The 70,697-nt window shown below is 45.2% G+C and overlaps 3 protein-coding genes and 1 gene segment (V, D, J or C); 1 reads left to right on the forward strand and 3 right to left on the reverse strand.

Annotated features, from left to right (window-relative positions):
- The first annotated feature begins 14,314 nt into the window (after window positions 1-14,314).
- Window positions 14,315-46,654, forward strand: LOC106045971 (T-cell receptor alpha chain constant-like). The segment is given in 5 exon segments: window positions 14,315-14,477; window positions 43,574-43,843; window positions 44,293-44,340; window positions 45,535-45,641; window positions 46,070-46,654. Coding segments are annotated over 5 exon segments (579 nt in total).
- Window positions 46,655-50,871: 4,217 nt separating this feature from the next.
- On the reverse strand, window positions 50,872-54,168 carry DAD1 (defender against cell death 1). Its single transcript, XM_066981773.1, has 3 exons — window positions 53,869-54,168; window positions 51,635-51,785; window positions 50,872-51,073 (listed from the first exon to the last, which is right to left on the reverse strand). The coding sequence occupies exons 1-2, from the start codon at window positions 54,116-54,118 to the stop codon at window positions 51,655-51,657; spliced, it is 381 nt and encodes a 126-aa protein (XP_066837874.1). The 5' UTR covers window positions 54,119-54,168; the 3' UTR covers window positions 50,872-51,073; window positions 51,635-51,654.
- A 4,297-nt stretch (window positions 54,169-58,465) lies between these two features.
- LOC106045965 (olfactory receptor 6E1-like) lies at window positions 58,466-59,635 on the reverse strand. The gene has a single exon (XM_013196762.3). The coding sequence runs from the start codon at window positions 59,633-59,635 to the stop codon at window positions 58,694-58,696; it is 942 nt and encodes a 313-aa protein (XP_013052216.3). The 3' UTR covers window positions 58,466-58,693.
- Window positions 59,636-68,986: 9,351 nt separating this feature from the next.
- Window positions 68,987-70,697, reverse strand: part of LOC106046001 (von Willebrand factor A domain-containing protein 5A-like) — a 9,604-nt gene continuing 7,893 nt past the window's right edge. For 3 of the 5 annotated variants that reach the window (XM_066981697.1, XM_066981694.1, XM_066981695.1), the window contains exons 16-18: window positions 70,575-70,697; window positions 70,268-70,394; window positions 68,987-70,086 (exon numbers count right to left, since the gene is read on the reverse strand). The exon at window positions 70,575-70,697 is cut by the window's right edge and continues 98 nt beyond it. In XM_066981697.1, coding sequence (XP_066837798.1) covers window positions 70,007-70,086; window positions 70,268-70,394; window positions 70,575-70,697 — 330 coding nt within the window. In that variant the 3' untranslated portion in view covers window positions 68,987-70,006. Of the gene's footprint in view, window positions 70,087-70,214; window positions 70,395-70,479 lie in introns of those variants that run through there. The other 2 variants (XR_010826270.1, XM_066981696.1) reach the window with 2 other exon arrangements.

Consider the following 70,697-nt stretch of genomic DNA (forward strand, 5'->3'; position numbering starts at 1 on the left):
GCAGAGAAGATGGCTTTTCAGAGACTTGTGAAGTCTCTGCCCTATTAAAACAAACAAATAAACAAAAACAACAATAACTACAAAAATAATAAAACAACAGAAAAACAACAAAAATTAATATATATATGTATATATAAAAGTGATTTGATATGCATTAACAGAGGTAGAAGAGGCTGGAGAAGTTCTGCCCCTGTGGAATACCGAACCAGGTATCCTAGACATTCATCCTGACTTCTCGTTTGCATCTTCCCCTGCAAAACCATTCAGGACAGTGGAGTGAAATGCTGCTGATACTGTTTCTCTCTCTTTTCCAAGGCATAGCTTAGAGACCATGTAATTAAGATCTACTGTCATAAAGAGAGTGCTAGGTACATTATTTTTTTCCTGGCTATTCCAAAGCATCCCATGTTCAGAGCACTTCATTTTTCTTGACCCATAAAAAGTATTGACATGAAACCTTCTAAGAGACAGAGATGAGTCACAGGTATGTGCTAATGGTGATACGTTTTCCCAGTTACTGTCTTTTGCATATACTTATCTGGACTAAAAGTTGTATGACGTTTTTGTTAGTGGATGTGTCACTGTGTGACTTCAGTATCCAACTGGAAAGTCACCTTTGGAAGTGGAACACAGCTGGTGGTGAAACCTGGTAGGTAGAAACCCAACCTAAATGAGTAGGGATAGGAAAGCCAAATTCCCATTTCTGTGACACTGATATTAAAATTTCATTGTTTTTTCCTTTTGTGCATGATCAAAAGTCAAGATTGACCTTGCATCAGGGACAAAACCCATTATGAAGCTAAATAAGTGTTTGGAAGCAATGGGAAAGTCTTACAAGAGAGTACACTTTTCACTTCTTACGTCTCATTGGGAGATAAAACCTTTACTTCATCTGCAAATACTCAAAATGAGTTTAATACAGGTTTTGGAGCAATGAATAGAATATTTTTCTGGTCAGCCTCTACAAATATCCATTGTCCTCTCTGGAGGAGAGAGAGATAATATTCATCCCAAAGGACCAAATGCCAGATACTTATTTTTATTCAAAGAGAATAAACAAATCAAACAGTTACAGCTTTATACCTGAAGAAAGGAGTCCCATGCCACATAATCATTTTCTTCAGCGCTATGTTTCCAGAAATCTCCAAAAGCTGCCTTTTATTTCCATTCTTCAGAACCCCTTGTCTAAGTTTATTTTCAGGAACTGCAGTTTGTGTCTTTACTGAGAACACTGTCTCAAAGCAGAAAGAAATGGCTAATTAAGAAAATCGTGAAGGGAGATCTAAACTAATATTCTCATGGAATTTACGTCTGAACAATGAGTTTTAAAAAAATGCCAAGCCAAAAAACACAGCTCAGGAGCTAATAAGCTACTGGAGGAGAGAAAACACCTACAGGGTTTTTGTTGTTAAGGGAAACACTGTGTGAATATATATGGATACAAATTCACCTTTGTAAGTAGAGCTCAACTAAGAGTAAAATCAAGTAAGTATTAAGCCTATCTTAATTAAGATTAAGCACTATCTGGCCAATGTTGAAATTTTATATTATTAAAATTACATTCATCTATCTATTCTCAATTTTTCCTTTTAAAGATGAGTGCTATATGAGTATGGTTTTGTCAAAAGTTCTACCGAGGTATACCCTCATGTTTCAAATAATATTGCTCCTTTATTGCTTTCATATGAAAAGAAGAGAGTACTAAACTTACATGTTCAGAGAAAGAGATTTTATGCCGTGGCCATGACTACCTGTGAAACTTGGGGTAGGTCAGATGTCTCTCTCTCTCTCTCTCTCTAGCACAGCACTGCGTGGCTGGACTCTGTTCTGCTGAAGAAAGGCTGTCAGGCTGTCTCTGACAGCCCCAGGGGTGCTCATGGCCTTTCCTGGCATAAGCTCAGCTAAGCCCTTATTTCCCAATTTCCCTTCCTCTACCTCAAGCTGTTGATCAGCAGAAGGTTCGTCAGGACAGGGAAGCGTGGAGCGGGGAGAGGTGTAGCTTCTTCAGTGGAGGCTGGCTGGGCTTTTTGTAATGGGAGGAAATGCTGTGTGACTATAACAACTACAAGCTGACCTTTGGCTCAGGAGCCAGGCTGTCCATCCTACCAAGTGAGTGCGGGGCTTTCCATAGGTGTTCCATACAGGACTCTTGCTACAGATGTTGTTCCATTCCAATCCTTTAACTTCAACTTTTTCAAGCTGAAATGTCTTCTCTCCCCTTGCATGCTCTGAGATTGCCCTGAGTGCAGTATTTAATGAGGTTTTCTGTGGTTGGAGCAAGCCTCAACTTGAGGTCTGCATGCCCTTGGGAAAGGGTGACCTGTGTATTGCTGTGAAGGGTCTTTGCCAGCCATACAAGGGACTTGCTTGTTATGGGTACATGAGAGCTTCTGTGTAATGGCCTTTGTTGCTGTGAGCGCTGACTGGAACAGGCTCACCTTTGGAGCTGGAACAAAGCTTTGTGTAAAGCCTTGTGAATACAGTTACAGTTATTGGGGACAGGGACGGGGGGAGTTTTAGTGTTGCCTCTCAGTCTTGGGCCCTGTTACATCCCACAAAGCCAGACTCTTAACCTCCACTTGTGGCCTAGGATCCTTCAACCCCATCCCACTCTTCTGCTGCTCCTCCTAGCCTTGGCACAATTTGGCTCAGCCTTGGGGGCAAGTGCCTCTTCTCCAGGAGCTGCCTGGGCTTTTTGTTATGGGAGGAAATGCTGTGTGGCTCTGGCTTTGGATATGGCAAACTGACCTTTGGTTCAGGGACCAGGCTGTCTGTCCAACCAAGTGAGTGCTCAGCTTTCCTGTTTCTCCTTTGTCAGATGTTCTTATGTATCCTGGGTTTCATCCCATAAACATCCTTGCGGTATCCACACCTCCTTAAAGAGGGGAAGGAGAGTGTAGGCACTATTTTATTTGTAAGCCAATGTAAGCCATCAGAGGTGTCTCTGAGATAATGACCTTTCATTAAATCCCCACACAAGTGAGCAATCACCATTGAAACATGCTCTTGTGAGTCAAAATGTGAGTGGCTTCATTTTTGCCTTGTTCTGCATGGTTTTGTGGGGAAGAACTTTCGGAACGCAACTGGGCTATTCTCCAGGCATCCCAAGGACTTGTTTTCCACACATGTCCCAATGCCTTGGGCTCCCTGCAGTTTGTTATGGCACCTCATCTCCATTACATGCCTGGTTCTTTCCTTCCCTTTGCTCTGAGCATTGATGGCTATGCGTGTCTTGGATAAGTGATGCTTCAGACAAATTTGGAGTCGTGCTTCCATTGTCCCTCAAGCTCTTCAGGAGGCTGCAGTGCAGGTGTGCATTAGCACTGCAAAAAAAGTGCATGCAAGTGGTGGGTGCCTGTCTTTGTAACTTCTCAAAGCTGCCTCAAAAACTTTTAACTGTAATGTAAGAGAAAGTTGGGTTTGGGAGGAAGACAGCCCCTATTGCTGGTGTCCTTTCCTGAGCAGGGCTCTTCTGGACCCGTCTTTGCCATCTTCCCCTCCTCTCCCCCAACAAGGGGAGTGGTGCATGGTTTGGCAGGAGTGTGCACCACTGAATGGCGGACAGAGGACACTCCAGTGGACAGAAGATCTCGAGGTCTGCTGAAAGGTTTCTGCTTTTTCTAAGGGAAAAATCTCAGGGCTCAGGCTCCCAGGAACAGAGGTCTCCTGTCTCATAAGGGATGTGGAAGGGCGTATAGTTCCTGTTGAGCTGAAAAGCACTGTGTGAACTACGACAAGCTCACACTTGGGAAGGGGACACAACTTCACGTTGTGCCTAGTAAGAGCCACCACCACTGTGTAGTCTCCTTCCATGTGGGGCAAACCTACCCATTTTGCAGCTGTCAGTGGCTTCCTGGCAATTCTTCTCTTAGATTTGTAATGCTGCAGCTGCACAGCTACAAGCAATCAGCTTACCTTCAGGAAAGTCTGGGGCTCAGAACAGAAGCATCAGTCCTCTCCAAAGGGGTTTGACCCATCCTGTCGGCCCTGTGTTGCTCTTGGTCCCACAGACAGCCTGGGGTGTCCTGACTTCAGGATGCAGCTGGCCCTGAGTTACCTTCAGCACTGTGCAGCCGGGCTGCGGATGGCAAGCACTGCCAAAGAGGTAGTCAAGGTTTTGGTGGATTGAGGGGTTGCTGTGGGAACGCAGGAGGTGCCGGCTCTAAGCCTGCCTTTGGCCATGCAATGGGACTTTATGTTGGGTCACAGAAGTGCTGCATGTGGCCGCACTTTGTGCTTTGTGCAAGGCCTTTCCTTGGGAGGTTGAGAGCAGCAGCATGACTGTGTGTTTGATCGCTGATGGTGACCACCTCCAGCTACCAGTTTTGCTTGACAGGAATGTGCCAGGTTGGTCCAACATGACCCTGACTGCTGTCCCTTTGGCTGTGTTGGAACGCGTTGCTCCACGCCAGCTCCCAGATTTTGCCGTGACCCCGTGCAGGCTCTTGTATGTCCCTGTGTCCTGGCAGGGTTTGTGCACTTGGGGGTGGGAGAGAAGGACTCTGTGAATGCTGGTGCTTACAGCAAGGTCACTTCTGGGAGCGGGACAAGGATCCTTATGGTGGCTGGCAAGCAGTCTGTGATGGGGCAGGTGTGCCTGATGCTTGTAAAGTACTTAGAAGTCCAGGGACAATGCACTGTCAGACTGGTTTCCTTGCCCCTTGGTGGGGATTTGTCTTTGTGATTGTAAAGCAAGCTAGGCTTTTTGTAATGGGAGGAAATGCTGTGTGTCTGGCTACAGCAAGCTGACCTTTGGCTCAGGGACCAGGCTGTCCATCCAACCAAGTGAGTGTGGAGCTTTCCATAGGTGTTCCATATGGGGCTCTTGCTACAGATGTTGTTCCATTTCCGTGCGTTAACTTCACCTTTGCAGAGCTGAAATGCCTTCTCTCCCTTTGTGCCTTTGTGATGGCAAAGCGAGCTGGGCTTTTTGTAATGGGAGGAAATTCTGTGTGACTCTGGATACATCAACAAGCTGACCTTTGGCTCAGGAACCAGGCTGTCTGTTCTACCAAGTGAGTGTGGAGCTTTCCATAGGTGTTCCATATGTGACTCTTGCTACAGATGTCGTTCCATTTCCATCCTTTACCTTTACCTTTTTCAAGCCGAAATGCCTTCTCTCCCCTTGCACGCTCTGAGACTGCCCTGAGTGCAGTATTTGATGAGGTTTTGGTTGGTTGAAGCAATGCTCATCTTGAGGTCTGCATGCCCTTGGGGAACGGTGACCTGTGTGTTGCTGTGAAGAGTCTTTGCCAGTTACACGAAGGGCTTTCTCGTTATGGGGAGATGAAAGAGTTTTTGTAATGGCCTTTGGTGCTGTGAGTTTCAGCTTGAACAGGACACCTTTGGAGCTGGAACAAAGCTATGTGTAAAGCCTGGTGAGTAGAGTTATAGTTATTACTTAGCCTTGCAGGACGAGGCTTAAATAGCCCAGACGGTAATGTTGGAGTGTAAGTTTTGGTCAAGCTCCCTATGAGTGTGCACAAGCCTGTGCCTTCTCTCTGGATATGGCGGAGCAGTGAGGTGCTGTGGCAAGAATTGATGGGGAGCAGAAGTTTGTCCCTGAAATGGTGGGAAAGCTATTTACAAAGGCATGTCAGGGGAGTTTGCTTTGTGGCCATGGACAGCCCATAGCCCGCCAGGTAGGGGCCTGAGCCAAGTCCTGGGGTTTTGAGGCAGGAGAAAAAACCCAATGTGTATAATGCAGCAGCTGGAAAGATGAGGTTCAGTGATGGAAGGTCAGTGACTGTAAAACAGCATGAGTACAAGCACTGAGCTCACCGTAGCCCTTTGTAGCAAAGGAGGCTACCAGGAGCATGCTTTCCGCTGGCTTTTTCTTTTTTTAATCTTGTGTAGCTGCTGACCGAATGCATTTTTCACAGCTCTTGCAGAGCCGTTCATGAGCTGCTATCTGAATGTGCCTCAGTCTGCTGCAGTTCTCAAACCTTGTGCTTCTGCAGCTGCGGGGCTACCCATTATGTGCTTTGCCTCAGGACAGGCTTTGGCTCGGGAAAGAAGCAGCAGTCCCGTCATCTCACAGCTGCCTCTGAAACGCATGGATTGCCAGGCATGATGGTTTTCTCCATGCTTTGTGCACAGAAGCAGTGCCACACACATAGTTCCTCTGATTCTGGGACAGCATTACTGTAGGGAGAGTTGTCGCTCATAGGGCTTAACAATTACCAAAGGCGACAGGGAATGCTCTTCTGAAAAGTGCAAGTGAGCTAGGGAAAGGATTTTCCTTTGTTGCAGGTAGTGGCCCTGCACTTGAGCCTGTTGTGTCAGGGAGCTCTGCCGTGGCCTGAGTCCAGGTGCTTTGTGCTTGAGATCACGTGCAGGGCTGGCAAAGACATTTTTGTAATGAGACATGCCACAGTGTGTACAATGCGGACCCAGTCACTTTTGGAAAAGTAACTGTGCTTTCAGTTGTACCAGGTAAGCAGCAAACCATGCTGAAAAACCGAGTGGTCTCCCTTTTGCCATGTTCTTCATTGATTTGTGGGGAAGATGTTTGGGAACGCAACTGAGCTATTCTCTGGGCATCGTTAGGACTTGTTTTTCCCACATGTCCCAATGCCCTGAGCTCCCTGCGGTTTGTTATGGCACCTAATCTCCCTTACATGCTTGTTCATTCCTTCCCTTGGCACTGTCAGACTGTTTTCCTTGCCCCTTGGTGGGGTTTTGCCTTTGTGACAGCAAAGCGAGCTGGGCTTTTTGTAATGGGAGGAAATGCTGTGTGACTCTGGCTACAACAAGCTGACCTTTGGCTCAGGGACCAGGCTGTCCATCCTACCAAGTAAGTGTGGAGCTTTCCATAGGTGTTCCATATGGGCTCTTGCTACAGCTGTTGTTCCATTTCCATCCCTTGTCTTCACCTTTGCTGAGCTGAAATGCCTTCTCTCCCTTTGTAGGCTCTGAGATTGCCCTGGGTGCAGTATTTAATGAGGTTTTGGGTGTTTGGAGCAAACCTCAACTTGAGGTCTGCATGCCCTTGGGAAAGGGTGACATGTGTGTTGCTGGGAAGGGTCTTGGCCAGCCACATGAAGGGCTTGCTCGTTATGGGGAGAAGAGAGAGTTTTTGTAATGGCCTTTGTTGCTGTGAGTACTGACTGGGAGAGGCTAACCTTTGGAGCTGGAACAAAGCTATGTGTAAAGCCTGGTGAGTAGAGTTACAGTTATTACTTAGCCTTGCAGGGCGAGGCTGAAATAGCCCCGACAGTAATGTTGGAGTGTAAGATTGGTCATGCTTTTGGTCATGCACAAGCCTGTGCCTTCTCTCTGGGTGTGGCAGAGCTGCGAGGTACAGCAGGAAGAAAAGGCAGCAGAGTAGAAGTCTGTCCTTGGAATGGAGGGAAAGCTATTTACAAAGGTATGTCAGGGGAGTTTGCTTTGTGGCCATGGACAGTCCATGCTCGCCTGGGCAGGGTCCCAGGACAAGTCCTGGGGTTCTGAGGCAGGAGAAAAAACCCTGTGTGTATAATGCAGCAGCTGGAAAGATGGGATTCAGTGATGGAACGTCACTGACTGTGAAACACCATGAGTGCAAGCACTGAGCTCACCGTAGCCCTTTGTAGCAAAGGAGGCTACCAGGAGTCTGCTTTCCGATGGCTTTTTCTTTTTTCAATCTTCTTTACTTGCTGACCAAATGCATTTTTCACAGCTCTTGCAGAGCTGTTCATGAACTGCCATCTGAATGTGCCTCAGTCTGCTGTGGTTCTCAAACCTTGTGCTTCTGCAGCTACAGGACTATCGTGGGTGTTACTTCCCTTACGACAGGCTTTCCCTCGGGACAGAAGCAGCAGTCCTGTCATCTCACTTCTGCCTCTAATATGCATGGATTGCCTGACATGATGTTTTTCTCCATGCTTGGTGCACAGAAGCAGTGCCACACACACGGTCCCCCTGATTCTGGGCAAGCATTACTGTAGGTGAAAGTTGCTCCTCGTGCAGCTTAACAATTACCAAAGGCAACAGGGATTGCTAGGGAATGGATTTTCCTTTGTTGCAGGTACTGGCCCTGTGCTTAAGCCTGTTGTGTCAGGGAGCTCTGCTGTGGCCTGAGCCCAGGTGCTTTGTGCTTGAGATCATGTGCAGGGCTGGCAGAGACATTTTTGTAATGAGACGCACCACAGTGCGTACAATGCGCTCACAGTCATTTTTGGAAAAGGAACTGTGCTTTCAGTTGTACCAGGTAAGAAACAATTTATGCTAAAAACCAAAGTGTCTTTTCCTTTTTGATGGGAAGCCGGTAGACAGCCCGGCAGTGCTGTAGGGACAAGTGGAGTGGGGGTGTTGGGGAGATGCCTCTCTCAGTTCTGGGCCCTGTAACATCCCACGAAGCAAGACTCTTATCTTCCACTTGTGGCCTAGGATCCTTCAGACCCATCTTACCCTTTTGCTGCCCCTCCTAGCCTTGGCACAATTTGGCTCAGCCTTGGGGGCAAGTGCCTCTTCTCCAGGAGCTGCCTGGGCTTTTTGTTATGGGAGGAAATGCTGTGTGGCTCTAGCTCTGGATATTGGAAACTGACCTTTGGCTCAGGGACCAGGCTGTCTGTCCAACCAAGTGAGTGCTCAGCTTTCCTGTTTCTCCTTTGTCAGATGTTCTTATGTATCCTGGGTTTCATCCCATAAACATCCTTGCGGTATCCACACCTCCTTATAGAGGGGAAGGAGAGTGTAGGCACTATTTCATTTGTTGTTAACAACGTAAGCCATCAGAGGTGTCTCTGAGATAATGATCCTTCATGAAATCTCCACACAAGTGAGCAATCACCATTGAAACATGCTCTTGTGAGTCAAAATGTGAGTGGCTTCATTTTTGCCTTGTTCGTCGTTGTTTTGTGGGGAAGAACTTTGGGAACTCAACTGGGCTATTCTCCAGGCATCCCAAGGACTTGTTTTCCACACATGTCCCAATGCCTTGGGCTCCCTGCAGTTTGTTATGGCACCTCATCTCCATTACATGTCTAGTTCTTTCCTTCCCCTTACTCTGAGCATTGATGGCTATGCGTGTCTTGGATAAGTGATGCTTCAGACAAATTTGGAGTCGTGCTTCCATTGTCCCTCAAGCTCTTCAGGAGGCTGCAGTGCAGGTGTGCATTAGCACTGCAAAAAAAGTGCATGCAAGTGGTGGGTGCCTGTCTTTGTAACTTCTCAAAGCTGCCTCAAAAACTTTTAACTGTAATGTAAGAGAAAGTTGGGTTTGGGAGGAAGACAGCCCCTATTGCTGGTGTCCTTTCCTGAGCAGGGCTCTTCTGGACCCGTCTTTGCCATCTTCCCCTCCTCTCCCCCAACAAGGGGAGTGGTGCATGGTTTGGCAGGAGTGTGCACCACTGAATGGCGGACAGAGGACACTCCAGTGGACAGAAGATCTCGAGGTCTGCTGAAAGGTTTCTGCTTTTTCTAAGGGAAAAATCTCAGGGCTCAGGCTCCCAGGAACAGAGGTCTCCTGTCTCATAAGGGATGTGGAAGGGCGTATAGTTCTTGTTGAGGCGAAAAACACCGTGTGAACTACAGCAAGATCACCTTTGGGAGCGGGACACGAATTCAGGTTTTACCTAGTAAGTGCCACCACCACTGTGTAGTCTCCTTCCATGTGGGGCAAACCTACCCATTTTAGAGCAGTCCTCTCAAAAGGGGTTTGTCCCATTCTGTTGGCCCTGTGGTGCTCTTGGTCCCACAGAGAGCCTGGGAGGGGGGGGGGTCCTGACTTCAGGACACAGCTGGCTCTCAGTTACTTTGAACACTGTGCAGCCAGGCTGCAGATGCCAAGCACTGCCAAAGAGGTTGGCAATGTTTTGGTGGATTGAGGGGTTGCTGTGGGAGCACAGGAGGTGCTGGCTCTAAGCCTGCCTTTGTCTGTGCAACGAGATTTACTGTTAGGTCACATAAGTGTTGCGCTGTGGCTGTGCTTGTGGTTTGTGCCAGGCCTTTCCTTGTGTGGTTGAGAGTAGCAGTGTTACTGTGTGTTTGATCACTGATGGTGACCACCTCCAGCAATCGGCTTTGCTTGACAGGAATGTGCCAGGTTGGTCCAACATGACCCTGACTGCTGTCCCTTTGGCTGCGTTGGAACGCGTTGCTCCACGCCAGGTCCCAGATTTTGCCATGACCCCGTGGGGAGGCTCTTGTGTCCTGGCACGGTTTGTGCACTTGGGGGTGGGAGAGAAGGACTCTGTGAATGCTGGTGCTTACAGCAAGGTCACTTCTGGGAGCGGGACAAGGATCCTAGTAGTGGCCAGTAAGCAGTCTCTGATGGGGCAGGTGTGCCTGATGCTTGTAAAGTACTTAGAGGTCCAGGGACAATGCACTGTCAGACTGGTTTCCTTGCCCCTTGGTGGGGATTTGTCTTTGTGATTGCAAAGCGAGCTGGGCTTTTTGTAATGGGAGGAAATGCTGTGTGAATGATGTAAACAAGCTAACTTTTGGCTCAGGGACCAGGCTGTCCATCCAACCAAGTGAGTGTGAAGCTTTCCATAGGTGTTCCATATGGGGCTCTTGCTACAGATGTTGTTCCATTTCCATGCGTTAACTTCACCTTTGCAGAGCTGAAATGCCTTCTTTCCCTTTGTGCCTTTGTGATGGCAAAGCAAGCTGGGCTTTTTGTAATGGGAGGAAATGCTGTGTGACTCTGGATACATCAAGAAGCTGACCTTTGGCTCAGGAACCAGGCTGTCTGTTCTACCAAGTGAGTGTGGAGCTTTCCATAGGTGTTCCATATGTGACTCTTGCTACAGATGTCGTTCCATTTCCATCCTTTACCTTTACCTTTTTCAAGCTGAAATGCCTTCTCTCCCCTTGCGCGCTCTGAGACTGCCCTGAGTGCAGTATTTGATGAGGTTCTGGTTGGTTGAAGCAATGCTCATCTTGAGGTCTGCATGCCCTTGGGGAACGGTGACCTGTGTGTTGCTGTGAAGGGTCTTTGCCAGTTACACGAAGGTCTTTCTTGTTATGGGGAGATGAAAGAGTTTTTGTAATGGCCTTTGGTGCTGTGAGTGCTGACTGGAACAGGCTCACCTTTGGAGCTGGAACAAAGCTATGTGTAAAGCCTGGTGAGTAGAGTTACAGTTATTACTTAGCCTTGCAGGACGAGGCTTAAATAGCCCAGACGGTAATGTTGGAGTGTAAGTTTTGGTCAAGCTCCCTATGAGTGTGCACAAGCCTGTGCCTTCTCTCTGGATATGGCGGAGCAGTGAGGTGCTGCGGAAAGAATTGATGGGGGAGCAGAAGTTTGTCCCTGAAATGGTGGGAAAGCTATTTAAAAAGGCATGTCAGGGGAGTTTGCTTTGTGGCCATGGACAGCCCATAGCCCGCCAGGTAGGGGCCTGAGCCGAGTCCTGGGGTTTTTGAGGCAGGAGAAAAAACCCAATGTGTATAATGCAGCAGCTGGAAAGATGAGGTTCAGTGATGGAAGGTCAGTGACTGTAAAACAGCATGAGTACAAGCACTGAGCTCACAGTAGCCCTTTGTAGCAAAAGAGGCTACCAGGAGCATGCTTTCCGCTGGCTTTTTCTCTTTTTAATCTTGTGTAGCTGCTGACCGAATGCATTTTTCACAGCTCTTGCAGAGCCGTTCATGAGCTGCTATCTGAATGTGCCTCAGTCTGCTGCAGTTCTCAAACTTTGTGCTTCTGCAGCTGCGGGGCTACCCGTGATGTGCTTTCCCTCAGGACAGGCTTTGGCTCGGGAAAGAAGCAGCAGTCCTGTCATCTGACAGCTGCCTCTCACACACATGGATTGGCAGGCATGATGTTTTTCTCCATGCTTGGTGCACAGAAGCAGTGCCACACACATAGTTCCTCTGATTCTGGGTCAGCATTACTGTAGGGAGAGTTGTCGCTCATAGGGATTAACAATTACCAAAGGCGACAGGGAATGCTCTTCTGAAAAGTGCAAGTGAGCTAGGGAACGGATTTTGCTTTGTTGCAGGTAGTGGCCCTGCACTTCAGCCTGTTTTGGCAGGGAGTTCTGCCGTGGCCTGAGTCCAGGTGCTTTGTGCTTGAGATCACGTGCAGGGCTGGCAGAGACATTTTTGTAATGAGACGTGCCAACGTGTGTACGATGCAGGCAAAGTCACTTTTGGAAAAGGAACTGTGCTTTCTGTTGTACCAGGTAAGCAGAAAATTTCACCGAAAATCAAAGTGTCTTTTCCTTTTTGTTGGCAAGCCAGCGGACAGCCCCCACTACTTTGGGGTCAGGTGAGTGGGGGTTTTGGGGAGTTGCTTTTCAGTTTTGGGCCCTGTTACATCCCATGAAGCAATACTATTAACTCCACTTGTGGTCTGGGATCCTTCAACCCCATCCCACTCTTCTGCTGCTCCTCCTAGCCTTGTTACTGTTTGGCTCAGCCTTGAGGACAAGTGCCACTTCTGCAGGAGCTGCCTGGGCTTTTTGTTATGGGAGGAAATGCTGTGTGGCTATGGCTCTACATACAACAGTCTGACCTTTGGCTCAGGGACCAGGCTGTCTGTCCAACCAAGTGAGTGCTCAGCTTTCCTGTTTCTCCTTTGTCAGATGTCCTTACATATCCCGTATTTCAACTCGTAGACATTCTTGTGGTATCCACACCTCCTTATAGAGGGGAAGGAGAGTGTAGGCACTATTTCATTTGTTATTAACAACGTAAGCCATCAGAGGTGTCTCTGAGATAATGATCCTTCATGAAACCCCCACACAAGTGAGCAATCACCATTGAAACATGCTCTTGTGAGTCAAAATGTGAGTGGCATTTTTTTGCCTTATTCTTCGTTGTTTTGTGGGGAAGAACTTTGGGAAGATTTTGTGTGTGCATAAGCCCTGCGTGTATAATGCAGGAGCTGGAAAGATGAGATTCAGTGATGGAAGGTCACTCACAGTAAAACAGCATGAGTACAAGCACTTAGCTCACCGTAGCCCTTTGTAGCAAAGGAGGCTACCAGGAGCATGCTTTCCGCTGGCTTTTTTTTTGTTTTTTAAGCTAGTTTAGTTGTTGACTAAATGCGTGTTTCACAGCTCTTGCAGAGCTGTTCGTGAGCTGCTATCTGAATGTGCCTCAGTCTGCTGCGGTTCTCATACCTCGTGCTTCTGCAGCTGCGGGGCTACCCGTGATGTGCTTTCCCTCAGGACAGGCTTTGGCTCGGGACAGAAGCAGCAGTCCCGTCATCTCACAGCTGCCTCTCACACACATGGATTGCCAGGCATGATGGTTTTCTCTATGCTTTGTGCACAGAAGCAGTACCCCACGCACTGTCCCCCTGATTCTGCACAAGCATTACTGTAGGTGAGAGTTGTCACTCGTGAGGCTTAACAGTTTCCAAAGGTGACAGGGAACGCTCTTCTGAAAAGTGCAAGTGAGCTAGGGAACAGATTTTCCTTTGTTGCAGGTAGTGGCCCTTTGCTAAAGCCTGTTGTGTCAGGGAGCTCTGCCGTGGCCTGAGTCCAGGTGCTTTGTCCTTGAGATCACGTGCAGGGCTGGCAAAGACATTTTTGTAATGAGACATGCCACAGTGTGTACAATGCGGACGCAGTCACTTTTGGAAAAGGAACTGTGCTTTCAGTTGTACCAGGTAAGCAGCAAACCATGCTGAAAAACTGAGTGGTCTCCCTTTTGCCATGTTCTTCATTGATTTGTGGGGAAGATGTTTGGGAACGCAACTGAGCTATTCTCTGGGCATCGTTAGGACTTGTTTTTCCCACATGTCCCAATGCCCTGAGCTCCCTGCGGTTTGTTATGGCACCTAATCTCCCTTACATGCTTGTTCATGCCTTCCCTTGGCACTGTCAGACTGTTTTCCTTGCCCCTTGGTGGGGTTTTGCCTTTGTGACGGCAAAGCGAGCTGGGCTTTTTATAATGGGAGGAAACGCTGTGTGACTCTGGCTACAACAAGTTGACCTTTGGCTCAGGAACCAGGCTGTCCATCCTACCAAGTAAGTGTGGAGCTTTCCATAGGTGTTCCATATGGGCTCTTGCTACAGCTGTTGTTCCATTTCCATCCCTTGTCTTCACCTTTGCTGAGCTGAAATGCCTTCTCTCCCTTTGTAGGCTCTGAGATTGCCCTGGGTGCAGTATTTAATGAGGTTTTGGGTGTTTGGAGCATACCTCAACTTGAGGTCTGCATGTCCTTGGGAAAGGGTGACGTGTGTGTTGCTGGGAAGGGTCTTGGCCAGCCACATGAAGGGCTTGCTTGTTATGGGGAGATGAGAGAGTTTTTGTAATGGCCTTTGGTGCTGTGAGTTTCAGCTTGAACAGGCTCACCTTTGGAGCTGGAACAAAGCTATGTGTAAAGCCTGGTGAGTAGAGTTACAGTTATTACTTAGCCTTGCAGGGCGAGGCTGAAATAGCCCCGACAGTAATGTTGGAGTGTAAGATTGGTCATGCTTTTGGTCATGCACAAGCCTGTGCCTTCTCTCTGGGTGTGGCAGAGCTGCGAGGTACAGCAGGAAGAAAAGGCAGCAGAGTAGAAGTCTGTCCTTGGAATGGAGGGAAAGCTATTTACAAAGGTATGTCAGGGGAGTTTGCTTTGTGGCCATGGACAGTCCATGCTCGCCTGGGCAGGGTCCCAGGACAAGTCCTGGGGTTCTGAGGCAGGAGAAAAAACCCTGTGTGTATAATGCAGCAGCTGGAAAGATGAGATTCAGTGATGGAACGTCATTGACTGTAAAACACCATGAGTGCAAGCACTGAGCTCACCGTAGTCCTTTGTAGCAAAGGAGGCTACCAGGAGCATGCTTTCCGATGGCTTTTTCTTTTTTCAATCTTCTTTACTTGCTGACCAAATGCATTTTTCACAGCTCTTGCAGAGCTGTTCATGAACTGCCATCTGAATGTGCCTCAGTCTGCTGCGGTTCTCAAACCTTGTGCTTCTGCAGCTACAGGACTATCCTGGGTGTTACTTCCCTTACGACAGGCTTTCCCTCGGGACAGAAGCAGCAGTCCTGTCATCTCACTTCTGCCTCTAATATGCATGGATTGCCTGACATGATGTTTTTCTCCATGCTTGGTGCACAGAAGCAGTGCCACACACACGGTCCCCCTGATTCTGGGCAAGCATTACTGTAGGTGAACGTTGCTCCTCGTGCAGCTTAACAATTACCAAAGGCAACAGGGATTGCTAGGGAATGGATTTTCCTTTGTTGCAGGTACTGGCCCTGTGCTTAAGCCTGTTGTGTCAGGGAGCTCTGCTGTGGCCTGAGCCCAGGTGCTTTGTGCTTGAGATCACGTGCAGGGCTGGCAGAGACATTTTTGTAATGAGACGCGCCACAGTGCGTACAATGCGCTCACAGTCATTTTTGGAAAAGGAACTGTGCTTTCAGTTGTACCAGGTAAGAAACAATTTATGCTGAAAAACAAAGTGTCTTCTCCTTTTTGATGGGAAGCCAGTAGACAGCCCGGCAGTACTGTAGGGACAAGTGGAGTGGGGGTGTTGGGGAGATGCCTCTCAGTTCTGGGCCCTGTAACATCCCACAAAGCAAGACTCTTATCCTCCACTTGTGGCCTAGGATCCTTCAACCCCATCCCACTCTTCTGCTGCTCCTCCTAGCCTTGGCACAATTTGGCTCAGCCTTGGGGGCAAGTGCCTCTTCTCCAGGAGCTGCCTGGGCTTTTTGTTATGGGAGGAAATGCTGTGTGGCTATGGCTTTGGATATGGCAAACTGACCTTTGGCTCAGGGACCAGGCTGTCTGTCCAACCAAGTGAGTGCTCAGCTTTCCTGTTTCTACTTTGTCAGATGTTCTTATGTATCCTGGGTTTCATCCCATAAACATCCTTGCGGTATCCACACCTCCTTAAAGAGGGGAAGGAGTGTGTATGCACTATTTCATTTGTTGTTAACAACGTAAGCCATCAGAGGTGTCTCTGAGATAATGACCTTTCATTAAATCTCCACACAAGTGAGCAATCACCATTGAAACATGCTCTTGTGAGTCAAAATGTGAGTGGCTTCATTTTTGCCTTGTTCTTCGTTGTTTTGTGGGGAAGAACTTTGGGAATGCAACTGGGCTATTCTCCAGGCATCCCAAGGACTTGTTTTCCCCACATGTCCCAATGCCTTGGGCTCCCTGCAGTTTGTTATGGCACCTCATCTCCATTACATGCCTGGTTCTTTCCTTCCCCCTACTCTGAGCATTGATGGCTATTGATGTCTTGGATAAGTGATTCTTCAGACAAATTTGGAGTCGTGCTTCCATTGTCCCTCAAGCTCTTCAGGAGGCTGCAGTGCAGGTGTGCATTAGCACCGCAAAAAAAGTGCATGCAAGTGGTGGGTGCCTGTCTTTGTAACTTCTCAAAGCTGCCTCAAAAACTTTTAACTGTAACAGAAAGATAGGGTTTGGGAGGAAGATAGCCCCTATTGCTGCTGTCCTTTCCTGAGCAGGGCTCTTCTGGCCCCATCTTTGCCATCTTCCCCTCCTCTCCCCCAACAAGGGGAGTGGTGCATGGTTTGGCAGGAGTGTGCACCACTGAATGGTGGACAGAGGACACTCCAGTGGACAGAAGATCTGGAGGTCTGCTGGAAGGTTTCCGCTTTTTCTAAGGGAAAAATCTCAGGGCTCAGGCTCCCAGGAACAGAGGTCTCCTGTCTCATAAGGGATGTGGAAGGGCGTATAGTTCTTGTTGAGGTGAAAAGCACTGTGTGAACTACGGCAAGATCACCTTTGGGAGCGGGACACGAATTCAGGTTTTACCTAGTAAGTGCCACAACCACTGTGTAGTTTCCTTCCATGTGGGGCAAACCTACCCATTTTAGAGCAGTCCTCTCAAAAGGGGTTTGTCCCATTCTGTTGGCCCTGTGGTGCTCTTGGTCCCACAGAGAGCCTGGGGGGGGGCGTCCTGACTTCAGGACACAGCTGGCTCTCAGTTACTTTGAACACTGTGCAGCCAGGCTGCAGATGCCAAGCACTGCCAAAGAGGTTGGCAAGGTTTTGGTGGATTGAGGGGTTGCTGTGGGAGCACAGGAGGTGCTGGCTCTAAGCCTGCCTTTGTCTGTGCAACGAGATTTACTGTTAGGTCACATAAGTGCTGTGCTGTGGCCATGCTTGTGGTTTGTGCCAGGCCTTTCCTTGGGAGGTTGAGAGCAGCAGCATGACTGTGTGTTTGATCACTGATGGTGACCACCTCCAGCAATCAGTTTTGCTTGACAGGAATGTGCCAGGTTGGTCCAACATGACCCTGACTGCTGTCCCTTCGGTTGCATTGGAACACGTTGCTCTATTCCAGCTCCCAGATGTTGCAGCGACCCCATGGGGATTTGCCTTTGTGATGGCAAAGCGAGCTGGGCTTTTTGTAATGGGAGGAAATGCTGTGTGACTATGGCTACAGCAACAAGCTGACATTTGGCTCAGGAACCAGGCTGTCCGTCCAACCAAGTGAGTGAGGAGCTTTCCATAGGTGTTCCATATGTGACTCGTGCTACAGATGTTGTTCAATTTCCATCCTTTCTCTACACCTTTGTCGATCTAAAATGCCTTCTCTCCCCTTGCAGGCTCTGAGAGTGCCCTGAGTGCAGTATTTAATGAGGTTTTGGGTGGCTGGAACAAAGCTCATCTTGAGGTCTGCATGTCCTCTGGAAAGGGTGACCTGTGTATTGCTGTGAAGGGTCTTTGCCAGCCACACAGAGGGCTGTCTGGTTATGGGGAAATGAGAGCATTTGTGTAATGGCCTTTGTTGCTGTGAGTGCCGACTTGTACGGGCTCACCTTTGGAGCTGGAACAAAGCTTTGTGTAAAGCCTGGTGAGTATTCTTAGTTATTACTTATCCTTGCAGGGTGAGGCTTAAATAGCCTAGAAGGTAATGTTGGAGTGTAAGTTTTGGTCGTGTTTCCTATGAGTGTACACAAGCCTGTGCCTTCTCTCTGGATATGGCAGAGCTGCAAGATGCTGCTGGAAGAAATGGTGGCAGAGCAGAAGTTTTTCCCTGGAACAGAGGAAAAGCTATTTACAAAGGCAAGTCAGGGGCAGTTGCTTTGTGGCTGTGTACAACCTTAGATGAGCAGGGGCCTGAGCCTAGTCCTGGGATTTTTGAGGCATGAGAAAAACTTGTGTATAATGCAGCAGCTGGAAAGATGAGATTCAGTGATGGAACGTCATTGACTGTGAAACACCATGAGTACAACCACTTAGCTCACTGTAGCCCTTTGTAGCAAAGGAGGCTACCAGGAGTCTGCTTTCCGATGGCTTTTTCTTTTTTTAAGCTTGTGTAGTTGTTGACTAAATGCATTTTTCACAGCTCTTGCAGAGCCGTTCATGAACTGCCATCTGAATGTGCCTCAGTCTGCTGCGGTTCTCATACCTTGTGCTTCTGCAGCTGCGGGGCTACCCGTGATGTGCTATCCCTCAGGACAGGCTTTGGCTCAAGACAGAAGCGGCAGTCCTGTCATCTCACAGCTGCCTCTGAAACGCATGGATTGCCTGATGTGATGGTTTTCCACATGCTTTATGCACAGAAGCAGTGCCCCATGCATTGTTCCTCTGATTCTGGGACAGCATTACTGTAGGTGAGAGTTGTCGCTTGTAGGGCTTAACGATTACCATAGGTGACAGGGAATATTCCTCTGAAAAGTGCAAGTGAGCTAGGGAACGGATTTTCCTTTCTTGCAGGTAGTGGCCCTGTGCTTTAGCCTGTTGTGTCGGGGAGCTCTGCTGTGGCCTGAGTCTAGGTGCTTTGTGCTCGAGATCATGTGCAGGGCTGGCAGAGACATGTTTGTAATGAGACATGCCACAGTGTGCACTATGCAGGCAAAGTCACTTTTGGGAAAGGAACTGTACTTTCAATTGTACCAGGTAAGCAGAAAATTGCACAGAAAAACAGAGCTGCTTCCCTTTTGCCTTGTTCTTCATTTTTGGGGGAGAAGAAGTTTGGAAATGCAACTGGGCTATTCTCCAGGCATCCCTAAGACTTGGTTTCCCCACGTGTCCCTATGCCCTGGGCTACTTGCATTTTTTTATGGCACGTAATCTCCCTGACATGCCTGGTGCTTTCCTTCCCCTGGCACTGTCAGAGTGGCTTCCTTACTCCTTGGTGGGTATTTGTATTTGTGATGGGAATGAGAGCTGGGCTTTTTGTACAGCTAGACAGTACTGTGGGGACGGCAGGAGGGGGAGTTTTGGGTTTGCCTCTCAGGTTTTGGACCTTTTTCCTCCCATGAAGCCAGACTCTTAACCTCCACTTGTGGCCTAGAATCCTTCAGCCCCATCTTACATTTCTGCATCCCCTCCTAGCCTTGGCATGGTTCAGCTCAGCCTTGAGGACAAGTGCCACTTCTGCAGGAGCTGCCTGGGCTTTTTGTTATGGGAGGAAATGCTGTGTGGCTATGGCTCTGGATATGGCAAACTGACCTTTGGCTCAGGGAACAGGCTGTCTGTCCAACCAAGTGAGTGTTCAGCTTTCCTGTTTCTCCTTTGTCAGATGTCCTTACGTATCCCTTGTTTCATCCCATAGACATTCTTGTGGTATCCACACCTCCTTAAAGAGGGGAAGGAGAGTGTAGGCACTTTCATTTGTTGTTGCCAATGCAAGCCATCAGAGGTGTCTCTGAGATAATGATCCTTCATGAAACCCCCACACAAGTGAGCAATCACCATTGAAACATGCTCTTGTGAGTCAAAATGTGAGTGGCTTCATTTTTGCCGTGTTCTTCATTGTTTTGTTGGGAAGAACTTTGGGAATGCAACTGGGCTATTCTCCAGGCATCCCAAGGTCTTGGTTTCCCCACATGTCCCAATGCTTTGGGCTCCCTGCAGTTTGTTATGGCACCTCAAGTCCCTTACATGCCTCGTTCTTTCCTTCCCTTGGCTCTGAGTATTGATTGCTATTTGTGTCGTTGATAAATGATGCTTCAAACAAATTTGGAGTCGTGCTTCCATTGTCCCTCAAGCTCTTCAGGAGGCTGCAGTGCAGGTGTGCATTAGCACTGCAAAAAAAGTGCACGCAAGTGGTGGGTGCCTGTCTTTGTAACTTCTCAAAGCTGCCTCAAAAACTTCTAACTCTAATGTAACAGGAAAGTCGGGTTTGGGAGGAAGACAGCCCCTATTGCTGGTGTCCTTTCCTGAGCTGGGCTCTACTGGCCCCATCTTTGCCATCTTCCCCTCCTCTCCCCCAACAAGGGGAGTGGTGCACAGTTTGGCAGGAGTGTGCACCACTGAATGGTGGACAGAGGACACTCCATTGTAGAGGGGATCTTGACATCTGCTGAAATGTTTCTGCTTTGTCCACCAGACAAAGCTGGGAGCTTGGCTCCCTAGGAACAGAGATGTCCTGTCTAACAGAGGATGTTGGAAGGGCGTATAGTTCTTGTTGAGGCGAAAAGCACTGTGTGAACTACGACAAGCTCACCCTTGGGAAGGGAACACGACTTCAGGTTTTGCCTAGTAAGTGCCACCACCACCTTGTAGTCTTCTTCGATGTTGGGCAAACCCACCCATTTGCAGCTGTCAGCGGCTACCCTGCACTTCTCCTCTCAGGCTTGTAATGCTGCAGCTGCACAGCTGCACGCAATCAGCATGCCTTTAGGGCAGGGTTTGAGTCAGGACAAAAGCAGCAGTCCTCTCAAAAAGGATTTGTCCTATCCCATGGGCCCTTTGCTGCTCTTGGTCCCACAGAGAGCCTGGGGTGTCCTGACTTCAGGATGCAGCTGGCCCTGAGTTACTTTCAGCACTGTGCAGCCAGGCTGCGGATGCCAAGCACTGCCAAGAGGTTGGCAAGGTGTTGGTGGATTGAGGGGTTGCTGTGGGAGCACAGGATTTGCTGGCTCTAAGCCTGCCTTTGGCCATGCAATGGGACTTTCTGTTGGGTCACATAAGTGCTGCATGTGGCCGCGCTTTGTGCTTTGTGCAAGGCCTTTCCTTGGGAGGTTGAGAGCAGCAGCATGACTGTGTGTTTGATCACTGATGGTGACCACCTCCAGCAATCGGCTTTGCTTGACGGGAATGTGCCAGGTTGGTCCAACATGACCTTGAATGCTGTCCCTTTGGCTGCATTGGAACATGTTGCTCCATGCCAGCTCCCAGATTTTGTCACGACCCCGTGGGGAGGCTCTCGTATGTCCCTGTGTCCTGGCAGGGTTTGTGCACTTGGGGGTGGGAGAGAAGGACTCTGTGAATGCTGGTGCTTACAGCAAGGTCACTTCTGGGAGCGGGACGAGGCTCCTAGTAGTGGCCAGCAAGTGGTCTCTGATGGGGCAGGTGTGCCTGATGCTTGTAAAGTACTTAGAGGTCCAGGGACAATGCACTGTCAGACTGGTTTCCTTGCCCCTTGGTGGGGATTTGTCTTTGTGATGGCAAAGTGATCTGGGCTTTTTGTAATGGGAGGAAATGCTGTGTAACTCTGGCAACTACAAGCCTACCTTTGGCTCAGGGACCAAGCTGTCCGTCCAACCAAGTAAGTGTGGATCTTGCCATAGGTGTTCCATATGGGGCTCTTGCTACAGATACTGTTCCATTTCCATGCGTTAACTTCACCTTTGCTGAGCTGAAATGCCTTCTCTCCCCTTGCAGGCTCTGAGAGTGCCCTGGGTGCTGTATTTAATGAGTTTTTGGTTGGTTGGAGCAAAGCTCAACTTGAGGTCTGCATGCTTTGGTCCCTGCGAATCCTCCACTACTGACCTTTCTGAGGTCACACTATCTGTTCAGAGCTTCCTTCTGCTGTATGTGGTTGCTGTATAGTTGTAAAACCTTTAGCGTGCTGGCTGAACTACAGACAGGGGAATAAAAAGGCTCGCTTTTGGGCAAGGTATGGAGCTCTCTGTGAATCCCCACAGAGGGTACTGGCTGTTTTCTTACCTGTCCACCTGGGTCCAAGGTCAGATTTCCCACTTCATGTGTTTCATGATAGTTTCTGCCTGGAGAGGTCAGAGGAACATGGCCAAAATAATAATGCTCCTGTTTGAACCCAATCCTCTTCCTCCTTGTGGATGAGATTCCCCAGCAGATTGGTCTTGGTAGCAGTGAAACTCGTGTTGGATTCCTGTACTAGCTGTAGCTGTCAGTGTTGAAACTGCACTAGTGGAAACTGTTACAGATATCTGGGACGTGTGATTGCTTTTTTGCTATTTCTAAAGCCCATCCAGACTCTTTGCCACTGTACATTTAAGCAACATCATTGGTTTCAGCTGCAACAACATGTATGCCTATCTCAAGGGACACAGCAGGACTGCTGCGGTACTGGAACAGCTCATGTTGTTTGAATGATCAGGGAGGAGGGGTCCAGAAGGGATCCCCTTCTCCATAAGATGCTGGTCAGACTCCATCATGGCGCAGATGCAGGCGCTCCTTGTCTTCTTCCAGGTCCCAGCTTGTCAAGGCTGGAGATACTCCTGGCTTCAGTTCGATGCCTTTGATGGGAAGGAACTGCTCTCCTCAATTTTCTTCGTAGAGTCATTGGCAGAGAGCTAATGTTTTTTGCTGTGGTGTGAAGGACTCTGTTAATGTGAGGAACTACGAAATAATGCTGGGGACAGGGACACTCCTAGTTGTGCAGCCCATTGAGTACAACTGGTGCCTAGCTTGGGATATTTCCCTTGTTCTGCTATCCGAATCAGCCCTTTCCAAGTCCCCCAGAAATTACCTTTAGCTGAGCAGAGCAGGCTTGTTCCTGGCTCTGACAGCTCCAGGGGTGCTCATGGCTTTTCCTGAGCTGAGCTCTGCTGGGCCCTTATTCCTCAGATTTCCCTTCCTCTTCTACAAGCTGTTGATCAGCAGAAGGTGTGTCAGGACAGGGAAGCAGGGACTGGGGAGAGGTGCTGCTTCTCCAGTGGGGGCAGGCTGGGCTTTTTGTAATGGGAGGAAATGCTGTGTGACTAGCTTCACCAAACTGACCTTTGGCTCCGGGACCAGGCTGTCCATCCAACCAAGTGAGTGCGGGGCTTTCCATCGGTGTTCCATATGAGACTCTTGCTACAAATGTCGTTCCATTTCCATCCTTTAACTTCACCTTTGCAGAGCTGAAATGTCTTCTCTCCCCTTGCAGGCTCTGAGACTGTCCCGGGTGCAGTTTTTAATGAGGTTTTGTGTGGTTGGAGCAAGCCTCAACTTGAGGTCTGCATGCCCTTGGGAAAGGGTGACCTGGGAAGGGTCTTTGCCAGCCATGAAGGGCTTCAATGTTATGGGGAGATGAGAGCTTTTGCGTAATGGCCTTTGTTGCTGTGAGTGTCGACTTGTACAGGCTCACCTTTGGACCTGGAACAAAGCTTTGTGTAAAGCCTCGTGAGTACAGTTACAGTTATTACTTAGCCTTGCAAGACAAGGCTGAAATAGCCCAGACAGTAATGTTGGAGTGTAAGTTTAGCTCAAGCTCCCTATGAGTGTGCACAAGCCTGTGCCTTCTCTTTAGGTATGGCAGAGCTGTAAGGTGCTGTGGGAAGTAGATGTGGCAGAGCAGAAGTTTGTCCCAGGAATGCTGGAAAAGCTGTTTACAAAGGCATGTCAGGGGTGGTTGCTTTGTGGCCATAGATAGCCCATGCTCGGCCAGGCAGGGTCCCAAGCCAAGTCCTGGGTTTTTGAGGCAGGAGAAAACCAATGTGTATAATGCAGGAGCTGGAAAGATGAGATTCAGTAATGAAAGGTCACTGACTGTAAAACATTCTGTGTACAAGCACTTACCTCATGGTAGCCCTTTGTAGCAAAGGAGGCTACCAGGAGCCTGTTTTCCGCTAGCTTTTTCTTTTTTTTAAGCTTGCGTAGTAGCTGACCAAATGCATTTTTCACGGCTCTTGCAGAGCCGTTCATGAGCTGCTATCCGAACGTACCTCAGTCTACTGAGATTCTCAAAGACTGTACTTCTGCTGTTGTGGGGCTACCCGTGATGTGCTATCCCTCAGGACAGGCTTTGGCTCAGGACAGAAGCAGCAGTCCTGTCATCTCACAGCTGCCTGTGAAATGCATGGATTGCCTGACGTGATGATTTTCTCCAAACTTTGTGCACAGAAGCAGTGCCACACACATAGTCCCCAGATTCTGGGCAAGCGTTACTGTAGGTGTGAGTTGTCGCTCATGGGGCTGAATAATTACAAAATGCGGCACGGAACGCTCCTCTGAAAAGTGCAAGTGAGCTAGGGAACGGATTTTGCTTTGTTGCAGGTAGTGGCCCTGTGCATTAGCCTATTGTGTCGGGGATCTCTGCTGTGGCCTGAGTCCAGGTGCTTTGTGCTTGAGATCATGTGCAGGGCTGGCAGAGACATTTTTGTAATGAGACATGCCACAGTGTGCACTATGCAGGCAAAGTCACTTTTGGAAAAGGAACTGTGCTTTCAGTTGTACCAGGTAAGCAGCAAATCATGCCCAAAATCAAAGTGTCTTCTCCTTTTTGATGGCAAGCCAGCGGACAGCCTGGAGGTACTGTAGGGTCAGGTGGAGTGGGGTTTTTGGGGAGTTGCCTCTCAGTTTTGGGCCCTGTAACATCCCATGAAGCCAGACTCTTAACCTCCACTTGTGGCCTAGGATCCTTGAGCACCATCTTACACTTCTGCAGCCCCTCCTAGCCTTGGCACGGTTCAGCTCAGCCTTGAGGACAAGTGCCACTTCTGCAGGAGCAGCCTGGGCTTTTTGTTATGGGAGGAAATGCTGTGTGGCTATGGCTCTGGATATGGCAAACTGACCTTTGGCTCAGGGAACAGGCTGTCTGTCCAACCAAGTGAGTGTTCAGCTTTCCTGTTTCTCCTTTGTCAGATGTCCTTACGTATCCCTTGTTTCATCCCATAGACATTCTTGTGGTATCCACACCTCCTTAAAGAGGGGAAGGAGAGTGTAGGCACTTTCATTTGTTGTTGCCAATGCAAGCCATCAGAGGTGTCTCTGAGATAATGATCCTTCATGAAACCCCCACACAAGTGAGCAATCACCATTGAAACATGCTCTTGTGAGTCAAAATGTGAGTGGCTTCATTTTTGCCTTGTTCTGCATGGTTTTGTGGGGAAGAACTTTGGGAACTCAACTGGGCTATTCTCCAGGCATCCCAAGGACTTGGTTTCCCCACATGTCCCAATGCCTTGGGCTCCCTGCAGTTTGTTATGGCACCTAATCTCCATTACATGCCTGGTTCTTTCCTTCCCTTTGCTCTGAGCATTGATGGCTATGCGTGTCTTGGATAAGTGATGCTTCAGACAAATTTGGAGTCGTGCTTCCATTGTCCCTCAAGCTCTTCAGGAGGCTGCAGTGCAAAAAAAGTGCATGCAAATGGTGGGTACCTGTCTGTGTAACATATTAGAGGTGCTTCAACACCTTTTAACTGTAATTTAAGAGAAAGTCAGGTTTGGGAGGAAGACAGCACCTATTACCAGTGTCCTTTCCTGAGCAGGGCTCTACTGGTCCCTTCCTTGCCATCTTCCCCTCCTCTCCCCCAAGAAGTGAAGTGGTGCATGGTTTGGCAGGAGTGTGCACCACTGAATGGTGGACAGAGGACACTGCATTGGACAGTGGATCTTGACGTCTGCTGAGATGGTTTGTCAGGACAGGGACGCAGGTGCTGGGGAGTGGTGCTGTTTCCCCAGTGCGGGCAGGCTGGGATTTTTGTAATGGGAGGAAATGCTGTGTGACTATGGGAACTACAAGCTGACCTTTGGCTCAGGGACCAGGCTGTCCGTCCAACCAAGTGAGTGTGGGGCTTTCCATAGGTGTTCCATATGGGACTCTTGCTACAGATGTTGTTACATTTTCATCCTTTACCTTCACCTTTGTCGAGCTGAAATGGCTTTTCTCCCCTTGCAGGCTCTGAGAGTGCTCTGGGTGCAGTATTTAATGAACTTTTGGGTGGTTGGATTAAAGCTCAATTTGAGGTCTGCGTGCTTTGTTCCCTGACAGTCCCCCAGTACTGACTTTCCTGAGGTCATATCATCTGTTCAGAGCTTCCCTGTGTTGTGTGGTTCCTTGTCACTTGTGGGGCTTAATGTTTACCTAAGGTGACATGGAACGCTCCTCTGAAAAGTGCAAGTGAGCTAGGGAACGGATTTTCCTTTGTTTCAGGTAGTGGCCCTGTGCTTGGGCCTATTGTGTCGGGGAGTTCTGCCATGTCCTGAGTCTAGGTGCTTTGTGCTTGAGATCACGTGCAGGGCTGGCGGAGACATTTTTGTAATGAGACATGCCACAGTGCATACGATGCAGGCAAAGTCACTTTTGGAAAAGGTACTGTGCTTTCAGTTGTACCAGGTAAGCAGAAAATTGCACAGAAAAACAGAGCTGCTTCCCTTTTGCCTTGTTCTTCATTTTTTTGGGGAGAAGAAGTTTGGAAATGCAACTGGGCTATTCTCCAGGCATCCCTAGGGCTTGGTTTTCCCCACATGTCCCAGTGCCTTCGACTCCTTCCATTTTTTTATGGCACCTAGTCTCCATGATATGCCTGGTGCTTTCCTTCCCTTGGCACTATCAGACTGGTTTCCTTGCCCCTTGGTGTGGATTTGCCTTTGTGATGGCAAAGCGAGCTGGGCTTTTTGTAATGGGAGGAGATGCTGTGTGTCTGGCTTCAGCAAGCTGACCTTTGGCTCAGGGACCAGGCTGTCCGTCCAACCAAGTGAGTGTGGAGCTTTCCATAGGTGTTCCATATGGGACTCTTGCTACAAATGTTGTTCCATTTTCATCTTTACCTTCACCTTTGCAGAGCTGAAATGTCTTCTCTCCCCACGCAGGCTCTGACAGTTCCCTGGGTGCAGTATTTAATGAGGTTTTGGGTGATTGGGGCCAAGCTTAACTTGAGGTCTGCATGTCCTTGGGGAAGGGTGACGTGTGTGTTGCTGGGAAGGGTCTTTGCCAGCCATAAGAAGGGCTTCCTTGTTATGGGGAGATGAGAGCTTTTGCATAATGGCATTTGTTACTGTGAGTGCTGAATGAGAGAGGCTCGCCTTTGAATCTGGAACAAAGCTTTGTGTAAAGCTTGGTGAGTACTGTTACAGTTATTACTTAGCCTTGCAAGGCGAGGCTGAAATAGCCCAGACAGTAATGTTGGAGTGTAAGTTTTGGTAAGGCTTTCACAAGTGTTCACAAGCTTGTGCATTCTCTCTGGGTATTGCAGAGCTGTGAGGTGTTTCGGGAAGAAGAGATGGTATGGCAGAAGTTTGTCCCTGGAATGGTGGGAATGCAATCTACAAAGGCACGTCAGGGGCGGTTGCTTTGTGGCTGTGTACAGCCTTAGATGAGCGGGGGCCTGAGTCGAGTCCTGGGGTTTTGAGGCATGAGAAAGCCATGTGAGCTGCCTGGGCTTTTTGTTATGGGAGGAAATGCTGTGTAGCTATGGCTCTGCATACGGCAAACTGACCTTTGGCTCAGGGACCAGGCTGTCTGTCCAACCAAGTGAGTGCTCAGCTTTCCTGTTTCTCCTTTGTCAGATGTCCTTACATATCCAGTGTTTCATCCCGTGGACATCCTTGTGGTATCCATATCTCTTTACAGAGGGGAAGGAGAGTGTAGGCACTATTTCATTTGTTGTTGCTAATGTAAGCCATCAGAGGTGTCTCTGAGATAATTGAAAGATGCTCTTGTGCTTAGTAATTTTTTTCTATGCGGAGGACTTCTTCTATTGAGAGAAAGGTGCTCTGAACATGGTGCTTTAGGCTGCTGATAGTCTGGGAGTGTGCAGAAGGAGTGGTGTGGTTTAGGGCGGATGAATAGGTTGACCATCTTGTTCATAGTGCCTGTGTATGGTTCATGGGGGATGCGTAATGGGATTCAGTTCTATTCCTTACCTTGGGTCATTTAGCTATCTCAGGGTAGGTCCAGGCTGTGCTGATGCAACTGTTTCCTGCTAGTCATGCTAAATAGCTCTGGTATGTAGACTGTTGTTCTGAGTGTAACCAGAGAAAGAAAAGCTGTGGATTAATATGATAGTAGCTTTCAGCCTGGATATCTTGTGGGCAGTGAAATTAGGAATCTTATGTGAGTGAGCAGATAGCTTGAAGAGAGAGAACTCCTGAAAAAGCCAAGCAAGTGAAATTGCACACCATCAATCCACACTGCAGAAAGCAGCTGGTTTCCAGCTGAATCTGAGCATCCCACTTGCCCAGAGTGTAAGTGAAGAGTCTATGGTACACCCTGAGTGGTGGTGGTGTCATCTGCTGGGATCTGAACCCTCTGGGTTTCTGTCAAGTGCTGTTCTATTGTGACAATACCCTCAAATTCACCTTTGGCTCAGGGATTAAAGTCACCGTCTTTCCAAGTAGATGGGTAAATGCCTGTATGTTGCAATCTCACTCCACAGTATGTCCTGGGGGCTGTGCTCCAGGAGAGAAAAAGTAACTTGAGCCCTCAGGGAACGCTGATTTTGTTGCTAAACTACAAAGTGGATGTTAAGAATGCTCTTTGTGTGTTTTTGTTTGTTTGTTTTTGTTTTGTTTTGTTTTTGCACAACAGCAAGCCCAAGAGCAAGCCATTTTGGCACTGTGACTGAAAACTCTTGGTGCCTGGGAATGGCTGATATTCTCCAAAGAGCTTCAGAGATTCATCCCGTTTCTGCCTTTCCCTCCTCTGTGTGTTCTTGCTCCCCGTGCAAATCCCAGCTGCTGTCCAATGGCTTATCCTGCTTGTTGCAAAAGGAAAAAGGAGGCGATCAGAGAGCACACTGAGCCTCTGTTTCTTGTTAGGGTGTCAATGCTGTGTGAACAGCAAAGTAGGAAAACCCCATTTTGTGCCAGGGACATAGCTGCATGTTCATCCAAGTAGGTATTCTCCTCTTGCTTTTCCACTTCATGCTCTCTCCTGTTACTGCATTCCCACTTTAGCCAATTTAAGACCAAAGAGATGAGTCAGAGCTGCATATGAGAGCCATGGAGGATTTGCTTCCTCCAGGGCCACTCTGTGAATGCTTGTGTGGGGAAGGTAATGTTTGGCAGGAAGGGTCATTTTAACTCTGAGACCTGGTGACTAGTGTAGCGTATTTAGGATAAGAGTTATCAGCAGTCAACATCTGTGGTACTGAGCTGGGCACTCAGGTGCATAGACAAATGTGTCTGAGAATGCGGAAGGATTTGAATTGTCAAGGGCCCCAACTCTTCCACAAAGCTATAGGAGTCTATAAAGCACCAGAACAGAGCTGGTACCCAAGCTCTTAAGTGTGTGTCTATCCTCAGTCTTTAGATGATTTTGCTGTTGTACTTTAGGCTTGAGGTTTTCTTTTTTTTTTTTTTTTTTGTTCCTGGGATAGTCTTAGTACTGGTGTAGGACAGAGCTGAAGGCAGATGATGCAGCATGCTTAAGTCTCAGGGTGCAAGTAGGAACTTCTTAGAGGCGAACTAAATTTATCTGGAACCCAAGTAGTCAGGGACAGTTGGGCGTCTTTCCTCCCTCTCTCTGGATAAATCTTAGGACTTATGGAGGGGATGGTTGCATCTGTGTTAAGTGAGATTTTGGCAGGGTATGTTGCACTGTGTGTATGGTACTGGAGGAAAGGCTCATTTTGGGACTGGAACAAGATTATCAGTGCTACCTTGTAAGTACAGAATGCTGTCTTCTAGGGAAGACTATCATGAATGAGCCTGAAACAAAATGCAATACCAAATTCAGGGATAGGAATGCAGATAGTTTCTGCATGGTACATAAAATTCTTTCTGTCATGGTATATAAAATGTATGATGGGGAGTTCCACCTTTAAACTTATCCTATAGTCTTCATATATTCAAACATCATCTGGTAAAAACAACAGCTGTATAAAAATGAGGTGTGGGTTGGTCTGTCCTTTTCAAGCTGTGTTATCAACATACTTTTAATTTCTGTTTTTGAGAGGATCTGCTACTAATCACACTGGAGAAAATTCAAGTGTCTCTTTTCTTTTGGGTAGGGGAAGGTGGTTAAAGAAAATGAAACAAACAAACAAACAAAAACACTTAGCTTTAAAAGACCAATATTACCTTTCACCATCCTAATCCAGCCCATAGTTGTAAAGGGCAGAAACCATTCTGTCCTTTTGTCTTTTATTTTGCCCATATTCTGGGTAAGGAAGAGCTCCCAGGATTTTCAAGTAGGAAGTTTCTTTTACATGGCCCATTATTGTGTGACATATGAGGTTCTGGTGCCAAACTGTTCTTTGGAAGTGGAACTAAACTGAAAGTTGATCTTAGTAGGTAGATATAAACCTGTGATTTGACCCCATATATGTAACTGGAATGGTCAGAAGATAGTATACATTGGCAGTGAATTAGGCTTCAGTTTCATTTGATTCTGAATTGTATCCACACTGCTGTGTAACACTTAAAATTGAGAAAAATCAAAAAGCCTGCTTAAAAATAAGTCCAAATGAAGTTGACAAATTCCTGCCAAATTTTGTGTGTGCTCATTGTAAATTTACAGATGCATAACTCCTAAAATACTTAAACATGGGGGGGAAGGATAAAAGGGAGTAAGAAGATGTCTCCATATATCAACCTTCATGAAACCAAGAGCTGATTTGCTAAAATGTCTTAACCGTCTTAAAAACATGGGCAAAAAAAATAAATTACATGATATGCAGTAGTAAATTGGAAATTAGTGTTTATTTATTTATTTATTCTATTATGTTAGGTCATTACCACAGCACTGCTCTCACCTAATATAATGGATTCTAGATGTGTTTGAAGCACTGTCTTACTTCTCTTACCTTCATTTGAAAATCCCAAGATGAAGAGTATCCAACAGAGGAATAGCAGTTTGATTAGGCATTTGAATTCCCATAGCCCCATCTTTCCATGAAGGGAGTGCTGTATTTTGTTTTAAATTTCCTGTGATTAGATCACATAACCTACATTTGTAGGTGTGGATGTGATGGCTGCAAGGATGGTTTTTGTTGGCTTGTTTTTCATTGTGTGAATGCTGGCTATAGCATCATCTTTGGAAAAGGAACAAAGCTTCTTGTGAAACCAAGTAAGAAACATGCTTATGTGTATTTGCAGTTTTTATTGTCAATTTAGATTTGAATAGCAGAGTGACTTTTAGCACCATGACTTGGTAATTAAAGGAATTGGTTAGCTGATGATGGTACTGATTTAAGTTACTGTAGTCGTTCTTGCATTATCTGACCATTTGATGTATCATAGAAAGATACAAACAAACAAACCATAGATGGAAACCTGGACCGATAAGAAGATGGTTTTCATCAGTTACTCTGACCCTAGACCACGGTCATGTTGTTGTTCACATCCCTTTTTGCCATTCCAGCAAACAAGGCTTTGTGGTGCAGCTATTGAACCACATCTACCAGTAAAGTCAACAGGCCTTTTTTCTTCAGTAGGGATCTTAAACGGCTTAATTACTAGTGGTCTATTAGCATGGCTCAACAAATTACCATACTTTACTGAATCTCTGTAACTATATTTGTACGTGCTCTTAGCAAGCAACATGTGAGTTTTTTTTGAAGTTTAGTGTTCACAGGATCATAAAATCATGGAATTTGGGAGGGACTTCTGGAGATCATCTAGTACAAGCCCCTTGTTCAAAGCAGGGTCAACAAAAAGAAGTTTCTGTTGATGTGGACATCTCTGAGAATGGAGATTCTGTAACCTCTCTGTGAAATCTGTTCCAGTGTTTAACCATCCCCTCAATTATTTTTTTTTCCTTAGGTTTAAGTGGCATTTCCCATATTTCAGTCTGTGCCAATTGCCTCTTGTCCTGTTACTAGGCACCCCTGAGGAGAGTCTGGTTCTGTTTTCTTTGCTTTTTCCTATTTGGCATTTATACCCATTTAAGACCTCCCCCTCCTAGCTCTGTCTTTTCCAGTCTAAACAATCCCAGCTCTCTCTGTGTCTCTTTGTATGTGAGACATTTCAATCCCTTAATCATCTTTGTGGCCCTTCACTGGACTTGCTCTAGAAAGTCTGCATCTTTCTTGTACTGGGGATCCCTGTCAATCACATTGGTGTTGTATTAGATAACCTCAAGAGGTCCCTTCTAACCTAAGTGATTCTGTGACTCTCTGGGCTGAGGCAAATTCTCATAGTTCTCCTGCAAAAAAAGCCTTTTCAAAATGCCCACAGTATTAACGATATCAAAGGGGGAGGAAAAAGAAAGAAAATTCTGTGCAGTGTTTTTTTCTGATCTTCATGGTGCATATCTGAAACCTTAGATGGGAATCAAGCAAGACTAGAATTTGTGAAAAATAATGTGTATGAATGCATTTTTTTTCTAGGCAGAGAAACAGTGAACATTGGCTCCAAATTCACAATTGCAAGTAGACAAGACTGTTGTTTTTTTGTTGTTGTTGTTTTTTGTTTTTTGTTTTTTTTTTAATGAAATAAGATGCTAAACTAAGGGCATTTTTTTCCTTTTGAATTTAGAATAATCTGTAGGAGAAGATGAAAAATATGGAAGATCTGCTGTTGTGCTAGTGAATGTGTCATTGAGGGCAAAGAGATATGCGGTTGTCTTCTCCACTTATCTTGATAGTTGGACTGTTACCTTCACACACTAAGTCACTGCTCATAGATCTTGCTGTTTGTGCTAGAACTGGATAAATACTATGTGACCTCTTGATCTGGTGGTCAATGATGCATTATTCCATTGCATCCAAAATGGCAGGGTTTTGTGTCATTTAGGTATTACCTATATTAAGTCTCAGCAAGAATGGCCTGAAGAAGCCATAATGCTGTCTATTATCTTGTCTGTCTACTGGTTGTATAGTATTATTTAATCAATGGTCTGACTGAGTTGAAATGCCTGGATGGCAGGTATATCCTGCCAGGCTCTCTCATTCTTTCCTTTTCACCGTTGGATACCCTGAGCTCTTGATAAAGACATATTGATGTTGGAGGGTTTTGTCCTACAGGTAACATGATTCCATTATTATTATGTAGGATAAATCTTCAAATAAACCAAAGTAAGCTGACTTTTATTTTTCATTCTATACTCACAAACAGATGTTTTTGTGTATTCCCCTGCTTAGATTTTTGTTGTATCTCTGTAGGCTGGAAAAGAACAACAAAACTCCACTGCCTCTATCCTCATGCAAAGACCAGCAATGTTGTCTCACCTTGCTGGTCAACTGTTGAGAATCCGTTAATAGGTTGCTTAGTGCCACTGTAACATCAAAGCTCAAATTTCCCTCTCCAAAATATGGAATTTAGAAACATGCATGCAAGGAAGTTTTGAATCTCTTTCTCTTTCTTTCTCACCCCCCCCTGCCCCCCCCCCCAAAAAAAAAGAAAAAAAGCATGTGTATGTCAAACTACAGTTCTCAATCTGTTGAAAGGTGATAGTAGTGCTATTTAAAAACTCCAGTATATTCTTTCCAGCATCAATAGAAGTGTGAAACTATATCCCAGCTGACATTTAGTTGAAACTAAATTCTTTATGACTTTCTGTAAATGACAACCAAACAATGAAACTTAATAGATTACTTAATCATTGAAATTCTGTTTTTCCTCAAAATATTAGTGTTAATAACTATTCATATATACTTAAGAAAGTAAGAGACAAAATGATCTTTGACTTGTAGATTGAGAAAAAAGAAACAAAGAATTTGGCTTGGAAAGTATGTTTTTTTGTTGTTATTTTCTTTCTGTGTATGCTTGTGTGGGAAGCTTCATATCACTATATGAATACTGGGTCAGGAAATAAATAACTTCATCTTTGGTAAAGGTATAAAACTGTCATTAAAGCAGTAAGTATTTGGACCATTGCATGGGAAAATGATAACAATGGAAGTAAGGTTGTCTCAGCACTTGTTAATAGCTAGATAATCATCATGCTGTAATGAACACACACAATGTTCTTCAGCAATAAAAGATGATGAGGAAGGAAAGAAGGATGGGTGGGAAGACCCGGATACTGAGAAACCATATGCAATGACTAATAGTAGGCATTATATTTTGGATATAACAAAAGAATCTACATACAGTGTTCCTTGCTAACTAAGGAGTAGATACTCCAGTCTCTGACACCCGAGGTGACTGTATTCATAGCTAATTATTCCCATGTATGTGAACATAGGGAAATGTATTTGGCAAAAAGAGGCTGGAGAAGATCTGTGGAAATGTGATTAGGTGTTGACAGCTTTTCTCAGAGCTAGAGACATGGCTGAAAAGTTTATCCCATGCCTCCTCCATGTTGCTTGCCCTTCAACACCCACCTAGCTGAATGAAGAGACCCATTTTGTAAGGACCTGTCACACAGTGCTGATTCTGGAGGATGGGGAAAATACACATGGGGGAGTGGAACAAAACTTCTCGTTGCACCAGGTGAGCTGTCTGATCACTGAGTCAAGAGGGACTCAAAACAGGGGATACTATAATATAACTTCAAAAATAATGGTACAGCGGCTCTGTAGAGAAATTTGGGATGTTATACTATTCACTGGAAAGAAGTAGGAGACTCTATTTAATCACTGTGCACTAGAAATGCATCTATTCTGGGGAAAGAAAGCAAGTTGAAAATGAAAAACAAAAAAACAAGTGAAATACAAGAACAGAGGTGTGAAAAAATATAATGGCCTTTGCTGAGTGGTGCAGGTTTGGGTTTGTCAGGGATGGAGGTGGAAGGGTAATTGCCTTGTGGCTCTTCCTTTAGGTGTTAATGAGACTACAGCGTGAGGAGGAAGAAGAAGGAGTAATGGGCACAGAACTAAGAAAGAATGCATGCCAAGTGTGTGGGGTGAGAAATTAAAGGAATATATGGATAAGTGCTCATAATCTGTGTTCCATTCCTGTTTCTTGAGAAACCAGGACAGGGATGGATACAAAAGTGTAAATGGGCAGAGTTATTATTCATTGTGTAGGAATATATCTTTCTTGGAGTTAGCAGAAGATACGACATGAAGCAAACATGATACTCTGTGACACATAGAGGAAGAATCTGGTCCAAGATAGTGATACTATTTTCATGGCACTTCCTTATGATATATGAACCTGGAAGAAAAACTGAGTTTCATGGTCTATTGAAGCAATCAGGGCAGAGGAAAATTATTTACGTGGACTGGGGTTGATAGGAGTGTACAAAGATTTTTGCTATGGCAAACAACACAGTGTGTCTCTGAATACCTACAAGCTAACCTTTGGAGATGGAACCAGGCTCATGGTAAAACCAAGTAAGATTTCTGAGTTGTTTAGTGGTCCACCTGAAAAAAAGTAAATGTTCACTAAAAGAGTAATGAAATGCAGTTCAGATGCATGTTGTTGCCCAAAAGTAATGACAATAAACTCATAGTTACTGTAGTATCTACTGGATATTCTAGGACAATAGAGATGGTCCTCAGTGCACTTATTAGTAATTATGATAGCTGCTGGAATTTGGAGACATACTACACAATATTAAGGAATGAAATTTTAAATAAATAAATAAATCTTTCATCCTTTGAATATTGTGTATGCATATATTCATAACTAACAAACTTGTCTGAGCATTTTAATCAGAAAACTCAAGGTGGTTTTCTTTTTTTTTTTTTCATTAGTAATTAAATCTCAAGCAAATTTTCAAGTACTGTAGATTTTTCAGGAACTTTTTACTTAAAAAAAAAAAACTATTTAAGAAAAGAAAAATACTTCTGGAGGAAGACCGTCAAAACTTTTTTTTTTTGCTCCTTCTCCATTGGAAAAGAGTGAAAAGAATTAAAAATAGTTCACCTGTGTCTCAGATATTATCTCTGCTTTCTCAGAAGTTAAATCTCATTTTCTACTTGGGATGGAGAGCAAACTTAATTATGGTCTAGGTTTTGCAGGAAGAATGAGATAGTGGTGTCACTGATGGTTGGATTTTGTTCAGATATTAAGTAATGAATTAATTATGATCTCATTCTCAATTTAATTTGCAAGCTCCTTAGCAACAGGAATCTCCTATGGATTGTATTCTTTAAGGAGGGATTCTGGGCTTGACATTAACCAGTGAGTGAGGTTATGATGCATTTTGATCCAATATCCATTTTTATGTGAATGCATTTTTCCAGTTATATAAAACCTGGTATACAGAGCTTTCACCATGCTTAGCCAATTTTTGTCAGGTAAAACTAGCTAATCCTACAAAGTGGGAGCATGCATTTGGACACTGAGAGTTAAATTAACCATGTTTGGCTCCAAATGCTTTCTTGTTGTGATATTCCCTTCCCCACTTCCTACTCCCCTCCACCCTCTTTTTTTTTTTTAAGCTCAGGTGCAAACTTTCATGAATTCAAGTTCTGATATTTAATGTTTCTGCATTTTTTTCAACTCTTCTCAAAATCGTCATATTATCCAGGTTCTTCTGCTATCTAAGGCAACTCGCGTTGTCTCTGGTTCTTAAAATTGGCAAATTGACTGTATATTGCACTTACAGAGTGCTTGTTTGTGTTTGTAAATGTATCCATATCACTGTTCAACTTAGCTGCTGTGGTATACTTAGTTCTGGAGAGAAGGGAGGGGAGATTTCAGTGGTGTGCTGAATTACTGTATAGACTTTAGGGCAAGATACAAGCCCATGTTTGGTAGTGGCACCCCCCTCAGTGTGGAACCCAGACAATATTAATTAATACAATGTTATGCGCAACCTATAAAGGAGGATGGAAATTGCAAGCGAACAGAGCAGAAAGGTAACTGACTGGCTGGACTCAACAGCAGCAGTCAGAAGGCTTCTAAACAGTCTGGAGGTTGTGTATGTATGCACTGAAGGACAGAAGTTGCTAGTGTGTAGAGACAGAGGAAAGAATAAGCAGGTGACAAATTAGGTTGTGCGTGATAGCTAGGCTAGTGAATGTGAAGAATAAATAGTCAGAGGAATGTGAAGTGTTTATTTTACTACATGTGCTGAGGAAGTGGCAGTAACTTGCATTAGTTAGATTATTTCAGTAAGCATCTTGCATTGCCATGTGTACAACTGTTAATCCAGCATATGTGCATACTAATGCATCATTTTGCAAAGCATAATGTCACAGTGTAATAATGGGTTATGACAAACTTGTATTTGGAGCTGGAACGAAACTTACCATTTTTCTAGGTATGTCTGAATTCTCAGATGTGATCTCTCTTGAAAGTACTCTAGTCCCTTCAAAAGTTACTTTGCTTGTTTAGTTGTTTCCCAGTATAGTAGAAATAGGACTATATGTCCTATTTATAGTGGTGTAAAAGCAAGAGAACTTGGTTTCCCACATCTTTCTCTCCCAGCTTTGTAAGTCAGGTGTTTTCATGTATCTTAAAGAGCCTCTATAAACCTGTCATACAACATATTTTTAAGGGCTGTGTCATGGTGTTAATATCGCTTAAGATAGAATTGCACTTTGGATCATTGACCGAGCTTCTGCTTTCTCCAAGTAGATTTAATCTCCCAAACATATGTTACATGGGCCTTTTTGTCCATTACCCTTCCCCTGACCAATTTCACAGTTTTTTTTTGTTTTGTTTTGTTTTTGTTTTTGGAAATGTTTGAAGATCATTTAGGATCATTTAAAGTCAAACTGGTTTCTTTTGACTCTGGAAAAGTAGTGTTTCCATTTCTTAAAATGGTGGTGAATTTTAAGATCATTTAAAAGAGATTTTTTTTCTGAAAGTTAAAATGCACAGCAATATAAAAAAGCAATTCATTATGAAAAGCTCTGCAGGAATTTCTCATATTTCAGATGACCCTCCTGACCCTGTTTAAAAACTTTTGAGAAAACATAAGAGTCTCCAGTTAATATGGAGCTATTAGGAAGTTAAAATAGTGATATATTAGGGCTCTGCCAGAGATCCTGAACTGGCATATCCCCAAACTGACTGTTATGGCAATGTCTATATTCAACTGCTCCAGATCTAGCCCTGTTCACAATGTAAAACCCAAGAATTTCCTGAATACATACTGAAAGCTCAGTGATCAATGGTAGAACAGTTTCCCTGCCACAAAGAAATTACATACTAAAAAGCATGATTTCTGCGTAAAATCTAAATGGCAACTTTGCTCTGGAAACACTCTTGATTAATCCAGATGGCAAATCCAAGAGAATGTGATGATGGAGTTTATACTACGCCATCATTCACTAGGTGAGCTGTGAAGCAAAAGTATTTATTTTTGAGAGATGAATCTGGTGACAGTGAGACAAAGCAATTGAGGAATGAGGTGAAGAACAGATTTGTGATGCATGTGGCTTTCTGGAAGCAACTGGATAAATATGATATAGGGGAATATTAAAGAAGAGGAGTTTGAGAGTTTGAAAGATGCAGTACATGATAATAGTGCTTCGTAAAGGGAATGTGAAAAGAAGGTCAGATGGAAGTAAAGTCCTAGATAGGTGGTTCTGTCTAACTATACCAATAAATGGGATTTCCTTTGGTGAAATATTTCATGGATGAAGGCTCCATTCAATACCACTCTGGATATTGTAGAGGCCTGTGCCATTGTGTAACTACGGAAGTGGTTACAAACTTACATTTGGATCTGGGACAAGACTTCTGGTTTTGCCAGGTACATTCATCCTGATTTTTTGCCTAATGTGCAAACTAGTTGTTGTTACACATTAAGATCTGGGAAATGGCAGTTCTCAAATGTATGGTAGCCAGAGGTTTCACCCTAACTGGCTGAAGTTATTCCAAGGCAGCTGTCCAAGAATTATTCTTTGTGCTTACAATGATCTTCAGTCAATTGCATTCCTATAATAAGCTAAGACAAAAACCAGTTTTGGTCTTCTGTCAAGTCACATGCATTTCTTCTATTCTAAGGGTAAATCCATGTAACTTCCATTGGCTTCAAGCAAAGTCATGGATGATGTGTCTGATGAACAAGCACTGAAATACAAGAATGGCTATAATACTTAGAAAATACCTACTTATTGTGACTATCACCATTTTATCTGGTCTTTGCTTGTAGCAGAATCCCATCAAGGAACAATATACTCATAACTTTTTTAAATATTAGTGTTGGAATGGGAACTGAGATGTCTTTTAGCTGGTTAGTGTGATCTAAAGATATGGTATTATCCACACATTCTGCAAGTGGATTCTGTACATGACTGGGACTTGAATCCAGATTTATCAAGTTGTAACAGCTACAAGTCCATACTTAATCCTTACTTCTGCTACTACTTATCTGACTAAGTGAGGGTGTATGAATCCTGATCTGATAAGATTTAGAAGGCTCAGATACCTTTGCAACTCCCTGTGAGGTTCTAAGATCTGGATAGGATCTCAGTGTGCTGTTAATTCCAGGGAGGAGATAACTGTAAGTACGGTCAAAAGATTTCTTGTAAAGGTTTCCTGGATAAATAAAGGATAATTCCTGTGAATTATGGGGGTGATGAAGGATACAAACTGACATTAGGAAAGGAACCTTGCTGATGATCAAGCCAAGTGGGTAATAAACAGTGAAATGTTAAGGAGAAAAGTTGGACTGACAGGAGATGGTCCTAATTACATGGCACACTGAATAGGGATTTTAGGTGATATTACTGATGGAAAAAAAGCATATTATTCTACTATTGCCCTGCAAAGTGCAATACACAATTGTAACCAATGAATGAGCACTTTTTCACTTCATCCCTCTGTTCCTGATTATTTTCTTTTAGATTTCTATGGTACTTTTATAGTGACTTAAATCAATGTGCTTAGCCACTGCTCCCTCAAGTTATTCCCTGCTCTAGAATGGCTGTATGATCTGATTGGCAGTATGAGTTGGGAAAATCTGTCTACGTTTTTGTAGTGATTGGCATCAGTGTGCCAATCAGGGATATGTGAAACTGGCATTTGGAGCTGGCACCCAACTTCTTGTTATCCCAAGTAAGTTTGAGCTTTCTGTATCATATTAACACTGGGATTGGTAATTACTTGTGGGTAGGTGGACGAGGGGTTACATGGAAGCACGTTCCCAAATTCTTTTAGACTTCCCCTGTCAAAAATCAGTTGGAATAGAGGTGCTGCCTTGGAATCCAAGGAATGCTTGGTTATGGTGTGGTAGTGAACTGCTGCATACCAGCTGGAGAAGACTGTCATGTTTTCTATGGTTTTCTGTTGCTAAAGAGTTTACACAGGCTTAGTAGTCACAGCATAGTGCAGTCATGCATAGAGAGCTGCAACGCAGTTCACATGCTGCCAAATGCTGCATAACAAGTTTAACACATTTACAGACTGTGAAGTCCCCTTCCATATTCATATAACCTGATACTATAGTGTGAACAGTCAGTTATTAGAAAAGGGACTGAATTTCTTGTGATGTTTTGTAAGTCTTTGTCCTCTCCTCAGTAACATTTCAAAATGCTTTAGAAACCTGAGAATACATAATGAAGTTTCATCTAACTTTGTGCGTCATCTTCTAGTAGACAGCTTTCCCACATATTTTGGATGAGGAGCCATTGAAATATGCACCTGGTAGGCAAGAATTTATTGCAAAGGTTTATTGAGTGGAAAACTGAAAGATACAGTATGTTTGTCTTTAGAAGAGGGACTAGATTACAAGTCAGCTCAGGTGAGTAACATCTGGAGAAGGACAGGCTATGAAGATGGAAGTAGTGACTACCAGTTTGTGTTTCTAAATAGATCTATTATGGAAAGATATTATGGAGTCATTATGGAGAATGAACATAGCCTCTAGATGAGGAGGGAAGGGACTAGAGAAGGCTGAAAGAAAATGAAACCAGGATTATTTCTCAGCATGCTAGCCAAGACAGAGTAGGAGCCTGGGAATACTGCAGATGAGAGCATCATCAACTTCTTAGGCTAGTGTCATCAGCATATCATTGACCTTAACTTTGGAGTCTTGTAAGACAGTTTGAAGGTTTATGCAGTAAATGTGAAAAGGAAAATATTATCCTGACAGGGCTAACGTTGTTACACAGACACCAGTCTGCATTTTTTCCTTAGATTGAAGGGAAAAATTCAGACACCTCTGGTTTCATGTTGAAATCATAGTTTCACACTGCATCAGGAGGAAATTTCCCAGGTGATTTAGACTATATTATTTTAATGATTTGAACTCAGTGTCTGGGATACCAGAGCTAGGAGAGTAATTTTTGGAAATGGCACAAAGCTATCTGTGATCCCAAGTAAGTTATCTGATTAAAAGTACACATTAAATAGAGTGATTAGGGAAGGTTATTATTTTGGTGTGAAATACACATCTATATGTGAGGCAATTCCACAAATATAAGACTGAAAATTCTTCTGACTCTCTGGTAACAACATAAAAAAGATCTTCTACTTGTGTTTAGAGAGGGATATTCTTTTGGATACTTTTTTCTTACTTACTAAACAAATCTTTTTTTTTTTTTTTTTTTTTGGCTGATACTACATGTATAGTTATTCTCTAATTCAATAATGTACTTGTTTGGAGTTGACTTTATTTGATTTTTCTTCCAGAAACTACATCTCTGGCATATAAAATTGAAAACAGTTTCCAACAGTTAAAATTCATGCTGGCTTTGAAAGAAAAGGCCTGAAAAGTATATCGTGAAAATGACAGAGACTCTCAGGAAGTTAATGAGCAGCCTCTTCAAGTCTTCTTGTTTTCAAAGACAATTATTACACAGATGGGCTAAGCCATTGCATTCACCTGTGAGCTTTAAATGATCAAAGACTCTCTATCAAACCAATTCCAGTCTGATCAGCAATTGAGAGAGTCTGCAAGGGAATGGGTAATTAGGTAATTCTCTATATACAATAGTGTGTTAAACCAGTTCATGATTTCTAATGCGTCCTGTTTGAAAAAAAGAGGCATAGGTCTTCATCTGATGTTGGAACAGGCTTCTACTGCTCTCTCCCTGAAATCTCCTGATTTCTGGAGTTGGCTTTCTGAGTAGACTGGGTGGAATAGCACTCAAATAGCTCCTGTTCTTCCACCCAGAAGATATCCTTCAGAAAGGATGAAATTAGGCAGGGTGGATGGCTCAGAACATCGTTATTTACTTCTCAATATTTTCTGCAAATAAAGGTAATAGACATCAATGCAGCGTTTCCAACACATCCACCAACTCATTAAGACAATAACATGAAACATATATCACACTGCTGTGGTTATAGTAGCTTATATTTACCAAGACTGCTATCTGCAAACTTTCATAATGTTGAGCAAATATGCAAAGGAACGTATTGGGAAAAAGCCTCCAGTTACGGAACAAAGTGAGCAACCTCTCTGAGCAAGAATGAGAAATGAGCATTTTGCAAAGCAGGTAATGAAGCTGCCAGCAGAAACAGATGTGTTTTTCATAACCTGCTCAAGATAAAAGCATAACACAGATAGTGAGAAAAAAAACCACTAATTTGGAGAGTGGTGCATAAGTAGCTCTTCAGAAAGCAGAGCACTCATTATGAGAAAGAACATCTATCAGTTCCTCTTTTCTTTTGTACCCCTGTACTCCATGGTAATGATATATCCTGGTTCATCTGTATTACTATTATTATTATTATTATTATTATTTAAACAGGAGTCTACCATACAGCTTTTTATCTGACTCTATCACTGAAATCTATTTTCAAAAGAATAACTGTATTGTATGGGGAGTATTGGAGCAGGTGAGTTGAGCTGGGGGAGTCAGAATATACAGAATCACAGAATCACAGAATCGTCTAGGTTGGAAGAGACCTCCAAGATCATCTAGTCCAACCTCAGCCCTAACACTAACAAGTCCTACACTAAACCATATCACTAAGGGCTACATCTAAACGTCTTTTAAAGACCTCCAGGGATGGTGACTCAGCCACCTCCCTGGGCAGTCCGTACACTAGACCATATTCTGCACTGCTGGGAAAGAGACAGTCTCATTGGGTTTTTCAAAGCCTGGACAAAGCTAGGGTAGATGAACTGCAATTCAGGAGAAGACTCAGAGAAAAATACCACTGGGCTTTGTGGATAAGGCTTTTCTGAGGTGATATTATTAAATATGGGCATTTCTTTAAGGTGCTGCCAGCTAGCAGTTGAACAGATCAGAACGGTTTCTCTCAATGGTGGAACAAGGGCCTGTGCTTGGATAAGATTTTGAGGTGGTTTCTAAAAGCCAAGATTTTAGTCTAGATTTTCTCAGAGGGAAGAAATTAAAACAACTTCAACTGGGACTAATCTATCTTTGCTATTTCTACAATACTTAACAGTGTGGTGTGAGAGCAGGGACTAAGCAAATGTTAATCTAAACTCTGAACCTTATCCAATAACCCTTTCTCAGTTTACAGATGTAAAATGAAGCTCAGGTTCAAACTTCCGATCATAGAGTCCAACAGAAAGTGCATTCAGAGGGCTACTGAGAGCCCCATATGTACATGTTGGCTACAGTATCTCTTTAATGATGTTTTACTTGTTCATCATTAGAGTACTGCAATACTATTAACATTTTATTATTATGATCGCTCCTCCCCAGACACATAACTTCTCATACCAGTGAAGCAAGAAGAGAGAGAGTGCTCTCTGCCTGTTCCCAGAACACATCCCCCAATGCATTCAGGCCAAGATCCTAAAGGAATCCCAGGCTGCAGAGTAGAGTTGTACAAACTGTTATAGAGAGGAATGCCTAGGTTAGATATCAACATCTAGGCTATGGGTGGCCACATGAGTATCATTTGAGATGCTCTAAAGATCCTGTCTAACCCTCCATCCATGGCTTCCAGACAACATAAGTCTCATGTAGATCCTGCATTATCTACTGTGGATGCCTTCATTTTCTAAAGGTGTCCTAGCGCAAGGTCCTTATGATCAATCTCCCACTGGAATCATGTAGTGACCTCCATACTTAATGTGTCTGTACATCAAGATTCAAGGAACTATGACTGTAATCTCACATAATGTCTCTTCTATCCTCCACTTTCAGATGTTGTTCCATCTCCTTCGGTCTACAGGCTGACCACTAAAGATGATGAGGATTTGGAAATGTGCCTTATCACAGATTACGCCCCTGAAAACCTTAATGTTAAATCAAACGCAGCTAATAGTAGGACTGAAGCTGTTGTGGAGGTGGCAACATCCGAGAATAAACAGGAAGCAAGCTACCTGACAACCTACTGGGCCAACAAGGATAAAATGGAGTGTGATGCAGAGCATGAGAGATTTGGAAAATTAGAAGGAAAGGATCCTGAAAGCGGTAATGTCACTGTTGGATGTGCATTCAGGGTTAGAGGTAATCTGGTCTCTCTGTCTCCAGTATGAACAGGACTTGTTCACATCTCCCAACCCTGCAAGCAGTACTGAACTATGCTCCCATGCTCTAGAGGAATGTTGTCTTGTTGCATCTGTTTTCTTTTGCCTTCTTTGTAGAAACAAGATTAAATTTCAGTAGGCTGGTACAGTCACAACAGAGAGATTTCAAAATCATGCCATGGGGGATATAAAGCTTGAAATTCTTTTGTCTGATGGGACACTAAACTTTAATTAGATCATATTAAATGCTAATCCTGAAAATAGCAGACATGAGTATTTATGGGATGGTTTAAAGGCTAGAAACCATAATTCAGTTCTTCTAAGTAGAGACATCTTTATGAACTTCTGAAGTCAATTCCTGTTATTAATTAAATATATTGTTACTATTTGCAGGTGCCTCCACTGTCTGTGTTACAGGGATGTCACCACACTTCAGGACAGGTATGAACACAGCATTTTAGGAGCAAAATTTAATTAAAGGAACTGTCTTCCCTTTTTTTTTTTTTTTTTTTTTGCTAATGTTCCCTATTTTCAGAATTCCTGTTGGAGCAAAAACCACACACCGGGAATTTTCTAAAGGGCCACACAGGATTTAAATATCAAGGCTGGAAGTCATTGGGTTGATGTAGACTTCCAGATCTGAATTGGTAATTTCAAGTGACCACTGTAGCTGGTACCTACATGATCTTGCAAGGTGTTGCCAAACAGACACTGCTCACCCTATAATGGTTTAAGGCACAGATACATCAGCTTCACTGAATGTCTGCTGCATTTCAGACTTCAAAAGAGCTGTTTGTATTTTTGGGTGTGCAAACACCTAATGAGCCAAAAGATAAGCAAGTGGTTTCTGCAGTATGCGTGCACTGAGCAGGCTCTGCTTCAGCTTGTGGCTATGGGAGTATGCTAGGCTGCACTGGAGCCCAAGCAATTGCTGTTTGTGCTAGTTCAAAGGACCTGAGCCTGCCTCTGCTCTGCTCTAGCCTTGTTTGCAGAATAGCTGTACTTTTGCAAATATGCAGCCTTGCTGAAAGAAAGGGAGAGAAAAAAACAAAACAAAATGAGAAAAAAACAAAAACAAAAACAACCAACCACCAAAAAACAGTTAGCCAAATGTTTCCAAAACACTACTTAAGAAAAACACTCATCAGTAAACTTGGCTGATTTGACCAGTTGTTTCAGAGAGGTTTTCAAATGACTATTTGATGATTGCTCCTTGCTTTCCCAATATGGATCAATATATTTTCTGATGAAAATGACTTTGTAACTAAGAATAATAGAACATTCAGATAGACTTTTTTCTATGGATAAAATTTAACTTGTTTTCCCACGGCCCCTCTTAGAGAATTGGGAGAGAGGAAGGAGGTACTCTTCATGCATCTGTTGTTCATAATACGCTGTTATTTAACAACTAGATGGTTGGCAGTCTTCCTTACTGCAGAATTAAGTGTTTGCTGAATGAAAGCCTGCCCTTGAAACAGTCTGTCAGTGAGATAGTCCTGCTCACTGTCTCATTAGGTATCCTATAAGCGAACTCAATCATGCAAAGTAGAACAGCTTCATTAAGAAGTATTTTCATGTCTGCCTGGAAGTCAGGATGTCCCAGTGCTCTTGTGACTCTCATTCCTGGTTTTACAGATGAAAACCTGAACATGCTGTCTTTTACACAGCTGGGCCTGAAAATAATTTTAATGAAAGCAGTAATTTTTAATGTGGTGATGACAATCCTTACGTGGAAGAAAAAAGTGAGTATGCAAAGGGGGTGGTAAGACCTCTGACAGAAAATACCTTTATCAGTTCATTAGCTATGAATGTTCACTCTATATTTTACACACTCTGTTCATACACCTTTTATCTACCACCAGTAAAATCCCTCCAATTCTTTGCAAGTCATTACTTGGCCCTATCATTGTTTTCTCTGCTACATGATATTTACCCTTCCTTATCCACACGCAAATTTAACTTTTGTCTTCTCTGTAGACATCTCTCTCTCCTATTCCTACAACCTTTTCTTCCCTTGTCTGCACTCATCCATCAGATTCATCACCTGACTGTTCTCCAGCAGTGAAAGTTTGATGGTCATTGACTTTAAGACCTAATATGTTGCTTCAGGTCTACAATTATGTAGTTGTGACTGTACCCCAAATTTAATATATCTTTATTTTTGTTACAGGAATGAAAGTAACTGGTGAAGACCTAAGTACCAGAAAAATCTGCTGAGAATCTTTACAGGAGCATCGGGTGCAAGAGGGAACTCAGGCCAGGCGTTCCTGTTGCAACAGATATCACATCGTGTTTTCTGTACATCAAACGAGTCATTATAGTCTAAATTGCTTTATTTGCATTTTTAAAAAGCTACTCAGAGATATGCTTACAGTTCTCCGCATTGTGCTCTCCCACAGATCTGATTCATTTAGCATGCCAATGACTTTATTTTTTTGTTTTTGGCTGAAGAACAGATTGCTTCTCAGAGTATTCATTTGCAACTGAAATGGCAAAGAGAGTCTTAATCAGGGTGCTATGCACCATGTCTTTCTGTCTTTTGCTGTCTCAGCAAGGTGTATTCCTCCCTCTACCCCCACCCCATCCCCCCAAAAAAAGAAAAAAAAAAAGCTGCTAGATCTCCCAGAAGTCCTTAAGTTAGTGAAATTCTTGCTTCTCTATCACAGAAGAATGCTTTTTGCCATTTTTTAAAGTCTACCTGTCATTTCTTTAGGCTTTTGGCTGCTATTAAATAATCATTACCAATAATAAGAAACTTGTTTGTCTTTTGTATCTCTCGTTGGAGGAACTTGTTTTGCCCTTCAGATAAGTTTTAGGATCAGAGATGGCCTTTGGGGTGAAGGAGGGAAGGGGTGCCAGGAAGAGCAGAACACAGCTTGGTCCCCAGGGACTGTTTGCAATAATGGGCTTGATCCACTCTGGGGGAGTGTCTACAATCTCCCTTTTCAGGACATCCACTTCCCTGCTGTGTTTGGGGGAGAACATCGTGGCTGGCTTAGAGAGGGGAACAGAAGCGTGCACATCCCCTCCAAGCCTAAACACTGTGCTATGTGAAGACAATGGTGAAATACAGCTTGCCAACAGTAAGAGGACTAGAAAGTGGTACAGGTTCCTGAAGGCAGTTGTCTACTCCTATGGGAAGCATATCAGTCTGTAATATCCTGCCCCTAAGTGTCCCGTTCTCAAGTTTCACGGGAGAACAAGGTACCTGCTTTGCATTAATGACATTACTGACATTGACTGGTCTGAGTCTCCAAATTCAGGCTCTCACAGTCAGGACTGGGAAGGAAATGTTCTCCTTTTGTGACAATGGCCTCTCCATCTTCTGAAGCAGCAGAGATTCCTCTGGAGGAAGAGACAAGAAAGGTGCTTGGAGGGAAACAAAACTTCCCTGCAAATCTTGAGAGTTGCTTGTACCTCACATTGGTGCCCAAACTAAGCGGTAGGGAAAAGCCTTGCTATGCTGGGTGGCATGATTCTCTCTCACAGGATGTTTCTCACCTCGGTGGATTCACAGCCATTATAAGGACCTCCGATTTTGGAAAGGCTCATACTTAAATGCATTTAGTCAAAAGTCCTGGTGCTTCATATGTTGAGGGCCTCTCTGTGCAGCCTGTATCAGCACCCCTGCCATGGGATCTGAATCTGCAGTTCTGAGCAGCAGCAAAACAAAGTCTCCCTGAGCTCCTGCTGTGGTGCTGCCACCCGACCACTTCGCAGATGGCCTGTTGCTGGGTGACTGTTACTGACCTCTCCTGTCCAGGAACAACTTCCACTATTCCAGGTCTATAAGTCTGATTATCTTATAGAAGAGATGCTCAGGGACTCATTTGTTTAACTCTTTCTTGAAAGAACAGTCATTCTCATCTTTAACCAGCTGCTAAAATCCCCCAGCTATTTAAATTCCAGCCATCCCTTGAACCTCACATTTTGCTTATGATGAAAGCTGCTGTATCACAGAGAAACAGCATTCACTGAAGCTGCCTAAACCATTTTTGAATTACAAAGCAAGACCAGTACCATGTTCACACATTTCCAATTGACTAACCTCATTCTGAAAACCTTTAGGGATGTGGAAAATAAATTTTCCATACTCATTTACCTTTAACATCACTTTTAAAAATATTACTATCTGTCTCAAATCTTTTGTGTTGCATTTCAAACCCTTTCCTAGCTGTGAGGGGATGTGCACATAGCTAAAGTCATGTTTTGACTGAAGTGACCCTTAAATGTGATCTCCAAAGCACTGAATTTGTAGGTCTCGTTCAAAGATGCTCTCCGAGATTAGGGTTTTGATCCTCTCTCACAACCGATGCTTCCCCCTCACCCCCCCCCATGTGGTTTCTTGTTTATTTCAAGAGAGAAAAACCACAGTGCAAAGCAAAGGCAGGAAATAACATGGTAAGACAGGATGTGGAAGAGGGGGGTCTCATGGCCCATTTGTGGCAGGAAAGGATGCACCACTAGTTCCATGACGCCAGTGCTGAGATCTGGGTCACCTTTTGATACTCCCCTACAACTTACCGCAGAAACCTCTTCCTCTGTAAAGTAGAGTGCAAAACAGGGGTTGGGTGGGTGGGGGGCAGTGCTGGTGTGGCACGTGGCGGGGAGGAGAAGCATGTGAAAAAGGACAGCAGACGTTAGACCACAAACCAAAGCAGAATGAGGTTAAGACACCCTCCCTTCCTGCCCCCTCACTGTAACCTTATCTTGGGTGTGTGGGGGGGGGAGTTGTTCTGGGTACAACAGGAAAGACTGAGCTATGCATAGCACAGGAAGGGGAGAAAAGAAATAACTGGGGAGGGGGGCGCGGGGGAGGGCAGCAGCAGGGGGGAAGATCTTAGAAGCATGTAAGATTTCTGAATGTGCTGATACATCTCTGCACCCTCTTCTACAGGCAGTGACTCAATGCAGGAAAATCCTTCCACTTTCAACCCAAAAGACAAAGGAGGAACATGGGGGAGGCCAAAATCTTCTCATATTGGCAGAGAAGATGGTGCCATGGTCCACCTATGCCCTCCCCTGTGCCAGCTCCTGCCCCCTAATATCTACCCATGGGTAGGACCCACGGGTAGGACCCCTTTCTCAGGGTCTTGTTGGAGAAAACACCCTGCCCTGTGCTTGTCATCCCTCACTAAACATACCCCTGTACACGAAGCAACTTTACTTCTTGCCTTTTTCTACATAGTACACAGGGACCTCTAGTATTGTCTTTCTAAGGAGCAGAGTTTGAATACACATACAGACTTGTTGAAGCTCATTCAGGCATGGGAGTGCCTCTAATAGGACTTGAAATCTTGGGCTTAGTTTACGGTAACTTGAGGCACTGAAAACCACTAAAACTCAGAGGAAAAAAAAAAAGGAAAAAAAAAAAAAAGAAACCTCACAGAATAAGGCTTCTCTCTTTACACCACCACGTAGTGGCCACAGGAGGTCCCCAGCCTCAAGCTCTCCCTGAAGCCAAAGCATGGGTAGACGAACGCGGAGACCCCACAGGGAGGCACTCGTGGCTTGCAAACAGCAGCAGCTGCTTCAGTGGAGACCCTGTGCACGTTCCTCCTCCTGAGAACTCGTTGGCTCTGTCTGCCACAGACCTGTTTCAGAGAGGGCTCTTCTTATAGGAAAAAGAGCCCAGTGGCTCAATTTACAATTCCTACATGCTTTCAAGTCTTCTGTCTGGTCCCCAGCACCCTAACATCAGTGCAGAGTTGGTATCACCATTGTATGTAAGTCCAGCCTAATGCCTGGGCAGCTGTGGGTCAGAGCTGGCATGAATTGTTCCCACCACAGATCCAGACAACACCCTTCAAGACAGTAAAGACCCTGCTTCCTCATACCTGACTATTCAGGACTATTTGGAGGCCCGTATGTCACACTTCTATGGTTTTAATGGCTGCAGCACAGCTGGAAATGCTAGATGGAAAAAGGTGGTAAACAGGTACCATAATGCAATGCTGAGATGTTGAAGCTATTGAACCCCATGTTTTAACTCCTGCATGCCAACAGTCAAGCATTCCTTTGTAACACAGCCTTAGTATATGTTTTTGTTACTCAGTGTTTCAGCTGCTGACCAAACAAGGCAAGCATGAAGCAGGATCAGTACAAGGACAGAGCCTAAAGCCTGAAGGTAACCCAGGTTAATTCTTCATCCAATGATCAAGAAGGAACAGCTAGAGCTAACATCCTACCCTGTGCCTATAATTTGATCATTGCAGGGCTCTAATTTCCCTCATGACTAAAAAGTAATTGGCTTCAACCAGATGCTAGCTGAGGCTTGAGAAGGCAATGCTCAAGGGCTAAAGCCACTGAGATTAAGCATTTCACAGTACCTTAAAAGAGAAAAGATTTTCAAGGTTTAATCTGAGGAAAACCTTCTCCATTGTGCCAGGACAGCTCAAGCGCAGCTCTGTCCCAGACACTGACACAGCCTGGCAGCCCCTTCCAACATCCTTGGGTTTATCAGCAATTCAGGTTGCAGAAAAACCAAGCCTTAGTGAGCCTGTAAGCCCAGCTGGCACATCCAGCTGTGCCCCATGTGATGCTGAGGGATATGGGAAGGCCCGTGGTAATCACAGAATAGCCTGGGTTGAAAAGGACCTTAAAGATCATCTAGTTTCAACCCCCCTGCTCTGGGCAGGGTTGCCAAGATGGATACAGGTGGGGATGGCCGAATGACACCCCCAGCTTCCTTCCGTTCATGATCTCTAACCACAGTCTAAACAAAGCTTTCTGCAGCTTTGAAGCCTGGGGTTGTGTTGGCAACATACTTTCCATAAGATAAAGGGAAGATGACATCTGTGTTTCCATGACAACTTGCTTCCAGTTTCCCCCAGAAACTGGGGCACAAAATAAAAGCCTGGAGGGTAGAGAGGGAGAAAGGGAGAGAGAGAAGGAGGGAAAAACAGGGAATCATGAGTGCGGGAACTTGGGCATAGGAAGAAACTCTGTATTTGTCTTTAGCAAGGAAAAGTGTGCAGTACTATGAAGGGCTTTATTGAAAGAAAGGATTACAGTAACTGAAATGAGGCAGTACACCCTTCCATAGGACAGTCTGTAGAAAAAAACTTTACTCCCTGCTTCCCCTTCCTCACCATGGAAGCAGTTACAAGTCTGATGGGGAACAACACTTCCCTATGACAGGTTTTAACATCAGAACCCCAGAGGAATTCGAGACCTGTAAAGAGAGAAAGATAACATGAAGAATGCATCTGCAAAGGGAGAGAAAATGCACCACAAGCTTCAAACAGCTTGTGGCTCTTTGCAACTGTAACAACAGAACATGCTGTGCACTTTCTAGCATCAAACTCTCCCTATTCTTAACTCTTTTCTCTCATCTGCTGAGAAACTTCAAACTTGGACACCAGCCATACTATGGCCTCCAAACAGGACAACCATGAGAGACAGAGACCAGGAGTCCCAGCCCCTAGAGACCCTCCTTCAAGAAATAAAGGCGTATTTCTCATATAAAAGACAAATATGGGTAGATTTCTGTGACGCACCTAGCTAAGCTGCCTTTTAAACATGGAAAGACAAAAAATAAATTCACAAAATCAAAAGCCACTGAATTCTTGCCCTATAGCACTGTAGAGAAAAATGGATTAACTGTTCTTGTCCTGGAGAAAGCTAGGAGCTAGACTTCTGGTTTCACTGTCTTTCTAGTTTTTTCCCTACTCTACAAAAAGAGAGAAATCATGTGTGCTGGTGTTGCCCCTTCTGTGGCCCCATGGATCTGTACCTTACAGTCTCTTCTAGAGTTCAGCCAACAAAATTAATAACGACAAGATGCAGGATGGTGTTGGCAAAGAGGAAATCGGCAAACGCCCGCTCTGGTGAAATGCCTTGGAACTCGCCCTTGTTCTGGGGGTTGATCTGGATCCGTAGGCAAACTGCATAGTAGAGAGAAAACGAGAGATCAGAGATCACAAAGAGAAGCCGTGGTGGGAAGCATAGCCTTGGTAGGGCAGTCCACCTCAGTTCAGGTCACTGTTCCACCAGCAGAAAAGTCAACTCTATCTTTCTTATGAGACAAGATCACTGTCAGGGGATTTGCATGGCGCTGACGCGCAGTCAGCTCTCACACAGCACTACAGGGGGTGTCCAAACGAGACCTGAGTGGAACAGGCTTATAACAGGATGGGACAGGCACAAAAACGGGGCAAGCAACACTCTACTGGGTGCACTGGGCAGGGCTGCAGGGAAGAAAGGTGTTTTTTAGGGTGCATTATGGGAGAGCAACATCTTTAAGCAGTCATTGCTAGGGTTTTGGTTCACCATAGGATGTTTGCTACAGAAAGACATCAATACAAGAGAGCAACCCTGCAGAGAGGGACTTGGGGATTCTGGTAGACAAAAACCTCAGCATGAGCCAGCAGTGCTGCAGCCCAAGAGGCCAACTGCATCCTGGGCTGCATCAGAGGAGTGGCCAACAGGTCGAGGGAGGTGTTTGTCCCCCCTCTACTCTGCCCTCATGAGGCCCCACTTGGAATCCTGAATTCAGGTTTGGGGCCCTGAAAACAAGAAGGATGTGGACCTGTTAGAGCAGGTCCAGAGGAGGGCCATAAGGATGATCAGAGGTTGGAGCACCTCTCCTATAAAGGCTAAGAGAGCTGGAGATGTTCAGCTTGCAGAAGAGAAGGCTCTGTGAAGACCTCACTGTAGCTTTTCAGTACTTAAAGGGGGCTTATATAAAAAAAAAGGAGAACAACTTTTTACTTATGCGGATAGGACAAGGAGCGAATGGTTTTAAACTAAAAGAGGAGAAATTTAGATTAGGTGTTAGGATGGAATTCTTCACTCAGAATTCACTCAGAGTGGTGAGGCACTGGAACACGTTGCCCAGAGATGTTGTGGATGCCCCATCCCTGAAGGTGTTCAAGGCCAGACTGGATGAGGCCCTGGACAACCTCATCTATTGGATGAGGTCCTTGTCCATAGCAGGGGAGATTGAAACTAGATAATCATAAAGGTCCCTTCCAACCCACTCCATTCTATGATTCTGTGATACAAGATGGTAAAAGGGAGGATTCCCTGACCAACACGGAGAAGCAGGAACACCCTGTGGCTGATGAGGAGCTGGGCCTTGTGGTGCCCATGAGCAGAACCGTGCAGGCTCACCAACTGCTGAAGAGCATCCTCCTGTGGTGCATGGTGAGCCCGCCAGGCCTGGCTCACTGGGAGAGGTCACAGCTGAGGGTGCTCTCGAGGAGATGCAGCAGCTGCAGGGGAACAAGCCTGAAGGCTGGCATGAGCAGAGCTGTGTGCTTTAAGGTTAACAGGGAGTACCCGTGGCTGCTAGGCAGCATGGAACTCTGCAGTTTTCAGATTGCTCAGAACATTTTATTGTTGCTATAGCAACTTCCCGGTTTCCAGGAAGAATTGCTAGAAAAATACCAAGTACCAGGACTTGCCAGCTGCCAGGGGAGTCTCAGGGGCTGCTGCAGAAGCTCCCTGGCCTGCCGGGGGTCGTCTGGGGATCTCTAAGGGGCTGCTGTGGTCAATAAAAGAGATTTGTCCATTTCTGTGGGAACTCTAAGCTCCAGGGGGCTTGACACGTTGCTTGGGGCTCTCAGGTTGCCAATAGACCTTAAGACATCGCTACGGAGAGTGAGCAGAATCACAAAACCACAGAAACGTAGGAGTTGGAAGGGACCTCAAGAGATCATCAGGTCCATCCCCCCTACCTAAGCAGGATCTCTAGAGCAGGTTGTCCAGGTAGGTGTCCAGACGGGCCTTGAATATCTCCAGAGAAGGAGACTCCACAAGCCCCCTGGGCAGCCTGTTCCAGTGCTCCGTCACCCTCACCGTGAAGAAGTGCTTTTGCATCTTGGTGCGGAGCTTCCTGTGCTCCATTTTGTGGCCATTGCCCCTTGTCCTGTCCCCACAAACCACCGAAAGCGGCTGCCACGGGGATGCCCTGGCTGCCAGGGGAAACCGCGCAGGGGCCGAGGCGAGCGCAAGGGCCGCACTGACCGCCGAGAATGAAGCTGCCGACGGCGGAGATGAAGCCGCTGAGGAAGGAGTTGAAGGGGAAGGTGCCGACGCCGAGGCAGTAGCCGAACTGGAGCGCGCCGGTGAGCAGCACGTAGAGCAGGTAGGCGTCCAGCACCTTGAGGCGACTCGGCGTGCCGCTGCCGTACTCGGCCAGGAAGCGCCGCACCACCGAGCCCACCGAGCCCGCGGCCCCCGCGCCGCCTGCGCCCGACCCCGCCGCGCCCGACATGTTGAGGTGCGGAGCGAGCTGAGGTGGCCGGAAGCAGCACCGGGAAACGCTTCCGGGGCGCGGCTGAGCAGCGCAGGCGCGTGACCTCCCTGAAGGCCGAGTTCTGCCCAGGGAAGGGCGGAAGCGAGGTGTCAGCAGACACTGCACGCATGCGTACCGGTACATGACGTAGAGAGGGGTGGGGTTCTCAGCTAGCGCCTGCGCCGAAGCCTTATTGGGCCCAATTCCTGGCGATTTCCAGGCGCCAATGAGAGCCGAGGAGTATTTTAATATTAATAATAATAATAATAAAGACAAGCCCTTGGGGAACATACTCAGGGGGAGCAAGCACACGAGCCATATGGGAGCGAGTGCGCAAAGACTCAGGCTACGGGAGCGATGCCTTGGTGTAGCTGAAGTGACACGAATACACTTGGCAGAAGGCAGGGGCTTCCTGCGAGCCCCACTTCTGCTGCGGCAGCCCCTTAGCATCAGCTGTCAGAGCACCCCTGGCTTGGGAGTGGCAGGGAAGCTGGAATGATTTAAACAGCAGCAAGACTTGGGCAGGAAAGTTCTGTTTCTGGCCTCTTGAAAAGCTGATTTTTTTTTCTTATTAGTATTATTTTTTTTTCTAAACTAAAAGACGCTGTCTCGTTTTCCTCTTATTTCAGGCTCTCTCCGTCCTTGTGGTTCCTTCTGTCGTTCCAGGGGGAAGAAAAACAACCTAAAAAAAGCCCAACCCTGAGACCCAGACACTTAATCTAAACTGTTAAAAACTAAACTAAACTAAAGTAAACTACTAAACTAAAGTGTTGCAAGGTCAGAAATAGAGAGCAGAGGTTTCTTTACCAGTCCAACCTTAAATTACCATGTTACAGTAACATTTATCCTTTCTCCCAAGAATCCCCCCTTTCCTCATGAATTCCTTTGATAAGAAGACTGCCCAGTTCCTTATTTCAAGTGCCCCAACACAAAGCCCGTCAAAGAACTGAAGAAATGATAGAAGTGAGCAGGAAGACCAGCAGCAGATATCTCCACCACCTATGCAGTCTGCGCCACCTCACAATCAAAGACACAAGCTGTGATACTGCTCCTGCCCTGTCAACTCCTCAGCCACAAGTGACCTCACAAGCACTGACTCAAGCCATGTGTATATGTTTCGGTTTAGTTATTGATTTGGCTTATTATTTTTATTATTTGTAGAATGATCTGTAGTTGTTAAAGAAAGTATCTCCTTGTAGCCTGGCTCCCGTGGTCATCACCCTTTGTTATGACAGGAATGTAATAATAAAGTTTGTTGAGGTTGTATTTCTGGTGATCTGAATACGTAAACACCAAAAGTGCTGGTGGCCCAAGTACAAATAAAATTGTAATTGTAACTGGAGGTAAGTGTTGACATTTGTTATCTGTAATAAGAATCATAGAATCGTTAGGGTTGGAAAAGACCTCCAAGATCATCTGGTCCAACCATCCCCCTACCACCAGTATCACCCACTAAGCCATGTCCCTAAGCACCACGTCCAACCTTTCCTTAAACACCCCCAGGGGCGGTGACTCCAACACCTCCCTGTGCAACCCATTCCAGTGCCTGACTACTCTTTCTGACAGGAAATGTCTCCTCATTTCCAACCTAAACCTCCCCTGGTGCAACTTGAGGCCATTCCCTGTAGTCCTATCACTAGTTATCTGAGAGAAGAGGCTGACCCCCAGCTCCACAACACTTCCCTTCAGGTAATTGTAGAGAGCAATATGGTCTCCCCTGAGATCCTCTTCTCCAGACTAAACAACCCCAGTTCCCTCAGCCACTCCTCATAGGACTTGTGTTCCAGACCCTTCACCAGCTTCATAGCCCTTCCCTGGACACATTCCAGGGCCTCGATGTCCTTCTTGTAGAGAGGAGCCCAAAACTGAACACAGTACTCGAGGTGCGGCCTCACCAGGGCAGAGTACAGGGGGACGATCACCTCCCTGGTCGTGCTGGCTGGGATGATTCCTGATACAAGCCAGGATGCCGTTGGTCTCCTTGGCCACCTGGGCACACTGCCGGCTCACGTTCAGGCGAGCATGGACCAACACCTCTAGATCCTTTTCCTGTGCACAGCTTTCCAGCCATTCTGCCCCAGGCCTGTAGCATTGCATGGGGTTGTTGTGACCAAAGTGCAGGACCTGGCACTTAGACTTGTTGAACCTCATCCCATTGGCTTCTGCCCATCAACCCATCCTGTCCAGGTCCCTCTGCAGGGCCTTCCTACCCTCTGGCAGAACGACACTTCTCCCCCAACTTGGTGTCACCTGCAAACTTACTGAGGGTGCACTCAATTCCCTTGTCCAAATGATGAATTAAGATATTAAAGAAGATGGACTCCAACACTGACCCCCGGGGAACACCACTGGTGACCGGTCGCCAGCCGGATTTCACTCCGTTCACCACCACTCTCTGGGCCCGGCCAGTTTTTAACCCAGCAAAGAGTGTACCTGTCCAAGCCATGGGCTGCCGCCTTCCCCAGGAGAATACTGTGGGAGACCATGTCAAAGGCTTTGCTGAAGTCTAAGTAGACTATGTCAACAGCCTTTCCCTCATCCACTAGGGGGGACACCCTGTCGTAGAAGGAGATCAGGTTGGTCAGGCAGGACTTGCCTTTCATGAATCCATGCTGCCTGGGTCTGATCCCCTGGTTGTCCCACATATGCTGTGGGATTGCATTCAAGATGACCTGTTCCACCACCTTTCCTGGCACCGAGGTCAGGCTGACAGGCCTGTAGATCCCTGAGTCCTTACAGCCCTTCTTATAGCTGGGTTTCACATTAGCAAGTCTCCAGTCATCTGGGACTTCTCCGGATGACCATGACTGCTGATAGATGATGGAAAGCGGCCCAGCAATCACATCCGCCAACTCCCTCAAGCACCCTCAGGTACATCCCATCTGGCCCCATGGACTTGCGACTGTCCAGGTGGAGCAGCAGGTCTCTAACTATTTAAAAAGACAGGGCTCTCCTGGAAAGAGTCCAGCAAAGGGCCACAAAGATGATTCAGGGCCTGGAGCATCTTTCCTATGAGGAAAGGCTGAGAGACCTTGGTCTGTTCAGTTTTGAGGAAAGAAGACGGAGAGGGGATCTTATTAATGTTCACAAATATCTTAAGTGTGGGAGACAGAGGGATTTGGCCAACCTGTTTTCAGTGGTTTTTGAGGGTAGGACAAGGGGCAATGGCCACAAAATAGATCACAGGAAGTTCCGCACCAAGATGTGAAAGAGCTTCTTCACGGTGAGGGTGACAGAGCACTGGAACAGGCTGCCCAGGGAGGTTGTGGAGTCTCCATCTCTGGAGATATTCAAGGCCCATCTGGACAACCTGCTCTAGGGAACCTGCTTATGCAGGGGGGATGGACCTGATCTCTTGAGGTCCCTTCCAACTCCTACAATTCTGTGATTCTGTGTGATTTTGTAACAGTTACCAACTGAACTGGGGGTGTGGTGGTTCTTCTGCTCCTCGTCCCAGACTTCCAGGTCAAGAGGCTGAGTACCCCGAAGATAAGCGGTCTGTCTAGAGAAGTCCTTCTCTGTGAACAGCAGGTCTAGCTGGGCAACCCCTCTGTTAGCCTCACTAACCAGCTGAGTCAGGAAGCTATCTTCCACACACTCCAGGAACCTTCCAGACTGCTTCCTCAGGGCTGTATTGTATTTCCAGCACATGTCCGTGAAGTTAAAGTACCCCATGAGAACAAGTGCTGGTGATTGTGTGACTTCTGCCAGCTGCTTATACAACACCTCATCTGTCTCTTCATCCTTGTTTGGCAGTCTATAACAGACCCCCAACAGGATGTCCGCCCTATTGGCCATCCCCCTGATCCTCATCCATAGAAGTTATACACAAAGAAAGAAGATCTAAAGTTATATACAAAGAAAAAGAAGAGATATCAAAGTCAGTAAAGATAACCAAATCCACTGACTAGGAAATGTAAAGACAGCAAACAAGCTTTAAAGCAGAAAGTTACTGATGTTAGCAGTCCAAAAGGATTCAGCTCTTGTTAGGGCAAACATAAATCTACCTTCTAACCTAGCTGTATTAGAAGATTCAAACAGGAAGAATATCTCAAAAACAAATAAATAAAAAAAAAGCACCATCTCCACCACCACCACCACCACCAAAAAAAAAACAACATACAAACAACACACTATATTAACTTGTCTATATGTTACATCACAGTGATTATTACACATTGTTATGATCTCTTTATCAGGGAGTGTAGTGAAAGAACAAGGGGTAGTGGCTTTAAAGCAAAAGAGGGTAGGTTTAGGTTAGATATAAGGAAGAAATTCTTCTGCCCTACACTGGGCAGCTGGGTGGGAATTTGGTTGTTAGCCAAGGCTAACCCACTAGAACCGAGTGGAAAGAACACACAGGCAAAACCAAGTGCAGGTGCTGGAGGGCTGAAAGACCCTTTCTGTGTTGGAATGTCTGGGTTTCTAATAGAAAAAGGTACTATGTAACATGCATAAAGCATAAACCATTTGAATTCAGAGTCTTTAATTCAGTTACACAATGCTGATGCATCTGGGCAACAATTCAGTCACTTGGAGGGTCTACACCAGCTCTCATGGGTGCCTCAGGGAGCTAGAAAATGCCTTTGACATGCTCTCCTTCAACGCTTGTTTGACTTGGTTGTTCCTGAGTGAGTAGATGTATGGGTTAAGCATTTGAGTCACCACGGAGAAGAAGAAAGAAAGAACTTTGTCAGAGCCCTGCCCACCCCGTTGCGCTGTGCGGTTATACCTATAAATAGACGTGCTGTAAAATACAGTCACCACCATAAGGTGAGCTGAGCAAGTGGAAAATGTTTTCTTCCTTCCTGAGGAAGATGGCATATGCAAGATGGTGATAATAATGCAGCCATATGAAATGACAGTTATTGTTAAGGTACCTGGCACAATGATAATCGATAGGATAAAGAACAGTCCTTCAATGAACCATGTGTCTGTGCAGGACAGCTGCAACAACTGTGAAGCATCACAGTAAAAGTGGTTCATGACATTGGGACCACAGAAAGGCAACTGGACAATCATAATGGCAGGAGAAAGCATCAGGAGAAAACTCACTGCCCAGCAAGCCAGGACCAGTTGGAAGCAAAATCTGTTGTTCATAATAGCTGTGTAATGTAAGGGGCGGCAGATGGCAACATACCTATCAAAGGACATTGTTGCCACGTGGAAAAATGTGCAGGTACCCAAGTAAAAGAAAAGCAGCATCTGAAGAAAACAACCGGGCAGGGAAATTATTTTCCTCTCTGTCAGAAGGCTGTAGAGGGTGCTAGGAATGAATGTGGAGGTGAAAGTGATTTCCAAAATGGCAAAATTCCTGAGGAAGAAGTACATTGGAGTCTGAAGTAAACGGTCCACAAGTGTGATGCTGATGACAGTAATGTTTCCAAACAGGATCAAGAAGTAGGCAATCACAAGAATCAGAAAGAGGATGATCTCCAAATGGCGGCTGTTGGTCAGCCCCAAGAGGACAAATTCCACTACTGTTGTGTGGTTCATTGAATCTTCATTGCTATCAGAACAAGAAAAGACCCATTTTGAGAACTAGTGGAAAACAACAGAACACAAGTGAATATGGTTTTGTTAACATATAAGGGAGATACCAGTAAGTAACCCCCTGGGAGAGACTGGAGCAGCTGCAGTAACTACATTTAAACAATCTTGTTCAGGTAAATAGAGTCCCAAGCTCCGTTTGTAATACTGAGTCCTCATTCCAGTTCAAACAACGCATAGGGGTCCCCTCTTAGGACAGTTGGGAGGGATACATGTGCAGGAACTGTTTTGGACCTTAGGACTATGAATCTCTGAATGGTAATGACAGTATTTATCCTCCATCAAATGCAGACAGACACTGAAGCAGATTAGACACACTAGTGATGGATAAATTAGTATTGCAGAAAACAAACTTGCTGCAATTAAAAGGAGATATAAAGAAAAAGAGAGAGGAAAGAGACTTTACAAAGAAAAGGCTGGATAGATGGGTAGCAGTGCTACAAAGACAAGTTTGTAGAGCTGGTTACCACCGAGCAAAGGGAAAATGCATCAAGTAATGGATGGATACCACACTAAGCAAAAGTAAAAGAAAGAGAAGGGGGAAAGTATGGGAAGAAATTCTGTTTACTTTTCATTTAACCTCAGCACTATAGCTTCAGTAGATCAACTCTGATGCTGATGGTCATGCTTTCTTCTTCGTGGCACCTGTCTCTAAGTATCCCTCCACACTACACCATCCTACCCTAAACTCAGTCAGGTACTTTGTCCAATGCACTGTGTCTAATGCACTATGGAAAGCAAGCACATCTTAGACAACTCATAGCCCATACCAAACTCGCCATCTCATTTTCCCTCTTCAAGTGCAACTTACAAAATATTCAACAAAAGGGTAAATCTGAGCTAGGACACTATGACTATCCTTATCACACTACTCCCATGAATTCTTTCCCCCTTAGTTCACTTAGTGTTAGCAAAACACAGGCATTTATTACCAGCAGCTCATGTTTTTTTTCTCAAAAACAAACAAAAAGCAAAAAATAAGCAACAAACCACGCACAAAAAAAAACAACCAACCAACCAAAAAGAAAACCAAACAACCATGCAAATGGAACACCTCCTCCCCCCAAATCACATAAAGTATAGGACATCCTTTTTTAATACCACAGATGGACAGACATTATCTGGAAGCTGAGCTTGGCCCCTTAAAACAAGAGACTCCCTCAGTAACAACTTCAAGATTTTTCTTGAGTTTAAATACTACGCCAGTCAGTTTTCCAAGCCATTATCCCTTTCATCTTTCCCTGTCTCCAGAACAATCACACCAAAGCTCTAAGAAATGCTTCAAAGAGTTACCAATATATCCACAGCAACCCAGGACACTTCAAAAAGAAGTCTAATTCTGATGTTTCTCCTCTATGTAGTCTGACTTTCAGCAAATAAATTTCCTCTTCTGAGCTCCTTCTTATAATGCTGTCAGTATTTTACATTGTTGTACTTCCTCACTGAGTCAAACCTCAGGGACCAATTTGGTATCAAAATCTGCCAAATACCTTCTGGGAAAACACTTGCGAAAGTTTAAAGAGCAGCAAGAACATAGTCGTACCATAGAGAAAACATGGTTGGAAAGCACCCCTGGAGGTCCAGTCTCCTGCTAAAAGCAAGCTGACTTCCAAGATGGACAAGGCTGGTCATGACTTTATCTACATAAGCTTGGATATCTGCAAGTATGGGGATCCCACAGCTTCTCTGGGCACTACCCGTGCTTCACCATTTTCATTGTGAAGTGCAATTTCCTTCTGTCCAGTGGAGGTTTCCTTGTTTAAGCCGTAACCTGCACCTCTTGTCCTTTCACTGTGCACTGTGCACAGGCATAAGTAATCTTGGAGGCTGCAGTAAAGAGAGAGAGAAGGCTTACCAATTACTGCAACAGGCAAGACAGACCTGATTTGGGGAAGATTACTCTTATTTATTGCTGATTAAAAATAGCGTAGGCTGGTAAGAAACAAAGACAGAACTAGAACATCTCATGTACAATCCCGCACCCCTCTTCTTTGCAGGTTCTGCTTCACTCCTTCAGTCCTGATCCATCCCTGACAAGTGATGGAGGAGGGGTGGGAATGGGGATTGCGGTCAGTCCATAACAGCTCCCTCTCTGCCCCTTCTTCCTCACACTTTTCATCTGCTCCAGTGTGGGGTACCTCCCACAGGATGCAGTTCTTCATGAACCGCTCCATGAGGTGCAGGGGGGCAACCTGCCCCATCCCTGGATGTGTTGAAGGTCAGGCTGGATGGGGCCTTGGCCAGCCTGAGCTTGTGGGTGGCATCCCTGCCCATAGCAGGGAGTTGGAGTTAGATGATCTTTATGGTCCCTTCCAACCCAAGCCATTCTAGGATTCTAGGATTCTATGATCATGGTCCTCTCCATGGGCTGCAGGGGAATCACTGTTACATCACCTAGGGCACCTCCTCTCCCCTCTTCTTCACTGACCTGAGTGTCTGCAGAGTTGTTTCACTCACATTTTTCTCACTTCTCTCACACAGCTGCTGCACAGCATTTTTTACCCTTTATTAAATATTTTGTCACAGAGGCGCCAACAACATTGCTTATGGGCTTACCTATGCTTAGCAGTTGGTTTGCTTTGGAGCCAGATGGAAATGTCTGTGTCCCCAACAGGGACAGCCTTGTTCTCTTCTCACAGAGGCCACCCTTGCACCTTCACATCACTGACAAAACCTTGGCACATAAACTCACAATGCTCAGTACATCCCCTTTTAGAAAAACATGCAATAGCTTTGGAAGCAAACTGGAGCAGTTCAAAGGTTTATAGCTCCAAGCTGTCTGCTCCCATGCTGCAATCTGAAGTTACTGCCTCCCACCTCCCAAGCAGTCATTCAGGTGCATCATTTCATTGCTCCATAAGCCACGTCTGCACAAAGTCTGTGCAAGCTCTGTGTGACAGGCTGAGTTTAAAAAGGCTGACTTTGATTCAGCAAAAAGGCAACCTTTCAAACAAAGCTATAGTGTGCCTCTATTTTGAACCATTCTTTAAAGCAACCATTTCTAAGGCTTTTCCTCTATTTGTCTGTTCCCAGAACTTTTTTTTTTGAGTCAGGGCTCCCTCGTCATTTTCTGGAGGGCTTCTCCTTAGTCAGTCAGTCCCCAGCTTGTACTGTTATTTTTCCATTTTTCAGTATATAAACTACTCAACTTCATTTTACAGATACAAATCTCCCAAAAGATGCTTTACTCTCTCTGATACTGTGTACGCACTGCCTGCAAATGGTGCTTGAATGGACACTGGAGCAGGAAAGTAAGATACCAAATAACAGAGAGTTTCAGGAGTGCATGTAGCAGAGTTTTAAAATGTATATGGTAACATTTTTGGTTATCATCTGAACTAAAAAATGGTAATTGTGCAACCATTGTCTTTCCTGTAGCTGCTTAGCTAGACTAACATTTGTGACAATGGGTGTACATGATGATAGGGGGAAACATCATGCAAGAAGAAATTCTTCACATCTAATATTGTTTCACCTGCCTGTCCTGATGGAGATGGCTAAAGCAAACTATAGAAATGGTGAGACTATGAATTAATGTGTTAGGAGAGGTTTATCTAATGTATTTTTAGTGTTCAGGGAGACATGAATTGCACCCTGGTCTCTACTGCCTATATTTAAATATTTTAAGGAAATTTAGGAGTGATGGATGCAGGTTAGACACCATGATGTAGGCATGGCAACTGCTAGTATGGCTGTCTGGTGGATTTGAAATTAGAACACTGGAATGATTTCCTTGTGATCTATAATATAATACAGTACACAACAGAAAATGAAGCATCAGACTTACTAGGCGGATGAATGAATAGGTGGAATAAAAGTGGTATGATATAGAGGAAGGCAAGAGATGGAGTCTCTCTCTAAGCATCATTAATGCATATAGTAAGTACAGTAGATAATGTCTTTATTTTTATTCCTTGGATCAAAAGGAAGAGTTGGACGGAACAGCTTAATGATTTCAGCTAACTGTACCCAGTAGACCTGCCCATGAACATGCTAGAGAAAGCTTCCCAAATGACCACAATAAAACAAGAATGGGATTAGTTGTCTTGTGCTCCCCAGGTGAACACATTAAAATTGAAATAGTAGATTTAACAGGCCGTCCCATGGCACTGCGTATCAATAAAATACAGAAGTAAGGAGGGATCTGGAATGCTGTCAACATCTAAATTAAATAAAAATTTGTGTAGGATTTCCATTACCTGCATTGTGCTTCATTTGACCTTAGCTTTTCAGTTTACATATATACCATTCATTGGGAATTTATGCGGTTTATAATCAAAATAGGGGCAGACATATCTTAGCATTGTGAACTTTAGTTTCAGGCAATGACACTTTTGCACACCCCAGTGCTGGGTACCACAATGTCTAAATGCATTTTTACAAGGTTCCCTTAAGGTCGGAGTCATAATAGTGTTTCTCTCTGAAACTTTGAGAGACGTCAGTAGGAAGCAGCATAGGCCTTACACTTCTGTGCAGTAAGGATACTACAGGCCGTTTCCTCCTTTAGCTGTAAAGGATAATTATTCTTTGTGGCTGAAACTAGTTGTCATTAAGCACTTTGCCTCACAAGTCATGCAGAAGGACCATGGCACCTTCTGGACAGTGAAGAAGGACAGTGAAGCACCAAAAGGACGGTTGTGGTTTAACCCAGCTAACAGCTAAGCACCACACAGCACCACACCCCATGGGATGGGGGAGAGAATTAAAAAAACTAAATTAAAATGAATGCTTGTGTGTTGAGTTGTGTGTTGTGTGATGTGTGAGATGGTTTATTAGGACAGAAAAGAAAGGAAAATAATAATGATAATACTACTACTACTTATAACGTGTACAAAACACTGTTCTGCAACAATTAAACCATCAGCATGTTATCAACATTATTCTCATCCTAAGTCCAAAGCGCAGCACCATACCAGCCACTATGAGGAAAATTAACTCTATCCTAGCCAAACACACAAGAAAAAAAAAAAAAAAACACATCAAAACCAGAAATATCCTTGGGAAAGAGTGATAAGGAGCACACCTAAAAACCTCTTCAGGAAGAAAAAAATATCAAATGTCTTTGGAATAATAACATGATCAATCCATGGATTTCTTCCTACCTTCCTTTTAAAAAATGTGTAGATTGCATCAGGAGTCTGTCTATTGAGGAAAAAATGTCCCCTTGAAAGCTTCTTCCAGGAATTTCTCCACAGATGGTGGATAGAAGTTATTATCAGTGTCATCTGAGCAGCAGTAACTTTGCTCAATTCCAGGGAGCAGCTTTGGTTGTGTCATACTCTAACAGGTATAGAATAACTTTGTTAAGGCCTTCATATGTGGTGATAATTGAATATTGAATGATAATGATTAAAAACTAACCATTGTCTCCCTGTTTTATTAATGAACATGAACCAAGTTATGCTTTGTTTTAAAGTTTGAAACAGGCCTAATTTATCTGTCATCCAGACACTCCTGTGACAGTGGTCAATAATTCCTTAGTGTGTGTACATATACATATTTATTTATTTATTTTCAACGCAAGATGATTGATGCATACGTGGGCTGATCTCTGCCCAAAAATATACCATGTTGTAGACGAAATGCTGTGCCTCTTGGGAACAGAAGTTTAGCTTGGTTTACATGATGGTGGGGCTGAGTGCAGATTGATATGTCATCATTCAGTTAAAGAGGAATGTGGAGGATGATCAGCCATTCAAATTGTCAGTGTAGTGCAACAGGTTGCAAGTGACCACTAACAATTAAAATACATCAATTGAAGTTGCATGAAGGCAGCTGAAGGATGTCCAGGAAGATCATATACTCACAGAATATCCTGAATTGGAAGGGACCCACAAGAATCTTTGAGTCCACCTCCTGGCTCCACACAGGACCACACAAAAATCAAACCATAATTCTGACAACATTGTCCGAACACTTCTTGAACTCTGGCAGGCTTGGTGTCATGACCACTTCCTTGGGGAGCCTGTTTCAGTGCCTGACTACCTTCTCAATGAAGAACCTTTTCCTCATACCCAGTCTGAACCTTCCCTGTCACAGCTCCATGCCATTCCCGTGGGTCCTGCCACTGTCCCCAGAGAACAGAGATCACCTCCTGCCTCTCTGCTCCCCTCATGAGGAAGCTGCAGGCTGCCATGAGGCCTCCCCTCAGACTCCTCTTCTCTAGGCTGAACAAACTAAGTGAGCTCAGCCACTCCTCATATGTCTTCCCCTCTAGACTGTAAAACAAATTTGTTGCCCTCCTTTCGACACTCTCTAATAACTCTGTGTAGTGGGTTTACGTGGCAAGGTTTTGGTAGCGAAGGGCTGCAGGGGTGGCTTCTGTGAGAAGAATCCAGAAGCTGCCCCATGTTAGATAAGGGGCCCACCACTGGCCAGAGTTGAGCCAATAAGCAATGTTGTTTGCACCTCTGTGAGAGCAGATTTAAGAAAAGACAAAAAAAAAAATAAAAATAATAAAACTGCTGTACAACAGCATCTGGGAGAGTGAGGAGTGAGAAACAGCCCTGCAGGTACCAAGGTCAATGAAGGAGGGGGTAGGAGGTGATCCAGGAGCCAGAGAAGAAGTTCCCCTGCAGCCTGTGGAAAGGACTATGGTAAAGGAGGTTGTCCCCCTGAAGCCCATGGTATGCTGCACCCCATGGAGGAGCCCATGGTGGAGCAGGTGGATCTGACCTGAAGGAAGCTGCAGCCCATGGAGAGCCCCCACCAGAGCAGACTGTAGGCCAGATCTGTAGCCCGTGGAGAGAAGCCCATGCAGGAGCAGGTGACCTGGCAGGAGCTACTGCCTGTGGGGGACCCAGGTTGGAGCAGTTTGCTCCTGACGGATGGCCCCTGTGGTACAGACCCATATCTGGAGCAGTTCTTGAAGAGCTGCTGCCTGTGGGAAGCCCACACAGGATCAGTTTGGGAAGGACGGCATCCCATGGGAGGAACCCCACGTTGGAGCAGGGGAAGAGAGTGACTGTGAAGGAGTGGCGGAGATGAAGTGCTATAGACTGACCGCAACCCCCATTCCCCCATTCCCCTGCACTGATCGAGGGGAGGAATTGGAAGAGGGCGGATGAGGGGAAGGTGTTTCTGGTTTCTTTCCTTTGTTTCTCACTTCTCCTAGTAACAGGCAATAAATTTTACTAATCTCCCTACTCTGAGTCTGGTTTTGCCCATCAAAATAATTGTTGAGGAATCTCCCCATCCTTATCTCAGCCTATGAGCCCTTTGCATCATATTTTCTCCCCCTTTCCCTTTGAGGAGGGGGAGTGAGAAAGCGGTTGTGGTGAAGCTTGGCTGCGCATCTGAGTAAAACCACCACAATCTATTAACTTTCTTTTCTAGGTAGTGTTGCAGAAAGCACAGAGAAATAGAATGATCTACATGGACAGAAACTGGATTATTTGTTAGGGTAGGAGGGACGTCTTTTTTATGTCCTTATATTGTGGCACGCAAAGCTGCACACAGTCCTGAAGGTGAGGCTGCACCAGAGCAGAGCAGGACAATCACTTCTCTTGACCGGCTAGTAATGCTGTCCTTGATGCACCCCAGGATATGATCGGCCCTTTTGGATGTCAGGGCACACTGATAACTCATATTCAACTTACTATCAACCAAAGCCTCCAGATAACTTTCCATGGGGCTGCTCTCCAGTCTCCCATCCCCCAGTTTGTATGAATATCCAGGGTTTCCCTGTCCCAGCTGCAGAATCTGGATGAAGAAGAAGGTTGAGATTCATGAGCAGCCAGCTCATCTTCATTTCCAATATAAGACTGACATAGATTTTTGAGGAATTCACCAAGGTGAATAGAATATTAAAGAAGGGCAAGTTGCTGAAGAAGAAATACTTTTGAAGTGTGGAACTGGTAGTCAAATGGTTGTGGAAATGATAACCATGTTCCCCAGGAGAGTGAACAGCTAAATCATCAGGAGCAGAGTGAATATTTGTATCTTTCAGGTGGAAAGGTCAATAGAAAGGATTCCCTGTCCTTGGTCCAGTTGGGAGGATTCATCTGATTGCCCAGTCTGTTGAAAGGACTACATGAAAGGAGGGATTAGCAGTCACTTCAAGCTGAAGTTACACAGCATCTCTGGGAAGATGACGTGAAGGTGTTGCTTAAAAACCGCAGCTGCTAAGGAAGGTGTCTGAAGGTGCTGACTGCAAAGGTATTTGGAAGGTGTAAGACTCTGCTTCAGTAGGGTTACCTGATGTTTTCAGTGCTTTTCAGTGCAAATATGTTAAGGAGGACATGATAAACAACACTACACTGCTATCAGTAACTATGATTGTGTGCAGCTACATTTTTGATAGGTATTCACTGCCAGTTATCAGAGTTAATCATAGCACAGTTATACTGTAGTCACATGCTGACAGATTTCAACAAGCATAACTGACCTAAATGTATTTGCTGTTGCTGTGATTATCATATCTATATGCCATGGTTTATGTAAGCTGTTAAAGATCATTAAGCATGTTCTTCATATAGTCCAAGTTTCTTTCTTCACTAGCTAATGCTTCACACTTTCCACTAACAGAAAAAATGCTCCCCAAGTGATGTCATATCATAGCAGATGTCCTTTTTCGTACCAGTAGAAGAATTGGCACTGCATTTATCGGCTGTTTTGTCCTGTAGGTTTGGGGCTATATGTTCAGTATTGCCAGTACGCGGCTGAGTGGGGATGGTTAAGTGGGGAAGGAGCATCACCTAGCGCATGCTTGTGGTAAATACCCAGAATGTGCCTGACTGCCTGCCCAGGGAAAGTCCATGTCTTGAGTGTTGTGGTTTAACCCAGCGGGGAGCTAAGGACCACACAGATGTTCGCTCACCACCCTCCTCCCCCCATCCAATAAGAGCAAGTGCCGGGTCCTGCACCTGGGACGGGGAAATCCTGGCTGCACATACAGACTGGGCGATGAGACGCTGGAGAGCAGCCTAGAAGGGAGGGATCTGGGGGTCGTGGTAGACAGCAAGTTGAATATGAGCCAGCAGTGTGCCCTGGCGGCCAGGAGGGCCAACCGTGTCCTGGGGTGCATCAAGCACGGCATCGCTAGTAGGTCAAGGGAGGTGATTGTCCCGCTCTACTCTGCGCTGGTGCGGCCTCACCTCGAGTACTGTGCGCAGTGCTGGGCACCACAGTATAAAAAGGACATGAAACTGTTGGAGAGTGTACAGAGGAGGGCTACGAAGATGGTGAAAGGCCTGGAGGGGAAGACGTACGAGGAACGGGATCCCTTCCAAAAAACACACACACAGTAGGATGTGGGATAGAATTGGGGAAAAAAAAGATAAAAGCTTGGGGGTTGACATAAAGACAGTTTAATAGGACAGAAAATGAAGGAATAGTAATAGTAATTGTAATAGTAGTAAAAATAATAATAACAAATATAAATAACAATGATAAGAGGATATGGAAAGCAAGTGATGCACAATGCATCACTCACCACCTGCTGACTTCTGACTGATGCCCATCCCATCCCCAAGCAGCGGCCCCAGCCCTCACTCTGGCCAGCCATCCCATATTTATTATTCAGCGTGACATCATATGGTATGGAATATCCCTTTGGCTGTTTGCGTCAGCTATCCTGATTCTGTCCACTCCCAGCCCAGTTTCTTGTGCACCCCTAGCCTCCTCAATGGCAGGCTAGAGTGGGAAGCTGAAAAGTCCTTGACTTAATATAAGCACTGCTCCATGACGACTAAAGCATTGTTGTTTTATCAACATTATTCTCATCCTAAATCCAAAACACAACACCATACCAGCTACTATGAAGAAAATCTACTCTGTCCGAGTTGACACAAGGACACTGAGAAACATAAGCCTCTGACTGGGCCCCTTCCTAGGGTTTTCCCAACATTGCAGATGAGCATAATAATAACCCTGATGATTCCCTCCCCAAGACTGTAAAGACTTTAGAGGGAAATGAAGATGAAGGAAAACACCTAGGTGGTCCACAGAAATCCTGGGATGGATAGGCTACTCAAAATGGTGATTCACCCACACTCTAACATGTTTCTGTTAGGCTACGATGGACCGTGTCTGGAGATGTTGATGACAGGCACAATTAGGAGAGGCTATCTCCCACTCTCACTCCCACCCAAACTAAACATGCCGGAGGCTGTGAACTGTTCAGGAGTTCAGCATGGTACAAATGCAGCTCACCTAGTAGAAGATATCTCAAAAGCAGTGAGGGTTCATCTGTTATGTAAAACCCCAACTGAGAGCAGCAGTGGGATCCCAGCATGGCAGGTAAATTTAAGCTGTATTTTGTGGCCCTGTTTTATTCCACGGATGCTGATGGTCTGCAGCACAAGGCATGTGTTGAGCTCAGAGCCTAAAAACACTCAGCTCCACGCTGCTCTCGAGGAGGGTGTTGGCTGCCTCCAGACACTTGTCTAGCTGGGACGCTGCAATGAGGGAGAGATAGGGGCACCGTGGGAGCAAGGCAGGAAGAAAGGTCCACAGACAGAAAGAAGAAAGGGGACACAGGACTCCCAGGAAATAGTGGTCCTGAAGAGATTAAGGTAGGCCTCACTGGAGAGAGCAGGGAGGAAGCCATTCTGTGGAGATCTGGAAAACAAGACTCACCAGCTCGGCTGCACAGCCAGGTCACAGCCTTGGCCTCCAGCAACTCGCATGGGTCTTGATAATACCTGCTTTGCTTCTGCAGCCAGGTCACAGCCAGCACTGTGGCCCAGATGCTTGGCTCTGTGACCTGTAGAAGAACAATGACTCAGACCCGCTGACATTGTTGAGCACCTCTTCCTTTGTGACTTCTGGTTTCTGATCCCTTCACTCACCTCTGGGTGCTCTGGGATGCCAGGGTTGCCACCAGCCAAGGGGTTTCCACTGCCCCAAGTCTACACCCTGCCACCACAAAGGATTCTCCCCTTACCTCACCAGGCATCTTTCCCTTGATTTCAGCCTCATCGACTTGCAGTGCAGAAGCTAAGCTTGAGCTGAGGGTCCAAGAGCCATCTACATTCTGCAGTGCGACCAGCTCCTGACACTCATCAAT

Source organism: Anser cygnoides, chromosome 22 (genome assembly GCF_040182565.1).
Source record: "Anser cygnoides isolate HZ-2024a breed goose chromosome 22, Taihu_goose_T2T_genome, whole genome shotgun sequence".
Classification (NCBI taxonomy): Eukaryota; Metazoa; Chordata; class Aves; order Anseriformes; family Anatidae; genus Anser; species Anser cygnoides.

Coding starts and splice junctions, on each gene's coding strand:
- DAD1 (XM_066981773.1), bottom strand. CDS start 54,118: ATGTCGGGCGCGGCGGGGTCGGGCGCAGGCGGCGCGGGGGCCGCGGGC. Junction 51,786..53,868: donor CGGCAGCTTCATTCTCGGCG/GTCAGTGCGGCC, acceptor TCTACTATGCAG/TTTGCCTACGGATCCAGATC.
- LOC106045965 (XM_013196762.3), bottom strand. CDS start 59,635: ATGAACCACACAACAGTAGTGGAATTTGTCCTCTTGGGGCTGACCAAC.